This window comes from Pteronotus mesoamericanus, unplaced genomic scaffold (assembly GCF_021234165.1).
Source record: "Pteronotus mesoamericanus isolate MK-2021 breed Mesoamerican mustached bat unplaced genomic scaffold, CSHL_Meso_final contig_25, whole genome shotgun sequence".
Classification (NCBI taxonomy): Eukaryota; Metazoa; Chordata; class Mammalia; order Chiroptera; family Mormoopidae; genus Pteronotus; species Pteronotus mesoamericanus.
The window spans coordinates 22,095,161-22,165,609 of record NW_026555105.1 but is presented as its reverse complement, the minus strand read 5'-3'; the positions used below and the strand labels follow the sequence as shown (position 1 = coordinate 22,165,609).

Sequence of the window (70,449 nt, the reverse complement as noted above, 5' to 3'; positions counted from 1 at the left end):
ATGAGTGAGCGGCCTCTCTGCCTGGCGCCGTGCACCGACCTTCAGAGCGTAAAATGATGGGGGCTTATTAACTTGTGCCTTGGAAGGCTTGAGCTAAATGTTGCACGTGGCCAATGTCAACCCAGGACCACAGGAAACAGGAATTCTGGGACACACAACGCCAGTGTGGCTAGGTTGAGACAGTTCAAGGCCCTGTGGCTGGCACAAAACATGATTCCAGAGAGAGGGCACTCGTTTGCACCCCAGTTCTATCATTGACTAGCTCCGTGACCTTGGATGAGCTAACTTCTCGGTTACTCGATATCTTCTTTTGTAAAATTTTTACAGAACTCATACCTCCCTTAAGAGTTGCTGAGAAGATAAAATGAGACAATGAGCCCAATCTGACAGCTGCCACCTCATCAGCAGTTAATGAATAATAATGATGACTTGTTTCAAAGAGTTTGCTATCCATCTATTTAGCTATGGGAAAAAAAAGTCACTTGCCTTAAAAGATAAAATATTAAGAAACAGTATGTCGCAAAATCCTCTTCCAATTAAGCAACTCACCAGGTCAGCATGGGAAACATAACATAAACCTTCCTCAAAGCATTGCCAAACACCAAGATTAAAATCAGACACTGCATGCATACGAGTTATAAATCTCAGGAGACCTTCCCCTTCCCTCAAATACACAACACAAATAAGCCCTAAGTGATGAGAAAATAGTGAAATTATGCCTCGACACTGCTGCGTATGCTGTGTCTGCTGATTAAAAGGAAATGTTTTCTTTGAAAAGGCCACTCTTGACAAGGGAAGTGAGGCAGTGGAGTGGCGTGGAATGGAAGCTGGGCAGGCTGCCCGAGGGGTGGTGGCCACCAGGGGGCGCCGGCAAGGCCCGGTGTGGCCGGGGAGGGGTGGGAAGCACAGAGCTCACAGAATGGTGGCTCTCTCCTTTCCTGGTCCGTGATCATTTGCAAACTCAAGGCCTGTTTTCACTGCCATCTCAGTGCTGTGCCTTGTTTTCTCATAGCCAAACAGGGGGTAAAAAAAAAGCAGCAGCTTCACCGTGGTTGGAAGAATAGCGGTAAATTGGCCCTCTTCCGGGTGCTGGAAGCCTCTTTCTGACTCCCTCTGGAATAGGCACCCCCTGGGCAGTTTTTTAGCCCCTTAGCCTGATTCTGAGATTTCCTTTTTAACAACTCGTCATTCCAGATTGCAACAAGAAATACGAATGCATTCACGACTGGTGGGAGTGTGCCTGGGTGGCTGAGGTTGGGGGAAGTGTTCCCAGGAGCAAAGCAGGTGGAGAAACTGGCACTCCTGCCTGAACCGCGGGAGTGAGATGGAAGGCAATGTAGCAATCTGGACATGATAAAAAAAAAATGCTCACGTGTTGCATCCGCCCATCCCCCTTCTAGGAATTTCTGTGCAATGATGTTTATTGCAAAATTGTTTGCAAGGAGTGAAAAAATAGCCCAGACCTTCATCAATGGGGAGTGTATGCCCTCCCTCATCCTTCCATCAGTGCCCCTCCAATCCGTTCCTACCCAGCAGCCAGAGCGGTTTGTGAAACTTCACATTAGAGCACACGTCTCTCCTGCTCCAGTAGCTCCCCACTGCTCTCAGGATAAAAGCCGAGCTCTCCCCGCGGCCCTGCCTCGCTGGGCCCCAGCTGGCCTCTCCGCCCTCAGTTCACAAATGCTCATTCTCTACCTCCAGTCAAACCACACAGAGCTCAGTCTGGGCTCGTGGTCTCTGCCCTTGCTCTCCCCTCTGCCTGGAATATTCTAGCCCAGATTCTTCCCTTGTCTCCCCCCTTCTCCTTCTGCTGGTGGCAGTATGAATGCCGTCTCCTCAGGGAATTAGAACACTGCCTCGAAATTGCTTTCTCTCTCGCCACCTAGTCTCTCTCCATCACTTCGCGCCATCTTATTTTCTTCACAGCACTCAGCAGGTGAAATGATCTTGATTATTTATTTGTGTGCTTGTTAATTGTCTCTCCACTAGAACTGGGGGCAAGGACTTAATGGGATGTGTGTCCTTGCCTGGTGTATAGAAGCTGCCACTACACACATGCTTGGCAAATGAAAGGATGAATGAACAAATGAATATAAGAGCGCTATGAAGCTCATAAAAGAATGAGGTAGGCTCTGTGTTATTTGGAAAGGTGCCCCAAACACAAAGTAGTTAGATATGACCCCGTTTATGTAAAAATAAAGCTTATACAATAAGAAGAACTACTAGTTTTTGTGGGCTTGTGATTATCTGGGCCCTGTTGTAACCACTTTTACATTTATTGCCTCATTTCCTTTGATCTTCACAGCAAGGCTTTGGGTGAGGTACGGTTATGGGCATTATTCTACAAAGGACGAAACTGGCACAGCGAGGTTAAAAAGTTGCCCGAAGTCTACAGCTGGAAAGTAGAGGAGCCAGGAAATGAATCCGGGGAGTCTGATTTCCAAAATTATATTCACTAAGTGGGGATGAGCGATGACCTCAGTGGGGGCGGGGCTGCGGTGAGATTCGGGAGGCCCTGGCGGTCAGGGGCCAGGGCCAGGTGCCAGTGCTATTCTCACAGTGTGGTCTCGGGCAAGTCACCTCTCCTCTCTGCACTCACCTGAGAGCCAGGTGGTGGTCCAGAGCTTACCGGAAGGAATAAATTGAGTAATGTACCCCAAGGGCCCAACTGGGCAAAGGTTGTGTCCATTTGGGACAGATCTCACCGTCACTGCCCAAAAATGCTGTTCCATTTCCTGGAGCCAAGGCCACATGGAGTCTCCACAGGGCCTGAGCACTTGGCTCCGGACAAGTGTCTTTCCTTAGGGGCCCAGGCACTGCCAGCTGTCACCAGGCACGCAGCTCCCACTGAACTGGAATGTGACTCCCTGGGTGGCCCAGCCAGAGGAATGCACCGGGGACATTCTTTTGACATAGCTGAGCTCTAAGCTGAAGGTGCTAAGAGCAGCATAGGCATGATTTCAAAGGGCTTCTGCTTGTATCTCCTGAAAGACAAGATTTTAAAACTTGTCCTGCATCAGCAGAACCGGCAGTTTGGAAGGGAAATGGAACGAGGAGCAAGCGGCTCAGGAATGTGCTGCGTGCCCGGGCAGTGCTGTTTCCACCGGAGGGTGCGGTCTGGGGCAAGCTTCTAGCGTGGACTGTGCGTTCGGGTTCCCAGAAACCTCCCCGTCTGAGTACTCCCCACTGACTGCCAAGTTCACGTTCATTTTTTGTGATTATCTGACGATCCTTGCCTCGCTTGTTCCCCCACAGCGCACCTTGCCTCATGTTCCCCGCCCCACCTCCAAGGACCTGGAATTTCTGTTGCTCCCATGTGTCCACAGGATGACCTGCAGTAGGCACCGGGGAAATAGATCTTGAATGAATTTTCCCCTTCTGCCAGTTGTCACGTTGGAAAGGCCCTGGAATTTAATCCTGCCTCTAGGACTGACTAGCCTGGTAACTTCAACCTTTGCTTTCAAAGCTATCAGCCTCTCTGAATTTGAACCCAGGCTCTGCCTCCTACTTGTCACTTTGGGAAAGTTTCTTAATGTCCCTGTGCCTCAATTTCCTTGTCTGGAAAATGGGGCCCTAGCAGTGCCTACATTACAGATGGGCATGAAGGATAAACAAATGGCTTAACACATGGAAGGCACAGGAAGGACTGGGACAGAAGAAGGTCTAGATAACTATTAACTCACATGTATTTTAAAATAATGATTAAATCAACTTTGTTAAGGTATAACTTTCAAACAATAAAATACACTCTTTCTAAGAATACTGTTTGATAAGTTTTGATAGATCTACACCCCCGCATAAGCACCACGTCTATCAGGATAAAGGACATTTCCATCTCCCCCAAAGTCCCCTCTGCCCTTCCGTCAGTCCCCTCCTCCTTTGCCCGCACACCCACTTCTCTGCTTTCTGTCCTGGCAGATATGTCTTGCTGGCTCTGGACCTCTATACAAAGGGAACCACAGAGGGTGCACTCTTGACCATCTGGCTGCTTTTGTTTGGCATAATGTATTTCAGAGATTCATCCACGTTGCTGTGTGTATTGGTAGTTTGTTCCTTTTTATATCTGTAGCTCATGTTATTAGCAATCGTTTTCTCAGTTTCGGTTTCCTTATCTGTAAAATTAGGCTAATAATTTCCACCTGTTCAAGAGTAGCGACGAACAGGAGTGTGAGTAATGCCGCTACCCCAGGGACCCCCCCACAGAGGACCCGCAGCCCTCGCTCAAGCATGCCCCCTGCCCCCCGCCCTCCAGATGGTCCCCTTCCAACGTTCCAGGGACCGTGGGCCCCAAGGCGCCATGGTCTTGGGGAGTGGATGAGGGAGAGGCTTTCTGAAGAGATGCACAGCCTGAGATGATGGCTATGTTTATAAAGCAGACTATTTTTTAAAAAAAATCTTCGCCTTGTGTCCTTTTGCCTACTTCCCTCTCTTAAAGATAATTAAAATGCAAGCTGGCACTGCCTGCAAGGAGACAGCTGAAGATTTAATTGCTCCAAGAAATATTTTTCAGCAAAAGGTCCTGTGGTAATGGCAGCTCCCGGCCTGGAGACCCGAGCGCCTTTGCAACCCGCATATACTATTAGCGGTAATGTGTCCATCTGCATGTGCACAGGGTCTGTTTACTGGCACCAAGGGGCTGGGGCTGAGCAGAGCTGGAAGTCCCCATTGCCACAGTCTCCTCACCATTCAGCCCTCACCCGGCCTCATTCTGGAGACAGGTCTGTGGCCTACATCCGTGCAGCCGGCTGCTGCCCCAGCTGACCCTGCCCAGAGCAGCTTGTGGGGACACAAGGCCTGGGTAGCTGGGAACAGCACCTTCCACCCCAAGGGCTTGGCCTGTTGTCCTTGAAGCGAGGCCAGGAAGGACAAGCCCTTGGAGCATCCGAGCCCCGCCAGCTCTCAAAGTTGGGACATCCACCAGCAGCACCAGCGTTGTGCAATTTCAGAGTAGGGAAGGATCTTGGAAATCCCTCGTCCTGTTTGCTGAGTGTGGCCCTAGTTTCCCCAGATGAGGCATCAAAGGCTCCAGTGACAAAGGTCTCTGGCTCCTTGCCTGTTGGGGAGCATGAGTCAATTTTTCTAAAAGGGACTGCTCTGAACCGAAGATCATGATAAAGGCAGACTGAGTCGGTGGGACCAGTCAGAGGGTCTGCAGTTGGAAGCCTGCTCCAAACCTGCCTGCTGGGGCACTTTCACTTCTCCGAAGGTGCCACGTGGTCTCCAGCTTCTCCGATGTTTTACATTCTCTTCATGTTTTTCTTTCCCCACCTCTCCTTCCTTCCTCCTTCCTTTCTTCCCACCCATGTATGCGCTCTCCCACGCATCTATCCATCTAGCCACTCATCCCCTCGCCCTCCCTCTCGTCTACCCATCTGTCTTCCCTTCATTCATCCTCCATCCTCCCATGCTTTCATTCCTCCTCCTATCAAACCAATAAATATTTATGCCTTCATGGAGTGAGCACAGGAGTTACATTGGTGAGCAAAGGCAACACCTTCCTTGCCTCAAGGCAGCTCCCAGGGCAGTGGAGGTGAGGGATGTTAGTCAAGTAATCACAGGGTCAATGTATAATTGCAAATGTTGCAAACAGTGACAAAGGAAACAAAGGAGATGTTCCAGGCAGCCTTGTTATGATGGTGTTAAACACAGGAATTTGGCCCTGTCTTTGGATTGAGGACAAGCAGGAAAAACCCAGCAAGTGTTCCAGGCAGAGGGAGCAGCATATGCAAAGGCCATGTGGTTCATTCCAGGAACTGTCAGGACACTGTTGTTGCAGGGAGAGATGGGGAAAGCAGTACAATACAGGGCTGCAGAGTTTGCCGGGGCCCAGCCATGCAGGGAAGGCTTGCTCCTCCCTGGTGCCGCCTCCCTCATACCCTTTTTACTTGACTCATTCATACACATCCTTCGGGTCTCAGCTCAAGATTTCTTTTTTTAGGAAGCCTTTTCTGTCCTATGTAGGCTGAGTCAGTCCTGTGTGAAAAGGCCCACTAAAGCCCTGGCCAGTGTGGCTCAGTTGGTTGGAATGCTGTCCCATAACTAAAAGTTTGCAGGTTCGATTCCCAGTCAGGGCACATGTCCAGGTTGCGGGTTCAGACTCCAGTCTGGGCACAACAGGAGGCAACCAGCCGATGCTTCTCTCTGGCATCGAGGTTTCTCTCTCTCCCTTCCTCTTTCTCTAAAAGCAATGAAAAAGTGTCCTCTGGTGAGGATAAAAAAAAAAAAATTTAGAAGGCCCATTACAAGGTTAGTTAATTCCATGGGGAATACATCTGAGTTTGACTTTGCTATTTGATTAGAGCCCAGGTTTTATAAACTTATATGCTAATTTGTAGATTTTTGTTCAGGAGACAAGATAACTCCAAAGGTATGATTTTTATTGTCCTGTATTGACCAGTTTTATATGCAATCTAAAAATCTTATTCTATGTTCCTGTTTTGAAAGTCTGTAAATACCCATTTACTCTTGGAGTCAGCTGTCCCCTCCCACTGGCTCACTCATCAATGTGTTCATTCTGTGCTTGTATGTATCATGTTTTATAGTTTCCTGAAAACCACACGCTGACACCGCCTTGTCCTAGCAGCATGCACACACGTATTGGGATTCCAGATGCTCTGGCTCCCTTACAGCCCATGAGCTCACAAGGATGTGGCCCATCTTGTGTCAACATCGTGGCCTCAGAATTTTTACACAGGGTCAGGTTCGCAGTAGCAGCTTGAGAAATAACTATTGGCTGAATGAGTGATCTCGAGCTTATCTCTTTACTGTTCTGAGCCCCCATTTTCTTATCTGTGAAATGGACACTATGGCACCCATCATACATCCAAAGGATGTAAACATTCAGTGAAATAAAGAGTGCAGGTGCCCGGGATCCTGTCCGGCACCTGGCCTTCAGTTCCCCTTCCCCCGAGGCTGGGTCCTAGTGGTAGAAAGTGAAGTTGTGTTGCTGGGGAGGCACTAAGTCACCGTGGGATGACATGCGGTGCAGCCGGGACAGTCACGGGTGGATCCGCCCCGTATTTATGGGGCAGGAAGACTTGCCTGGCCAGAGAGTCCAGTCTGGGCTGGGGAAGAGCAGAAAGAGTCCATAAAAAGGTCAGGTGGGGTGAAGAAAGAGGATCCCAAAAACCAGGCTGGTGTTGGAGTGTCCAAAGTTGGTAAGAAGGAGCCCAGACCAATGAGGGAGGGAGGACTTGATGCGATTATTTCAGACAGGAGAGAAGGCCCGTCAGGGCTGAGCTCCTCTGAGAACCTGGCCTTGGTGTGTGTGCCTGTGTGTGAATGTGTGTGTGAGTGTGTGGGTGTGAATGGATATGAATGTGCGAGCGTGTGATATTGTGGGGGCATGAACGTGTGTGTACATGTGTGAGTGATTGTGTGTGTGTGTGTGTGTGAATGTACGCAAGTATGGGGTGTGAATGTGTGAGTGAGTGCGGTGGTGTGAATGCATCTATGTGTGAGTGAATGTAGCTGGTGTGTGTGAGTGTGAATGTGTGTGTGTAGATATGTGTGAGCAGACTACGGTCTGCGCCACTCTGCTGTAAAGGGTCTTAGATCTAGATTCTGTTTAACCTTCATTAGAAGTCCCTGAGGTATAGACATCTATTGTCCCATTTCTCAGGTAAGATTAAATCAAGGCTCAGAGGTGAAGCTGTTTGCCCAAGGCAGCAGGGTGAGGACTGTGTGTGCAGCTGCCTCTATAACCCCACAGGAAGGCGGGAGGGCATCGGGTGAGTGGGGAGAGTAATGAAGAGAGTCTCAGTAGATGAAGAGATGACAGATAAATGGTTTATTCTTGTAGCTAGCCTTGGTCTTCACGCCCAGTTTGGCACTTTTTCATTTGTGGTTTCATGTGCTATTTCGGTCACTGGGATGCTGTCTTTCAAATGAACTCAGCAGCACTCCTTGAGGCCCTCATGGGAGCCAGGCCCGGGGCGGGGCTGGGGACCGTAGATAAAGCATTGCCACCATCTTGAAGAAACTGTCAGGTGGGGGCAGGCATCATAGTTGGAGGGTGGAATCCCCAGGGGGACAGGGCACCAGTCCTCCTGAAACTTTGAGGTATAACATATACGCAGGGAACTGCAGACATGTTAAGGCTGCATTGATGGATTTTTACATTTGCAAACCCCCACGTGCCACCCCTCGGATGGAGACACAGAGCATCCTATTGACCAGAGGGCCCCTCTGGCTCCTCCCATCACCGACCCCTCCAAGCATAGCCTCCCTCTGACCTCTATCACCAAGGTTTTGCCTGTGTTTGGACAACTGGGGCACATGTGTTTTTTGAAAGCATTTACAGTTTCATAACCACGCATTTAGAAAATGAATCTGGACCCTGGTCAAGCACCTGGCCGTAGTTAAGGGATGGGTGCAGTGGGTTCTGCAGTGGTGGCAGATCAAGCCCTGGGGGAGCCCAAAGGTACATCTGCTGCTGGTGGTCAGGCAGGTAACCAGGTCAACCCTGATGCTTTTATCTTTGGGGGTGAGGCGTGGCGTTTTCTGCCTCCTCGTAGAGCTCAGTGCACCCCAACACCGTCTGAGGGCCCCCTGTCTCTCCAGCAACCCCAAGATCCCCATCTGCCCATCCAGTGCCCACCCACACCCTCAGCCGCACCTCTCCCTGGATGGTGGCGCTTGAACAAGATATATAATCTCCCTGTGCTCTAATTCCTCTATTAAACAGGGAGCAGTCACAGTGTCTACCTTGTAGGTTTGTGAGAGGATGGAGTGAATCGATATTCAATAAGTAATATTTGTACAGAACTTAAAGAAACTGTTGATACACAATAGGTGCTTATGTAAAAATTAAATAAAAAACAAACTTGATCCAAATTTAACTGGTGGGAATATCCTAGAAGACACAGGGGCTTTTACGGTTGGGTGTTAGAATCTTGAGGAAGGACAGAGATTTTCCTGTTTATCAGGCAAAGTGGGAAGGGTCCTCTGGGTCCTCCTGGAGTCGGGGGTCCCTATTGCTCTCCTTTGCACGAGGAGGAACCCGGAGGAAGTGTCTGATAAAGGCCCAATGCCTGACTGATTTCCTGGGGGCCAGGATGAGGGTCACTTGGCTCTTATCAACTTTTACTTCGCCTGCCAACCTGAAGCCCCGGAGATTTGAGCCATGGAGAAGCCAGGTCCAGGTGCTGCAGGAAATACATCCCCCAAATCTCCTTGCCTGGACACATAGTCCTTCATCCCCCGCCTTCCCAGAAAACAGAATGCATTTTCCCGCCCACTCAGCCTGGATGCACGCCTAGAACACGTCATCCCTGCAAGCAGCACACATTTCACAGAGAGCGTTCTCCATCACAGCCAAGGTCCTGGCCTGTGAGGCTGGTGACATTTGAGCCCTGTAGGAGGCTCTTTGCCTCAGGTGGTCCCTGCTTACAGGGACCAGGCCAAGGGCTCAGGGATGGTCCTGGTGCTCTTACAGATCTGAGTGCAACTATAGGTTCCTTGTGTGAGACTGGTCAGGTCACGTGCATGTTCCAAGCCTTAGTTTTCCTTCTTTGCAAAATGGGCATGAGCAACACTGACAGAGATGAGAATTAAACCAGGTGGTACAACGTGGTGGGGAAGAGCCAGACTCCTTGGGTTCCTTCCCTGGCTCTGCTGTGGGACATTGGGAAATGACTTCTCCGTGCCTGTTTATTCATCTGTAAAATATGGACAAAAGCTCCTACATCTCATGGTGGTTGGGGGGATTAAATGAGTTAATAACTATAAAGCACTTGGCATGTTACTTACCGTATTGCATAGTCAGTGACAATACATGATGTGTTGATATTAGCTCAGAGGGTAGAAGTTGGGCAAGTAAGTCAGAAAGCTGGAGTTGGAGTCCCAGCAACATCACTCATTAGCTGTGTGACCCTGTAAAAGTTACATTACCTCCATGTGTCTTGTTTATAAATGAGGTCAATAATATTACCTACCTCGAGCTGTGTGCTTTACAAGACTTAGTCAATAAAAACTGCCAACATACAATAAGCAGCAAATATCACATAATTGCCATTAATATTATTAATATACTAATGGATGGGAGGCAAGGAAGCTAACATTTATTGAGCACCCACTATATACTAACACATGGCATGAATCACCTGGCAAGGATATTCTAGGACCAGCATTGGGTTTCTGCAGTCAGTAGAGAAGGAAAGTGAGGTTCTGCTTATCCAAGATCCCATGGATGGGGAAGGCAGACCAGACCCTGATGTGCAATGTTTAGGGGTGGAGAAAAGACCCAATGCTTAGTAAAGGACCGAATGTCCCAAGCATAGGGTGTGGTGCCCGTGGCCCCTTTAACCCCCACAGTAACCCCGGCTGGGGGTATTACTGTCCGCACGGTGCTGATAACAGGCCTGAATCTCAGGGAGGTGAGTGGTTTGAATTCCTGCAGCTACGAAGTGGCAGAGCCGATTCAAACTCAGTTGTCAGTAGGAATTCTGCTTATGCAGGTGTCTTGGGCAAAACCTTACACTGACTCCCTTAGAGCCAGGGAAACAAGGTCTTTGTGTCTATTTAAAACCCAAGACTGAGGACCAAATGCCACAATCATTCCCAAGCCCTGGGGCCACATGCGGTCGTCTCTCCCAGGCTCCCAGGGACAGGGGGACACACTCAGAGGAACAAGGACACTCAACACTCAAAGCAGTTGTTGTTACCCAGAAATCTTTATTACAAAAATATTTTGCAAGCCAAAAAGTTTAAGTTGCAACTATATACAAAATGGGGCCTGTTTCCTTCCCAGCAGTCTTAAAATAAACTCTCGAAACCACGCTCCTTCCGCACTGTTGTTTCGACCTCTTCCTTTTCCTGGGGTTCGATACACAGGGTATGAGAATCTCCAGGCTGCCAGTCTGGAGCTAAAACTACACGGCTTCCTTGGCCTCATCCCGTTACTCCCCTTCCAAAATTCAAAGTAAAATAAAATTAAAATGGCACCAAGAAAACATTCTTTCAAGATTCTGCGTGAGTGTGTATGTGTGTGCGTTCTCTGGGCAGAAGAGAGGGAGACAAAGGTTTACAAGCCAACCTTTTGGAATTTGGAAATAACCCGAGCCAGGTGGCTGGGACACTGCTCCCAGATGCCACAGAGAAACTCTAGCTTGTCGGGCCAAAGCTGCCCACATGGCCTGTTGGCTCAGCTCATTCCTGGATGCCATCATGTGAAACATCAAATTGCTGTCCTCCAGAGAGCCGGGTCTGTGCTGAGTGCCCAGAGTTCCACCTGTGGGACATGCTGACTGCCAGGACAGTTCAGTTTCTCTCTTGCTCTGATGGCCTGAGCCAGCTATCCCTTGGGCACCAGATGTCTGAACCTGGGCGGGGGCAGGCAGCGAAGATTAGTGTCTCGGCCCTGAGAGCTGATCAGTTACATGTGAAGACTGAATACACAGCGTGCAACATTTGCTTGCCCTGGGCCCAGCCAGGCTCCTACACTGAAATGGAAGGATAGGGGTCAGAGGACAATGGATCACAGTCTCTGTCCAACCTGCTGAAACAGAGGGACAGAAAGGTGGGCCAGTCCTGGTTTCATGGCTGCCCAGACCGCCTGTCTGTCTTGGATTTAATCCAGTTTGATCCCAATAGGCTCTGAGAGCAGAGATGGAAGATCCCCTCTGCAGAGATCAGCTCAGAGAGTGGGAATGGGGGAAGGTCGCTAAAGGAGTGGGGAAAAAAGCCAGGCACAGCTTTCTACCCTGCATGGCCCTAAAGTGCTTATGAGGAGTGGTGAGGAGGGGAGGGAGGCATCTCTCCTCTCCCCTCTTTTCAGGCAAGCAGACTGAGGCATTAGGTCTCGACAAGACCACAGGGCGAAGGAGGCAGCCTGGAGCAGCACTGGCAGGTTCAGACTTACCCACTGCGGGCAGGGAGGCGGTAGTACCAGCCACGTGGCTTGGTTGAGAACGTGGTCAGTTTAGTCCTGGAGAGAAGGCTAAGCATCTCCATGGAGCAGCCAAACTGGAACCTTCTTCCCCATCCTCAGCGCCCTGGGCCACGGGGGAAAGACACTTCCTGCTGCAGGGCATCCCCTCCAGGAAACCAACCACTACACCGTAGACGGCACAAGACCCAACTGTGTACTTCAACACATGACAAAGAGCCAAGATAATGCTGCCGTTGTTTTAAGAAAAAAAAAAAAAAAAAAAAAAACAGAACAAAACACCACGGATCAAATTTTCTAACACCTCAGTTTCAAGATTGCACGTTTCACATTTATCAATAATTTACAGGCGTCCACAGCGAGATGTTGCTGAGTTAGTGCTAGCTGGAGGAAGCAAGCTCAGGTCTAGAAAGGAGAGGCAGGTCCACGTGGAGTGTCACCATCAGGATGCCGGGTCCTCGAGGAGCCTCAGAGGGCAGGAGGAGGAGGAGGGTCTTGTTACTCAGTCCTTGGCGGTGGTGGAGGGTTCCTTGGAGGGTCTTCTCCTCCCCAGGGCTTGTGACTTGTCAGTCTAGGGTTGCGGGAGGCCAGGACGGCTGGCAGCAACCTCACTGAGTCTCAGGATGTGGTCCCAGAGTTTTTTCCTAGCTTCTCCATGGATGGGATGGTTTAATCTAAACAGAACTCTTCCCGAAGCCCCAGCTGGACGGTGGCGGTGGTGGTGGGAGGAGCAGGTGGGCTTTTTCTCCTCCTCACCTTGGAAGATCAGGCTGCAGAGCATCAAGGAGGCTGTCAAGAGTCACTAAGACCATGACCAAGACCCACGGTAGATGGAGAGGAGCATGAGAGTTCTTGGACCCTTGGCTGCCCTGGCCGGTTCTAAGTGGGTTCCCCGGCTGGCCTGGCAGCATCAGCCTCTGTGTGTGGTAGTGTGAGGGGCTGTGGCCACCCTGGAAATGCTGGAGAGCCAAGCGGGTTGGGGAGACAAGAGCCAGCCTCATCCTTGGGTCCCAAGGCCTGTGCCACCACAGCCCTCTGGGAACTGGGCTGGCTGCCCGTCGTGGGACAGGAAGGCTCAAGGGCACTGAACTGAGACGATCTAGGCCCTATTCACTTCCTCTGGACCTGGACGCTGGCATACTCTGAGTGGGATGGCTCGGGCTTGGGGGCTGACTGCTTTGGGGCCCGGTTGAGGTGGACCATGTCCAGGTCAGCATAGGTAAGGCTGTCCTCAGGCGTGGGCTGCTGGACAGCCTGAATGCTGGCGTATTCCGTGTGGTTGTTGGACTCAGCAGCCCGGGGGGCAGACTTCTTTCTCTTGGGCAGGTTCAGGTCTGCGTATGTGATGTCGTTGTTGTCCTGGATCTAAATGAGACAGGGAGAAGGTCATCCTGGAGCCCCTAGCCTCTCACCCACTCATCAGTACCAAGTCTGGATGCTTCCGTTTCCTGGCCTCCACTTGACTCAGCCATAATTCACACGCGGCCCTTCCTGGCTGAGGTTACCTGCCTCCAGCCTTAGCCTTCCAATCCACCTCCCTCCTCTCACAGCCTAACGATCTTCTTGAAGGCCACTGTGGTCACCTCCCAGTCCTGACTCAACGTTACCCCCTCCCACGGTTCTGTCCTGTCTTGTCAATACTCCTACCTCTGCCTAGCATCCACCCCCTTCCTTCTCTTTGTAATGAATTCAACCCACCCTGGATGTTTAAGAACAAGCATTGCTTCATGCTGAGACCCTCCCATCAGCCGGGTCCAGGGATCCTTCTCTGTGTTCCCTCAGCCCATGTTTCTCCATTGCAGCACCCACCACATAGGACTGTGTCTATCTGGGGGTCTGAGTAAATGCTGATCCTCCAGTGGATGGGGACATTCATTCATTTAGTCGTTTATTCAACAACTATTGGCTAGACATTTGTTATGACACAGAAACCAAGGCTGACACAGAAGAAGCCAGGCCAGTGTTGAACGTACGAATGAATGAATGAATGGCAACAACTTCAGCCTCATGCGGGGTGAAGCTGGGGACAGGGGGACAGAGAATAAGGGTACAAGTTAATGAGACTAGTTATGTGGATGGAAAAGGTGCTGCAGTCAGAAGCCTGGAGTTTGAATCCTGGTTCTGTTCTCCCTAGCTGAGAGGTTTTGGGCAATTCACTTCACCTTTCCGGGCCTCAGTTTCCCCATCTGTAAAGTGGGAATAATCACCGAATCTGTCGCCAGGGTTGCTGTGAGGATCGGGTGAGATCATCGGAAAGAGCTCTCAGGATGGAGCCTGGCACATACTGAGTGAGCAGGTGTGTTCAATGAATGGCCGTAATCGTCAGCCACCCGAACCCTAACACTTATCTCCCCTGTGCTAATCTTACCACCCACAGCTACGCCTTAAAATTACCCATCAGGAATGATAAACTGCTTCTCCTGTGCCTGGCGCCTATGCTGCAGAAGCAGGGAGGAGCTGCCCACAGGGGTAACTCCTGGTTGGTGCGCGCTGACAACTGTGTCCCCGTTCCCGACGGTTGTAAGCACCATGCTGCCCCCTGGAGCACCTCATTCAGGCCCTGTCACAGCCCTGCTCAGGAAGAACAATGTACCCTGTTTTACAGGAGAAAAAACTGAGACCCAGGGAGGTTAAATAATTTGGTCAAAGTCACACAGCTGGGGAAGAACCAAGGTCTGTTGGATGCTAAGGCTGTGGTCTGACCACACAGCTCCTCTGCCCCACACCCTGCGCGTTCACACTTCACACTTCACACTTCTCTCTAGGAAACCCACATCAACCACATTAAATGCCCTCCATGGCAAGGGCTGGCACCTGGTGCCAGGAATCACAGAGAGAAGGCTGCAAGCGCCACAGCAGCTGGGTTGGGACTGCCCTGCTCACTGCCCAGGGCCTGGCACACAGTAGGAGCTCAGCAAGTCTTCGCTGACTGAATTTTGTACAGGGTTCAGTGATCAGCTCTTTTTTCTGTCATTCTTTTCCCAGAACGTTCCAGAAGGAAGCCTGGAGGTAAAATGACGGGGGGGGGGGGGGCCGGCGCGGGGAAGGTCCCCTTCTCCCATGCCTGGAAGTTGCCTATTGTTCTAGGTCCCTGAGCTCGCACCCAGGGCCACTGGGGGGCCGCGCTGGGTCAGGAGAGCAGGACACAACATTTTGGCCTACAAACATCATGTCTTTCACCAGCCCCGATTCTCTTCAATGGATTATCTCTAAAATGATGCCAACAGCCAGGGAAATGTCAAGGACAGCTGGTGTTCTCTTGTTGCAGGTTTAGGGCAGCGCCTGTCTTGTTACAAGACGCAGGGGAGCCCTCTGCCTCTGAGGTCTGACAGCGTCAGCCGGTATGGAGCAAGGCTAGGTTTCTCGGAAGTAGGCCAGCCACGCTGCCTGAGAAATCTCCTCAGCAATGGCAGAGAGATGTTGCCAGCTGGAGGAAGCGTGTCCTCACAGGAGGTAACTAAAGACACAAGGTCTTTCCATCAGAAGGAGACTGGCAGCGCTGTGTGCTACTCTGTGGGAGAGGCCCAAGGAGGAACTGGGAGTGAGCTGGGCAAGGTGCTCCCGGCGGAGGGACAGGCCTGGCCACGTGCATGCAGGCAGGATGGCACCATCCACAGGAAGGAAGGCTGCAGCCTGACTCCATTTACACAGAACACATTGTGAAGGGCGCCCCCTGGAGTTGTGCAATGAGTGGCAATGAGTCAAGAAGGTGGAGACGGACATCCTGGGCTGGAGCAGAGGGAGAGAATGTGCAGAGAACAAGGGGAAAGTGAGGAATGTAAGATCCTCCACCCTCCGCACCCTCCCACCCTGAGAAAGGAGTCTTAATTTAGAACAGAATCTGCAACCCCAGCTGGTGTAAGAAAATCACACCATCGAGTTTCCCAGGAAGGGCATCTCACCGAAGACTGTACCTGGGTTATTTCTCTGGCGTTCTTCTCGGGCTCATGCAGCCTAAAAAGGAAAGAGACACACAGATAAAAATATCCTCCCTATCTCAAGCGCTCATGTAAATTGATAAGAATAACACTGAGGTTCCACTTCCTAAATGGGGGGAGGGCATGGCCGAGCGTTTCACAACAGAAATACCACTGCATATCATGTGTTTGGACAAACGGGTCCATCTCACGAAAAAGGGATTTTAAGCAATGCACTACCGAACTTTTTAGCTACTTTTGCGGCAAGGATCTTCAACAATTATAATACTCGGTGAGGGGGAAGAGATGGTGAAACTGACATTTTCATATATTGCTGATGGGAGGGGCGCAGTGGTACAACCCTTTTGGGAAGCAGCTTGGCTAGCCCAAGCAAGAGCTTGGAAGGTGTCCTCATCTTTTGACTCACAATTGCATCTGGGGGAATTCAAAATATATAAAAATGCTTTATGCGCAGAGGCACTGGTGCAGGGCAGGGGAGGGGCGGAGGGAGGTCTACGTCTCACGGCTCTGCCAGTTGGGAGTGGTTACAGAAATCAGGATAGACTCGTAGATAAAGATTTAAAAGGCTTATGAAGAGGTTTCTTTTTTATTGCAAATGATTACATTAAAAGATAACTGAAAAAACAAAATTCTCAGTGGAGTGATCTCAATTATGAAAAATGTGTGGATAACACTGGAAGGAAACAGTAAAATGCTAACAGCAGTGATCTTTGGGTGGTATTTTTTCCTTCTTTTTAGTTTCCCATATTCTCCAACTGTTCCTTAGTATACACATCCAGGTGTTTTCATTAAAAAAAGAAGAGAGAACGACCAAGTGTCCTGGTTAATCAAAGGAGCCATTCATGCACTTGATTCTGTAATTGGAGGCCGTGGCTTGGCTCACCGCAGGGCCGTAATCAAGGTGGGGAGCGAAGCAGAGCCTCTGGTTCTGCAGGAGTTGTATAAATCCTCAAGCTGCACCTCTGGGGACATTAGCTGGATAATGTCAGGAATGGGCAGTGGGGCTTGGCAGTGGGGTTATTAATGGATGTGGCATGAGTACTTGGCTCTGAAGGCAGTTCTGGGGCATGATGGGCCCAACGTGGCCACAGAAATGACACTCCAGGAGCAGGGACACTGTCTGGCGGGGAAGGGCATGCAGATCTATCCCTATCCCACCTGCTTTCAATCCTTCTAGGGCTCCCAGTGCCTCTGGTTCAAGTCCAACTCATCATCCTGCTCGTAAATCCCATGTGGTCTGGCCCCTATTGACCTCCCCCCCGCCTCCGACTCATTCACTGCTCTGTCCTCATTTCCCCACTTATCCACTCATCAAATATTTCTTTTTCTTTATTTCTCTTTAAGTCCTCACCTGAGGACATGCTTAGAGGGGAAGGAAGGGAGAAAGAGAGGGAGAGAAACATCAGTGTGAGAGAGAAACATCGATCGTGCACGTGCCTCGACTGCAGACTGAACCCACAACCTAGGTATGTGCCCTGACTGGGAATCAAACCCACGACCTTTTAGTGTATGGGATGATGCTCCAACCAACTAAGCCGTATCATGCATGACTTCACCCACCAAATATTTCGCGAGGACTACTAGATGCGACACACTTTATGTATCAACAGCAGTCTTGAATGACCTTCTTGACCACTTTTTCTCTCAGTTAACTTGTGTTCAGTCGAGACTCAACTAGGCATCATGTCCTTGGGGAGGCTTCTCTGACAGCGATGGGCTCACTGGGCTGGGTCTTCATGACAATTCAAACCTCCTTATATATCTTCCAATCTGGTTTATGTGTCTGCCTGCCTGCCTGTCATTCTTCCTTCCTATATGGGCGCTCAAAAAATGCTCAAGAGTGACGTGGGATGAACGTCAGTCAGACTGCCCCAGCGCCTCTGCACACTGTCTTCCTTGCCTCTTCATCTAGTTCTCTCCCTCTCTTCCCTCAGATCCTGTTTCAAACAGTCTTTCCTCCAAGAAACCTTCACTAAACCCCCCGACTCCTTTTTCAGAACACTCAGTTCCTTTCTTTCAGAGCAATATTCCAGACTGGAAAAAATTATCCATTGTGTCATGCCTGTCTCTTTTCTGGTCTCTCCTATCTCTACGATGCATCCCTGTGCGCGGGCTAAAGAAGTGGAAGCCATCCCCGTGTCTCCTCTCCCCTTCCTTACAACCCATGTCTAATCCACCACAAGGTTTGTTGACGCTGCACAAAATACATATTAAACCCAACCACTCCATCACCTCCGCCATCCTTGCTCCCTAGATTCCTGAGGTACCTGCTGCCTATGTTCCTGCTTCTGTTCCTGCCCTTCTGGATACCATTCTCCACATGTAAAATGCATAAATGATGTCATATCATTTTTCCTCTCAAAACACTCAACCCCTTCTCCCCATACAGTGAAGTCCACCTCCGTATCCCGATGGGTGAGGCCCACGTGCCCTGCCCCGGTTCTCCATCTCTCTCCCCCGGCTCACTGCACTCCAGCTGCCCTGGCCTCCTCCAAGTTCAAGGACATCCCCAACTGCTCCTGCCTCGGGGTCCTGGCACTGGCCGTTCCTTCGCCTGGTCCTCCGGCTGCTGTTGCCCCACATATCCCCATGACTGGTGCCTTCTCATCCTTCCACATTCTTCTAAATGTCACCTCCTTAGAGAAGCCTTCCTGGACCACCCACCGTACCCCACTGCTCGCTCTGCCCCATACCCAGCTTTATTTGATTTAGTCAGCACCTGCATCACGCTGTGTATTAACCTCCCAGTTCGTTCGGTCACCTGCCTCCCAATGGACCGTGGTCTCCATGAGGGCAAGGACTAGGCCCATCTCCTTCACCACTGGAGCCCTGACACCCAATAATGGGCTGGTGCATTGTTAGCAAGCTATACATATAGATTGAGGAATGACTAACTGAATGAATGAATGACCATCTCTCCCATCGGATCAAAAGTGCCGTGAGACCGGGGCTAATGTCATTTTTGCTCCCTTTTGCAATCCCTCAGCTTAAGGCCTGGCACCGAGCTGGGCTCCATCAGATGAATAAATGAAAGTCTCAGGGAAGCCCTAAATATTCCAAGGATAAATGCAGTGAATGTCTGACAGGTGAACAAATGGCCAACTGAATGAACCCTAGTGCCCAATTAAGGGAGCAGACACATTTTGCTGTCATCTGAGCTGGGGAAGATTATAGACAATGTTCTGCATGTATGTCCCTGACCTAGGGAGTTGGACATAGCCAGTGCCTGCACTGGCTCTGCAGCCTGAAGGGCCCTGTGAGCTCAAAGCGGCAGCAATCCCTTTGGCACCCTCCCCGGTGCGCTGTGTTACCCATGCCAACGTCCTCCAGAAAGCGTCTGATCCCAGCCAGCGCAGCGGAAGCGGCGGCTACATGGGTAACCACCACTACCGCTTGCGAGCTATCTCTTTGGTTTAGAGAGATGAAAGGGAGCAAGCGATCTCCCGGCAGCCTGTGTAGGCTCACGCTGGAAAAATACAAAACAGGCAGAAAACGGCAAGCTTCTCTGGGGAAGGAGAAATAGGCAGCAAGAGGCATGGGCGCAGATAAAGAGCATCAGCTTCAGTGTCAGAGAAATCGGGAGGGAGTCGCAGTGCCAGCACTTCCTGGTTGTGGGACCTGGGGAATGTCAGATGACTCCTCTGAGCCTCAGTTTCCTCAACCACACATAGGGACAATAAAAACTTTCAAGAAAGGGGTTCTCAAAGTCTGGCTCGGGAACAGTGGCATCAGCACCACCTGAGAACTTGTTAGAAATACAAATTCTGCATCAGAAACTCTGGGGGTGGAGCCCAGAAATCTGTTTTAACGAGCCCTCCAGAGGATTCTGCTACACACTCAAGCCTGAGAACCACTGCTCAATTAAATCGGGATAATAGTAAATCATAGGGTTTTTGTGATAATTAAAATCACCTTCGGGCTCATAGAGGCAAAGGCATAGATCGGTTCCTGGGGCCCAGCGAGCGCTCAATAAATGTTAGCTGCTGATGCTGTTATCATTATTATTATTGACACCGCCCTTTTCTTCTAGAACTTATTGTCTAATTGGGGAGATAAGGCAAATGAAAAATAATGACAACAATAAAAACAAAACAAAAAAGAGAGATACTTTCATATCTGCGGCCGTGAAGCCACTGAGAGGGGGAGTCTGCGGGAATCAGAGGAGGAGACGGAGGTTGCTGCGGTGGTTTGGGATGGCTTCATTCATTCACTCATGCATTCACTCATTCATTTAACAAACCTGGATGGAGCACCTATTGCATTCCAGGCCCGGTGCCGTGTTCAGCAGCAACGAGCAGTGAACATGAGGGACATGATCCCACCCTCCAGATGGATGGGGTCTAATCTGGGCACAAGTGCAGAGAACACACCAGGATGTTAATGCAGGAGCACCAGGAGAGTTCACGTGAGGGGCTCCTGATCCTGGAGGAGACGATGCCCTTGCGGAGCCCAGAGGAAGAGCAGGAGGTAACCAGGTGAAAGGAGGGGTGCCCACTCTAGCTTCCATGTTGTACAACTCCAGGGGGCGCTGTTCATAGAGCCCACTGTGACTGCTGCCCCCTGGAGCTGCGGAGACGCTGGGTGGTGAGTGAGCAGCAGTGGGGAGCACGTCCTGGAGAGGGGCCAGCGCATGGGGCTAGGAGGAGAGCGAGGCTTGAGGGAGGAAGTGACAGGAGCGCAGCGTGGGCTGAGCCACAGGACGTGAACACTGGGGAGTGGCCAGGAGTAAAACTGTCCATGTCAGCAGGGGCCAGACCGCGAGGGGCTTGAGGGCCTCAGTAGGGCATCTGGATTCTCTTGAGGGTCACAAGAACCACCGGAGGTTTTTAGGCAAAGTGTAGAAGCCAAGTCTCGCCTTTGCAAAAGAGCATACTGGGTGGGCACACGCATAGCACTCCCACTGCCCCCAACCTTGGAATTGTCCTTGACTCTACATCCAATCCGTCAGCAAGTCCTCTTGGCTACGTATCCAAAATGCATCCAGAATCTGACCATTTCTTGCCCACCCCACCATCCTGGCCGAGGCCACCACCATCTGCTCGGACCTCTGCAGAAGCCATCTCCCTGGCCTCTCTGCCTCCACCCTTGCCTCCTATAGCCAGGCCCTCACAGGACACTCAGGATGACCCTTCCCAAACAGAAGGCAGATCATCTCCCTCCTAGGGCACCTCATCCCCCTGGGAGTAAAACCCGGGATCCCAGCGGCCGCACGCCCTGGACCATGGGCCTCCGCCCCAGATCCTCAGTTCCTGCTCTGTAACTCAGAGATCCACAAAGCTGTAAAAAATCGGAAGATCTGCAAAATCCATTGGGTGGCAAAACCTGACCTAATCCAACATGAAGCTATTTATGGTTTTTATTTATTGCTCTTAGTACAGACGTTCATATATTTCCAAGCAGGTATATCCATGTAGTAGATCATGGGGTGCTGCTTCTATTCTGCTGGGGTGAACATCGGGGGCCTCCCTAACGCTGAAAAGCCTGGATGAGTAGCACATCTGGCTGCACGGCTTCGGTTAAGAGCTCGTGGACCTGCATCTCCTGCCCTTCCTCTCGTCCCTTCTGCCCCAGCCACACAGGTCTCCTCTGCACCTCCTGGCCCATCTCACCTTGGGCCTTAGCCACACCCGCTCTCCTGCCTGCACACACCTCTGCTCCCTAGTTCCCCAGCTCCAAGCCCTGCACACACCTTCAGGGCTCTGCCCTAAACCTCCACCCCTCTGCTCTGCCTGATTTGTCACCACCTGACAGGACATCATATATCATTTGACCTCTACACTTACTGCTGCTTCTCTCACCGGTGTCCGAATGCCCTTTAGGTCTGGACTGATTTTTGTTCACTGCTGTATCCCCAGCACCCAGAACAGAGCTGGCACATAATAGAGACTCAGCAAAAATCACTGAAAACATGAGTCAACAAACTAAGGCACCATCTGTGACATAATGGCATCGCCTTAGCCTCTGACCAGGGCACGGGCTTCGGGAGGGCACAGATGCTTTCCATCCTCCTTGCCCGGCGTTCCCAGGGCCGCCCGTGCCAAGGTACTCAATAAATATTTAAGGAACGAAGGAAAGAGCAAAGTATACAACTCGGATCTGGGGGTGGTGTGTGCAGGAGGCTTCTGCCACAATCCAAACAGGATTTCATAAGAGTCTTGCAGTCTGTGGACAGCAGGCAAGAATTCAGTGCCTCTGGGCCCGGAAATCCCCTCAAATCCCTTTATTTGAGACAGTAATTAAAAATGGGCCTGGCATGAGGAGCTTACAAAGGAAAGACATAGAAACACTGACGCGCACAGGTGTGGGGTCGGTGAGTGGGGATTATGCTTTTCAGCTCTGGGGCTGTCAAGCGGCTCAATGACAATTGCAAGAGCACCCCAGCCCATGGAGGCACTTACCTTGTAGAAGAAGTGGAGCCCTTGGCTGAAAGAGAAAAGAAACAAAGGCCAGTTACTTAACCTGGACACATATTTTTCTCAGTAAATGTGGAGGGTGGGGTGGACAACGGTTTGTCTCTGGTGACATTGGGAGACATGGTTGAAATCCTATCCTCCCCACCATAGGACACCCCACGCCCACCCAGGGGGTGCTCCATTATCTCCCACTGAGGGAGACCAGGAGCTGTGCCGGCCTTCCTGCTTTCTGCCCTCTGGGAGTTGCCAACGGTCAGATCCCCCAGCAGCCTCAGCTTGGGAGGGGCCCCCTGCCCTGCCCCTGGTCTGGGTGACGCCACGGTCCTCGGCTGAGGCCCTGCATCAAGCCTGGTCCCAGCCCCGGCCTTTCACTGCTGGAGAACAGCCTCTAGCAGGGCTGTGAGCTGGGGGAGCAGGTGCGAACCCCACTCCGGCCACCCCCGGGCTCGCTGCCTGACCCTAGGTGGGCCATTTTTTCCCCTTTGAGCTTGAATTTCAGCTACGTCACAGGATTGGGCTGGACACTCATTTATTTTCATGTCACTGCTTTCTCAAAAAGGATCTTGGGAGGAAAGAAAGGGTCCATCTGGTACAGAGATTTTTAAACCTGTGCTATGGGGTATCCCGCAGAGAAGCCGCTGGGGTTCTGCCACCACTTGACTTGAATTTCACTGCAAAATTGTAATTAAAAAGCAACATGCACACTCAAATGTGCTCTACACCTCATGTTAACAGGCCGGAGGCTGCCGCAATGCAAAAATTCTCACTGCCAGGCTAATGCTTGGTGCCTGGGCAGGTACTAGGTTTCTAGGTGAGCAGGTACCACTTGGGAAGGTTGCAGCTCAGCATCTAACGTCTGAATGGAGGCCGATGGTTGCAAAGTGCTGGGACACAAGATGTCTCAGGGGGTTCAATGACTGATCACCCCCATTTGACATCAAAGAGACTGGGTGACTCCTTACGGTCACACAGCTGGTAACCGGTAGAATTGAAATGAAGGTATTTCAGTGGATTGAGGTAGAAGATGGGTGGGCCCTTCCAGGGACCAAGGATCTCCCTAGGGTGGAAGTGATGTGCAGACTTGAGCCCTGAGAACCAATGCCAGGGTTTGAATCCTGACCCCACCACTTACCAGGTATGAGGCCCTGAGCAAGTTTTGCAACTTTCCCCTGCCTCAGTTTACTCGTCTGTAAAATGGGGTTAATAATATTACAGAAGTCCATGCTGAGAACAGTGACTGACACATCAGAAGGGCCAAGTGAGTGCTGGTTGTCACTGTTGCTGGAGCCTATGTTTGAGAGCTGGACTCTGCACACACACAGACCCATCACTCAGGGGCTGGGTGACCCGCACCCATGTCTGCAGCTGTCCAAGGCCCCGCTCCCCCTCTGGAACGCCTGGACGCTGATGCCTAAGTCTCCAGTAACAAGCTCATGTGTGCTGGCAGGGACATGGTGCCCAGGGACGAGGCTCTGGACGAGCGGCTGGGATTTCACTAATAGTCGTCAACGCGCCATCCAGTGGGCTGGCTTGTGACCCTTGGCGGGCAAGGAGTCCTCTTGTGTGGGCTCTCCAGGAGCTTTAGGGAACCCACTGGGTAAATGATTGCAGAAGCCCTTCCAGATTCCAGAGATGCCAGGCCCTCCCGGATGGCGAGCTAGAGGCTCGGCCAGTGCTCATAGCTACGTCCTTCCAGCCAGCGCAGGAGGGAGGGGCACGCTGGGGGCAGAGGCGAGGGGTGCAGAAGAGACGTGGGGCTGATGCGCGACATGCCCCCTCGAGCCCAGCCCGGGGGTCGGGTGCACAGAGGCACCTAAGGACAGCACCTCGCACTTCGCGGGCTGTGGCACGTCGTAGTTCACAACCAGCGTTTTAAAGAGAACTTAGGATAGAAGATGGCAAAAAAGAAAATACCAGAGTTCTAATTTTAGCTCTAGGGGTGTGTATGTGTCAGGTTCAAACACGAAATATATTTCTATCACTTAGAGTCAAGTAAGTTTCAGACATACTGGCTTAAAATTGTTTCCTTCGAGATTTAGGAAAGAGAACTTGTATTTTCTGAGGACTGAGAATGTGTTAGCGATGTTATTTCACATGCGCTTCTTTGGTTTTATAATTATCCTTTAACTCAGGCACTGCTATACCCATTTTACAGGTGAGGAAACTGAGGTTTGTGGGGACCAAACTGATTGTTTAGAACCTGTAACAGCCCTGTTTTGTCTGACTCCAACGTCAGAGGCCTTGCCATAGCAGAAACTACACAACTACACACCACACACACATTTACACACGGCCACGATGTCCTGGATTTGAACATGTACCCACCGGCCACTGTGAGGGGAATTTTCCAGGGAGGTGGCTCATGTTTCTGGCCACACATACAATGTTGATGACAGGAGCTAACATTTATTGAGCACTTGCTGTGTGCCAGGTACTTCCCTAACCTTTTACATGTAGTCACCCACTTATTCCTCCCAACAGACATGCAGGTGGGGAGGGTGGTATCCCTACCCGCTTCCAGCCTCCTGCCTATGAGCTGGGCACGTAGCCTGGACAGGTAAGAAGAAAGCAAAAGTTTGCCAGGGGTTCCTGGGAATATTATTTCTCCCTGAGACCTTCTTGCCACCCTGGCAGTTCCGTTTCCCACCTCGACAGTGGTCCCATGAAGAGGGGAGGCCTGGGGCAGAGGTGGCCGTCTGGCACCCATGAAGGGAAGGCCCCGGAGGGACCCCCCCGGGTTCCAGCCTGGGTAAGCGGTCGCGCCAGCCATGGCACTGCTGCCTCTGGCCCTCTTGCTCATGACTGCGACAAGTTGGACATCCTCAGGGCCTGAGCTATGCGGAGCCCTTTCCCGTGGCCCCTCCCTCTGGAAAGGACAGCCCAGGGGCAAACTTTTGGGGAGGAAGCAGGGGATCCACTCACCTTTCTTCTGCCGGACTCGCAGGAGGTAGAGGGCAGCGATCAGCAGGGCCACCAGCAAGGCACACACCACGCCCACCGCAATGAAGACATTATTCAAGTGGTTACTCTTATCTAGAGACAAGACAGAATAGAGGCTTCATGTATGCAAATTTAAAAAAAAGAAAATCACAACTCATTGATTCTTTGGACCACTAGACGGGCGTCATTAACTGAGGACACCTGGCTGGGTCTTCTCGGACGTTTCGAGCCACACGGGCACATTCATGGTTCTGCACACAGGTCCCCCCGGGGGTGAACCCCGGTAGCACCAAGCCGCGCCGAGGGGCGGGGAAAACTGTCTGGTGCTGGAGCCAGAGTGGAGGCCGGGCTGCAGGACATGGCACGGACATCACCCCTGAGGGGCGGAAACACGTTCTTCCTCATCTGAGTGAACCAGGGTGGCCACCGTGGTGGCACAGGTCCATCCCAAACCCGAGGCACAATGGGGACAGTGGGGAGTGGCAGACATGCAGGTGACCAGAGGACGCTGGAGACCTCTCAGGGGCTGTCCGCTGATTAGTGCCCGGGACCTGGGCGTAGGGGCTCTGACCCCAGGACACTTGAAATGAAGACAAGGCTGTGGCAGACCCCCGGGCACCCGGAGGGAATCCCACGCTGGAGCAGAGTGGGTGGTCAGGGGCAGGGCTCCGAGCTGCAGAAACCTGGGCTCAGGTCAAAGGTGTGTGGCCTCGAGCAAGTCATTTAAACCTCCACACGCTGCCTTCCTCTTGTGTCACGGGGGCCAAGACTAATCTTTGCTACGCCGGACAGCTCTGAGGACAGCTCAGTCACTAACCAAACGACCAATTCACTCCCTCATTCTTTCTAAGTCTTATTTCCTGAATGCCTACTGTGTGCTAGGCTGTGTGCCAGGTCCTGAAGCTGCATTGCCAGGGTTCCTAGCAGCTGAGACTCAAAGCGAGGGCCACAGAGCTCATCTCTTTCAGCACTGCCACGTGTAAGCAGAGAGGCCCAGAGAGGGGCACTGACTTGTCCACGGTCACCCGGCAAGGCTGGCACCGAGCCAGAGGTTGGTCTGTACATCCTGTGTCCTAGTGCAGCACTCATCCTATGAAAGCCAGCCACCAGTGACATCAAAGGGACAACTTGACAGGGTCACAGGACTTCTTTAGAGCTCTCTGTTCCCTTGACGGTGCATGGAGGAAAAACATGGCCTCTATTCTACTCCATTCAAAGGGCCTGCTGTATAGAAGGCACAGCCATGCTAACGACAGATGATGGCACCTTCCACAGTGGCACCAAAATGCCAACTATGTGCTGCCATTTGAAGAAAGAGGGACCCATGACAACGCATTGGAAGGGGCCTGAGAATATGACACCCTGACACCTTGAACTCTCCCACGAGACGCAGCATTACCATCATCTTAAATGAGTACGGACTTTGGCCTAGAAATACACTTTGGAAAATCGTCCTACAGAGTAACAGAACATGTACAAGGACACTTACTGCAGCAGTGATTCTACTTGAGAAAAGCCACACACAGCCCAAAGCCCCCGCCCACTCCCGGGGGGGCAGGCTCGTAGTGGCAGCCAGGGCACTGGGCAGAGGTTAGAGAGAGCAAGAAGGAAGGAGGGGCTGACGTGGACGGTGAGCGCAGGGACTGCTGGGTGAAGCAAGCAAGAGGACGTGGGACAGGACAGCTTCCCTCCCTCTCTCTTTCTTTAACATACATTGATGTCAAAAGATCTATAAAGATATGTACCAGACTCTTGCCAGTGGTGACCATGGAGTGTGGGGTTTGGGGGAGGAAAGCTCACTTCAAAGGTCTACTTTCTATCTACAGACTGCTGGATTATTCTAGAGTAAGCATGAATGAATAATTACAACATTAAAAAGGATAAAAGTTCAATCTAGCGGGGTCAGTTGGGGTGGAGGCCTCACCAGAGGGTTCACCTGGGCCCAGGCCCTTCTGGTGAGCGGAGGCCTCCAGGGTGAGGTTCCTGCTGACCGCCGGCTGCCCATCGTGCTGCACCTGACAGGTGAGCACCACGTCCCTGTGGGCGGATGAATTAACCAGGATCCAGCTCCTCGAGCTGAAGGTCCCATCCTTGTTCTCCACGCGGGTCGAGGGTGTTTCTGTTCGGGACACGCTTCCGTTCTCCAACCAGGTCAGCTGTAGGCGCTGGGGGTAGAAGTTCTTCACCTGGCAGGTCACGTTCACCTGGTTCTCTGACATGAGGTGTTGGGTAACTTCCAAGGTGGGCGGAACTGAAACAGCACAGGGCAGAAGCTCTGACCTTGTGGAACAGACAGATCACAGCGGGGCTCCATTATTTAGCTCCCCCGCCACAGCAAGGGGGCAACTCAGGACAGGGCGAGGTATGCACAGGTGCTCCGAGTCAGGGTTCTCTTTGCATGTGAATGAAATCACTAAGCACAGTGCCCTGCCCATAGTAGGTACTCAAGAACTGGTAGCTGCTATTAGGGTAATATGAGTGAAATCAACCAGCACAGCCCAGCATGCAATTAGAACATAATAACTATAGCAAAATAAATGAAATCACCAAGCCCATAGCTGCTTGGCCTATAGTAGGTGCTCAGTTATTGGAGTTGCTCTTGGTAAAGTAGGTGAAACTACCGAGTACAGTGGTAGCTGTTCACCCGGCAGCTGCCATTGAACAGTGGTGAATGACAGGCACATCCGGGGACCTGGTGAAGGGAAGGACTGTCAGGAATTAGGTTCCATGAAAATCACACTCTGGAGCAAAGAGCAAGAGGAGCAACAGGCTTGGAGGGTGGGAGCCCCGTAAGTGCTGGGGGTGAGGGACATCTACCTCGGATGACCTCAGACAGGTTGGCAGTCTGACGAAGAGGAGGGCCCCCCTGCAGGGTGACGTGGTCCACCTGGCAGATGACCTGGGAGCGGACATTCCCCACAGCCAGCTGCACACTGGCCGTGCTGGAGACGCTGTAGGAAGGGCTGTCTCCCTCTGGGTCCACGGCGGTCCGGGAGGCTGGGAGCTCATTCCCGTCTCTGAACCATTTCAGGGTGATGTCCTTGGGGGAGAAGCCGTGGGACTCGCAGGTGAAGCTCACCGTCTGCCCAGGTGCGGCCCTCCCCGTGGGGGCTGATACCACGGGGGGCGAGGGTTTGGCTTTAAAAGGAGCATAACGAACAATAAGCATGGTTGTGATCATCAGCACTAACGATTAGCATGTGACACTGTCAAGAACCTTCTTATATATTATTTTTTCTCCTTCTAATAATGCTGGTGGGACGTGTCATTGTCCTCATCTTACAGCGCAGGACTCTCAGGCCCCCAGAGGGGACCTCTGCGTGAGGGGCAGGGCCCACAGCAGCTCCAGCCCTGAGTGCAAAGTGCACCTGCTTTCCTCCCCCGGTGATTTCCCAGCAGCCTGGGCTCAGGAACAACGTGACTGAGCGGACTCCCTCTTTGTGTTAACTCTCCTCACGGGCCTCCCCGGGGAACCTTCCCAGCTTCCCCGACAGTGGGGCAGAGTAAACGCAGGGGAAGCGGTGGGTACGGGACCCCCATGACAGTGGAACCAGCCTGGCAGCCGAGGAGAGGGGCGTCCGGGCACATCCCTGTCCCACCGGTGAAAGGGGACGGCAGCCATTTCCCCTTCCCCGGCTGCAGGGAGGGTGAGGTCGGGCAACGGGGGCTGTTTGGCTTCGCGGAAAACAGAAGATGCTTCACAAAAATAAGCAAGCACACATCTATTTTGAATTTGGACTGAATTTATATCCAGATCTCTCCCTCCAGGTCTTTATGACTTTATTCCATAGGTTTCGTTATTTCTATACATATTCCAGTGTGGTCTAATCTGTGCCAACCCATGAGTTTGAGAGAGATGGGTGATGGAATGTTTTTCTCAACTTGGGGTCTTCTCAAATTCAGATTTTGGGTTGAATCCAGTTTTGGGTTGAACATAAAGTTTACTGAGTGCCGAGAAAGCCAAATGTGATTTAGTTTATTTATTTATTTATTTGTTGAATTTATGGGGGTGACTCTGGTTAGTAAAATTATGTAAGTTTCAGGTGTACAATTCTGTAATGCAGTATCTGAATATCGTAATGTGGGTTCACCACCCCAACTCAAGTCTCCTTCCATCACCGTTACTCTCCCTTTTACCCTCTTTTACCTGCCCCACCCCCTTCCTGCTGGTAAATCACCCTTCTGCTGTCTGTGTCTATGAGCTTTTTTTTTTTCCTTAACCCCTTCACCCTTTTCACCTCGCCCCACAACCTGCTCCCTCTGACTCACTTTCTCAATCGTTATTACATGAGGAGAGACCCAGACACAGGCCGATGAGGCAGGCAGGGCTCCTCCTCCTGAAAGCACCCTCACACCATAGAATCCAAAGCGAGAGCAGTATCTTTTTATAGAAAGATTCTGTAGGGTCTCTCAAAGTTGTTAACACTACCTAACACCTTCTCTAACAGCGGGCAGACAGCAAATACTAACAAGGTTGTGCATCTGTAAGTGTCTACCTTGTTTCCTAAAACTCAGCAAACATTTTGAGGACACAGGTAAGGGGGTTTCACGTGACTACGTCATACAAACCCTAGCAGCCTGGATGTCACCACAGGGATGGGACGCTGGGATCAGTTACCATAGACCGAGAGCCCCTTGGGCTCCTGACGATGCACTGATGCCTCTGGGCCCTCAGCTGCTCATCCTCCCACCAGGCTGCAGGCAGGCGCCAGGCGGGCTCACTTATGGGATGAGGCTGAGAGAGGAACCCGGCTGGCCAAGGGCGCCCAGGGAGCACCGGGCAGGGCTCATCACCATGCACAGGGCTGATTAATTTTAGCACCTCTGTTCTTTATCTTTGAGCCCCAGTGACTGAAGTGGGTCAAAACACCACCCTGGTAAGAGAAATGAGGATGTAAGTAAAACACAGAGCCTGGCATAGAGAAGGTGCTTAATAAATAATCCCTATGACTATTACCATAATATCTGGTCTTTCTGGTCCTGAAACCACCTGTTCTTTAGGCAGTAAGAAGGAAAAGTAAAAAGCATAGTAGAAACACCAAGAAAAGTCTTAAATCCTGCCCCCCACAGCTGCATGGAAAACCCAGGTGAAGAAAGCAGAGAAACACCAAGTTATGGTTCTCTCTCTCTCTCTCTCTCTTTTTCTTTTTTTAAATGATCCCCTCAGGAAATAAGTTTGACGAATTGACTTTCAAAACACATGGGAGATCTGAAGCGTTTCCCTGCAGATTAATTCTTTACAGAAGCTGGAAGCATTTTGAAAAAGGAGAGCAGATCTCGGCAGTGACAAGCAGGTGTGCTGGGGCAGGAAGGGCTCTGGGGCTGGGCAGCGAGTGTTCGCGGGGAATCCCGGGCCTGCTTAGGCACGCAGGTGTTTAAGATGGGAAGGTGTCGCCAGCCATGGAGCTCGGATGTGACAAAGTGTCCGGGCTGCGCCTCCTCAGGCCTAAAGAAAGCAGGGGGCCACTCTCAGCCCTGGCCTGCTCTGAGGGAGGGTGTCCCTGCCCCTCCACATGGGCTCATTTCCTTGGGCCTCTGAGGAGCTGTCTTAGGCACATGCTATTCTGAAGCACCCGCACCTCCCAAAGGTCATGTTCTCACAGCCCCAGCAGCGGGGGGGGGGGGGGGCACCTTTCTCAGGGGAAAAAAAATACAAGGTTTCCTCAGTGACCTCAGAGAACATCTAGCTCAGGGCTCTCTGCCCTGGCTCTGCACTAGCAGCCTCTGGATAGTCAAAAAAATTCAGCTGCCAGGCCCACATCTGAGCAATTAAATTAGAATTCGTAGGAGAGAGCCAGGTGATTCCAGCGAGGAGCCAAGGTGGAAAGGCACGGAACCCCACCTCCAGCCCCATTATATTGGGACTTGGAAACGAAAGTGGCCCCTTCAAGTGCCTATGTCTTTGGCATGTCATAGCTCCCATTCGTCTAGCATTCACTACCTACCAGGCACTGCTGCCAGGCACTTCGCATGTGTCCCCTCATTCAGTCCTTGTAGCTGCTCTGTGAGGTCAGTGCTGTTACTGACTTGAGGACACCGAGGCACCGTGTGGGGAGTGATGCGTCCGACGCCACAGAGCCAGAAAGTGGCAGAACTGGGATGTGAGCCCAGGCAGGGGGCTCGGCCCATGCGCTCACCCACTGGGCCCTGACGTCCTGAACCGCCCATCTGGGGCTTCCCAGACACCCTCTCCTACCCTCACAGACCCCCGAACGGGAGCTGGGATCATCACCCCTTCACAGATGGGGACACTGAGGACTCCAGGGAAGCTGAGATTTGCAAAGACCACGCAGCTCGCTGTATGTTCAGACCATCCCGTGAAGGTTGGCGGGGCTCCCCTTCCTGCAGGTGATGCTCTGTGCTCAGGTCTTTCCACTCCCCGAAAGGAGTCCATGGTCATCATCATTTTACTGATGAGAAAACAGGTTTGGGACCCTCTTCCCGCCTGCCACTCTGTCCCAGGAAACTTCCTGTGAACCCCAAGCTTCATGTCCATCTATACAGCAGGTGCCACACCTGCAGGAGCCTGAGGCTGACCGCCTCAGGGATGCCTGACTTCGAGCAATTTGCAGGGAGGGGTCACCTCTGGGTGCCCAGGCCTGGGGACCCTCTAGCAATAGCTGGAGACGAGGGCTCCTGACAGCTGGGTCTAGGACATGAACTCTTGCTCACTAGGCGCTCAGTACCCTCTGGGAAATGTCCCTCCTCCTCATCCTCAGTCTGCAGATCCCAGATTACTGTGCATGGCGTTTCTGGGGGTGCGGCGGCCCCTCTCTGCTCTGTCCAGGCCACTGTCCACAGGCGCTCAGTGAGGGACAAACCCCACAACAATGGGGGGGATGCACCCCGAATGCTTCTATATGCTGAGCCACGTTGTTAGGAGCAGGGTCGGCACATCAGGGGACATTTGAGCATCTGTCTCATCTGGGTTGTAAAACTATTTCCACATCCCCACATAGGACTTTCTTTTTAACGGTATTGCGAAGGCCAGAACAATACAAGATTTTAAAGAAGAGGGTTGGAGCTGCCTGCGCACTTTGACAAGCACAGTGGGCGCTGCAGAGAGCAGGGGCTGTGAGTCAGGCTGTTTGGGGTTCAGATCTTGTCTCCTCATCCTGCTGAGGTCAGGACCCCTCTCTGAGCCTCAGTGTCCTCAACTGTAAAAGGAGCAACAGATGGCCCCTCCCTGACAGCTCTGGTTAAAGTCAATGCCACGATGAAGACATGGTCCCGGCCCCCTCCCGCCTCCCCGCTTTCTCATCCAGGGCGTCCTCTGGGCAGGCAGCTTGCGGAAGAGGAACGAGCGCTCTGCCAGCGGGCAGCAGACCCAAGATGGAGCCACTTACTTCCTGTGCTGGCCCAGGCTAGGGAGGCACCACTGGGGACCTTTTGTAATATTTGAAAATTCAGGATAAATCCATCCTCCCTGCCTATGTCCAGGGGTTGTGGGGGGATTCCATTGCTACCACATGTAGGAGGGAAATTTGGCAATTAAAATGCACACATACCCTCTGATGTGGCAATGCCAACTCCAGTGAGCATCACCCTCTTGAGCAAGGGGATGCAGGGTTACCCCCTCCATCACTGTTTTAATAGCCAGAGGTTGGGGACAACTCATATCCATCAGCAGACGGTCAGTGAACGATATTGTATCCATGTGCTAGAGATTGAAGCAGCGGTTGAACCTGGGGGAGCTCTAGCTGCTGATTTGGGGTGACGAGGCTGAAGGTTGGGAGAGGATTTCAATCAGCTTGGGCCTCAGGGTCTGAATGTGAGCGGCATGTGCACCTTTGAGAAACTGATGGAAAGGAGACATGCTGGCTCCAAGTTTCAAGGTTTGTTTTAGTGAGTTTTTATTGAGTGCTTCCACGCACCAGACTCTTTGATGGAAAGAGTGTCCAAAGTCAGGGCAAGAAGTAGCTGGCCTGGAATCAGATAGGGCTCTGGAACGATCCCCTCAGGCACTGGCCAAGAGACTGTGGGAAGGCCCCTGCCACCTGTTGGCCTGAAATGCCCATCTGTGCCTGGGGTGCTCAGGCAGGACGGTCTAAAGGTTGTTGTGGGCTGACATTCCAGGTTTCAGGATCCTGGGCTGAAAACCTTAAATAAGCATTTTTGCTGCTTCCATGGGATGATCCCAAAATCACCTACACAGGGAGCCTCTTCCCGGGGTGGAGGACAACCTAAGATGACCCAACTCTGCTCAGAGGCTTCAGTGACAGTGTGACTATGTCCCTGAAATAAAGGGAGTTTGTCAGACAGACCCACAGTGATCACCCAGCCCCTGAGCCCTCCTCCCAGCAGGGCTGTCGGAGTAAACGGGGGTCTGTGCCCCTTAGGGATTCCTTCTCACGTGATGCTTCTTAGGAGGAAATAAAGCAACATGTTTTCCCCTCCCTGCCCTGCATGCATTTCTCTCAACTGGAGGGAAGAAAGGAAGCTTCATAGGGGAAGGGCCTTTGCCTGCTTAGTTCACGGCAGCTCCCACAGCACCCAGAGCAGGGCCTGGCTCACAGCAGGTGCTCAGGGAGTGTCGGTAAGGGGTGGAGGGGCTCGGCCAGACTGAGGGGAGCACTCTCTGCGGGCCGGGGTGAGGTCTGACCTTGTGACGGGCAAGTCACTCAGACCTGCAGCTCCCTCATGCCTGGAACTAAGAGGCTGGACAGGATTGGAAAAGGCAGGGGCTGGGCAGTCACGCAAGAGGGTTCCAGACTTTTCCCACCCACTACCAGCCGTGGGGCCTGAGCAGACAGCTTGGCCTCTCCAGGCCTCACTCCCCTGACCTGCAGAAGGGGCGAAAGCAGACCAGGGATCAGATCCTGACTATGAGCACCCACTGCCACAGCGGATTCTTAGTTGTTGCTCGAAGAACTAATGTGTTACCGACTGTTGTTACACACCAGGGACAACGGATCCCGCATTCTACTCACCACTCACGGTGAGCTGAGTGCCTGCTCCAGACTTGAACTCTACGTTGTCAGTGTCCTTTTTGCGGAACTTCACACAGTAGTAGGTCCCGGCGTCTGCTGGGGAGATGTTACTGATGCGGATGGAAAAGTCCATGTTGTCTTTCTTCGTGGGGTCTCCAACCGTTGTTATTCGGGGGCCGAGGCCTCCTTTGAAATCGTAGATTAACACCCGGCCAGGCCCTGTCCCCCGGAACCACATGACAGGTCCCACGGTGTTAATGGAGGTCAGGGTGCATCTCAGAGTGGCCGTCTCTCCGGCTGCCACCGACACTGACATGTCAGGCTGAATCACCTGCAGCTCCTCACCTGTCCCTCCTGCAGGAAAGCACAGAGCAGTTGTTTATTCATCCATGCGTGATCATGTAGATTTTGTCAATATTTGTTAAAAACGGCTTACCTCGAGCTCAGCACATGGCATGTGTTGTACATGGGACCTTCACAATGAACCTATAATGTGAGGGCCTATTGCAAATGATGAAACCAACAGAGGTTAAGTGATGTGGCAGAGAGTGCATTTGAGGTCCTGAGCTCTCTCCGGGAGTGTCATGACTGAACTGGGCTCTGAATTCAAATCTGAATTCAGCAGGAAAAAAGGGGCACAGTGTTCCTAACAGAAGGAACAGCACGGGCAAAGGCTCAGAGGTGGGTGCAGTGTGCAGTGTGTGAGGGGCTCTCTAGGGGATTTAGGTTTTGTTTCAGGCCTGGCCTGGGAAGCCAGCTCCCAGGAGGGAAGCCAGACTCAGCAGCTGCGGCTCCTGTAGGCTGAGAAACGGTGAACTACGAGAACTTGAGTTTGGCTCAGTGCTTACTACAGCGTGACTTTGGCCATCACTTGGGCCGCCGAGAAGATCCAACAGGAACTCTTACGAGTGCGCTTGATGCTGCCAAGTACCACGTGAATGTGAGTGCTCCCATTAGGTGGGCAGGACCCTTTATTGTCCTCTCAGCCTTGGTGTTCTCATCTGTCACACAGTTATATGACCCCATTTTGATGTGTCTCTGGTAGGAACCAACCAACAAGTCTGGGCCAGGACAGTGTCAAACAGAAGGACCTGGTCTTTGAAGCCACCTGATCTAGTTGGAAACCTGGCTCACCTTTTATTTATATGTAACCTACTTTATCCATTGGTTTTGAGTCTCAGTTTTCTTATTTATGAGATGGGCAGATACCCCTAGTCTTCTGGTTTAAGTCACTTAGCACCAAGCTGGGCACAGGGGAGGCTACTGTCATTATACAATGAATAAATGAGGAAGGTTCTGTTTCTGACACTTCACTTCCACAAACCCTCGCTGATGCTGATGCTGCTGCAGGCCAGGCCGTCCTGGATGCTGGGGACACACAAGACATGGACAAGGTCGGGCCTCAAGGGCTCTGGACTGGGCAGCTGGAAGGAGTCCTGGAGGTCGGTGGTGGGGAGGGGTCTGAGCCCAAAACTGGAGAGGACTGGGGCACATGAGACAGATTCTGGGCAGAGGAGATGGCAGAGGGGAGGACACAGCCAGGAGGAGGAACAGGCAGGCGAAGATGCTGTGAGATGTGCTGCAGGTGCTCAGAGCAAGTCACAGCCAGAGCCCTGACTGTGAAGAAGGTTGGGGGTGGGGAGAAAGGACGGATCATAAAGACCTTGGGGTGGGGGGTGGGGGAAGAGAGAGAGATGCTCTCTCTTTCTCCAGAGATAGGCAGAGGGAGACAGAGTGAGAGAATGAGGGAGACAGTGAGGGGGAGGAAAGAATAAGAAAGATGGAAAGATGGAGACATGGAGGGGTGGCAGCCTGTTATAGGTGCCGTTAGACCATCTGGTCTCTGCCTGGGTGCTCCACTCACCCACAGTGTGACCTTGCCCTGTCCTGACCTGAGCCACCATTGCCTTGTACATTAGACAGGGTTGCAGCTGATGCCCCGAGTAGGCCCTCTGGCTCTGGCTGGGCAGGAGGTAGACCTTATGCATTTGCCCACCAGCCAGGCGCCTGGCACCACCCCACTGGCAGGGGCAGGGCGTCTGAGGGAAGGGAGGCCCGTGGACTCCATCTGTCCACACTGGGGCAAGCCCAGGGCCTCAGGACAGACCACTCATCCTCCTGCCTGTTGTCCCAGCCCTGACTCCCAGGCCAGGGATTGCCCCTTTCTCACGGTAGGTGAGCCATGGACTCTGACTGGTAGTCTAAGGGCAGCCAGGCCTCTAAGGTGCAGAGAAGAAACCAGAGTCAGCAGAGGTCAGGGGCTCAGGGTGCAGCAGGTGGCCAGGCGTGTGAGAGACACACGGAGGAGGCCAAGAGAAGCCAGCAGTGACCCAAAGACATCTGGGGCGCAGTGCCAGCAACTGCCAACAGCATCCAGCCAGGAATAGTCCCAGTGGGTCTGCATTCCAGCTGGAGACTGGGTGAACTGGAAATGCCAGCTGGAGGCAGCACAGGCTGGGCCCCCAAGGCCCCTTAGCCAGCTCAGCACCCGCCTTCCCTGGGCCTCCACTCCACCTTCCGTAAAGTGGCTGTCCGCCCTCCGCCCCCACAATAGTCATGAGGACCATGCCACAGTTGGGCATAGGTGCCTGCTGCATGGATGCTGGTTACATTTTAGTTTCTGTTCCCACTAGGATCACAGATATGTTATTTGTATACTTGATTTTCTCTGGATTGTCACGTGCCCCAGCAAAGATGGAGGATCCACAAGGGGCTCTTTCCAAACCCCTGTCTTTAACAGTGTCTGGCACACACCAGGCCCTCAGTAACCACGTGCTGAATGCACGCTCAGATGAATGAGGGAAGGAGGGCTTTCACTTGCTCGCCAGCACATCGCCTCTCTGAGCCTCTTTCCTTGTCTCTTAATGGAGCTGCGACGGACAAGCCTGGAGCCTGGGACTGCGCCTGGCCCGCAGCAGGTGCCTGTAACGCATGGCAGTTATTATTATCGTCACCAATAACACCACGCGGGGCTGTGAGTCAGCAGCTGCGAGGGGAGCGGTGTGAGCAGGGGAGGAGGCTGCAGAGCCCGTGCGGCGTGTCGGAGCAGGGCTATTCTGGTGGAGCCGCCGGAGGCCTGCAATCACACCCGGGCACGTGACAGTGAAATCTGGAGCCGTGGAGGGCTGTCCCCCACCCTCTCCCCGCCCCTTTAAGTTCTCTCCACCAACTGCAGCCAGATTTAGGTGGCTTAATTAATTAGCTCGTGTTTATAAAGTGTTTGAAGAATTTTAAAAGTGCGATCTAAGTGCCAAATATTATTTTAATCTGTGCATGTGTGTGTTTTTTGTGGCAGAGAGTGTTTTTCCCTGCTTGCTTGCTTTTCTTTTTCTCTGCAGGTTCTGTTTTGGAAACCGGGTTTGTTAAAACTCACTCCTGAGGTTCCAGGCCTGGGGTCATCATGCTGGCATCGCTGACAAAGCCATTTCCTGCTCTCTCCTGCCCTCCTGGCAGAGAGGCGACTGTCCAGGGGCCTGAACCGTCCGTCTCCGGGAGAGGAGGGCGGCTGGGCGGGCATTCCCACACGCTGCTGGCGGGAGTGGAAACTGGAACATCCTTTCGGGAAAGCAGTTTGGCAGGATGTACCAAAGGGGTGAAAGCTCTCTGGAGTGGGGTTCCTGTGTAACGACCTTGAAAAAGTTGGGGAAACAATCCAAATGGCCAAGGATAGGGAACGGTCAGGTGAATGGCCTATCCCCTAGATGGAACTACAGGTAGCCATAAAAGGTGATCATAATGAAAACTGTAGTAATCTGGAAATTTTTGCATGGCATAATTTTAAATGATGTTGTGATTATGCAAATAAAACCTGTTTGTTGCAAAACATTTAGAGAAAAAAAGTATAAAAACAAAATTATGATCTCACAGAATACCATCCAAGACAACTGAGATCAACATTTTAATGTAGTTAAAATATGAGTGAATGAAAACAATGTAAAATTATATTCAGATAACTAAGGCTATGTACAAACAGTTTGCTTCATTCATTCGGTTCTGATAAAAATAAAAAATTGGAAATATCCTAATGCCCAAGAAAAGGAGACCAGCTGATCTTGTGATGCTGAATGCACATGACAACCAAGTCTACAGCCACAGAAATGAGGTATGCAATTACAATTATCAACAGAGGTATAGTAGGAATTCACAATTATTTACTGAGTGACATGTTTCAGTGTGATCCCAGACTTCTAGCTTCGAAAAAAAAAAAAGATATATGATATTAAAGATTAGCAGTGATTAATTGTGAGTAGAAGATTTACAAGGGATTTTGTTTTTATGTTTTCTGTTTGTATTACTTGTGCAATAAAAAGAAGGCAAAACTATGCTTTCAGTATGCTCATGACTTCATAAAGTAAAATAAAACTATATATAAATAAACAGCTGCAAGGTATTATACAAAGCTATAAAACACAACTCTCTTTGGATCATGAATCTAAAGCTGATGGGTTTTTCTTCTTTTTCTTTCTATTTTTGGGAGTTTTCAGATTTTCTAAACTGAATGAATATTAAAGCACATTTACGGTGTCCCATTTTATAATGAGGAAAATCTATACACACAGTATGTATGTTACATACAAGGTAGGGCAAAAGTAAATTTACAGTTGTGAGCATGTGAAACTGAGTTTATTTCTTGCATTATTATTTATTATTTATGATATTATTTTCCATACGAACAACTGTGAACCAACTTTTGCCCACTCCATATGTGTTTATCGTTTGAGTGAACCTCGCTTCCAAGACGTTTGCTTTGTTCACTGCGGTTTCCCTGGCTCCTGATACAGAACTTGGCCCAGAGCAGATGCTCAGTTAACACTTGCAGACTGACCCACTGCTTGACTGTCCAGAGAAGGAGCCTGGAATGACGTCACCATAATGCTGAGATGCATTATGTCTGTGAAATAGAACGAGGCGGGGGGCACATTTTCTTTTTACTCTACAGTAAACAATGTACTGAAGCCTCTCTCTCTCACTTTTGCAGTGAACATTTACTGCTTTGGGGAAAAAAAATTAAAGTAATGAAATAAAGCCTGTGAGTAAGTTTTCTGATGAAAGAGGTCAGCACAGCGGGCGGTGCCGGCCCTGCGTGTTTGCTGTCAGAGGAGCTCAGCGTCCACAGGCCGCGGCTGCCCGCAGCACAGAGGCGGTCAGAAGTGAATTACTGGAATCTGTCGTGCGCCAGGCCCTGGGCTAAGTAAGGGCTGTGGGACGGCTCTGTCCTTGGCCTCGTGACGCTTGCTCATGAGCAGAGAAGACAGACTTTAAAGAAATAAATTGAGTGATTACATTTGGAACGGACCCCAACCCCTTACACAAGCGACTCCTGCTGGCATCCCTGACCCCATCCCAGTGACCTGTGGCTCCCTCCGCCCCAGTCTCCTCTGTCTTCCACAACCAGGCCAAGGGGGGTGCGAGGGATGAGGTAAGGTGGGGGCTGGAGATAGATATAGATATGTGTGTGTGTGTGTACATATATATGTATGTATGTTTTATGTGTTTATATGGGGCTTTCGAGATTAAGAAAAAATGAAAACAATTTTCATTAGAAGTGAAAAAACAAGCATGGATTCTTTTGAGACGGGACAAACAAATGGACTTAGAACCTGAACTTGCTGGAAAGAACACGGGGCCGCCGTGATCCCTGGGCGTGATTCCTGCAGGGGCCCGCCTCACCAGGGCACAGAGGGCAAAGCTGAAACGACCATTTCCCAACAGCCAGTGTTGCCGAGATCAGCGCTCACTGCCACTTGCGTGGGAGCCTGCTCACCCCCCAGAAGCAGGGGCCTCAGGGACTGGATGGAGGCCACCCACCAAGTTTCCACAAACAAGGAGCCTGGGGCCTAGGCACAGGGTGTGGCTAGAGCTCTGGCTGTCCCTAGGGCTCAGCATCCCAAGATACCCACAGCAGGGGCAGCGTGACACCCCTTCCCCTGACTACAATCATGACCACTACTGGCCATCCACGGGGCGGGGGCTGCGGGTTTGTTAGCCCACGAGCACAGCAGCACGTCCTCAGGTGACGCCTTGGGCGTGGTTCTGGGTTCTGATCTGATGGCTGTGTGTGAGTGTGTAGTGCAGGAGTGTGGATGAGAAGATGCACACAGGAATGAAAGGGAGTAGCCGAGGGAGTGTGTACACATGCGCCTGAGGGTGCCAAGTGCGAGCACTCACACGTGGGAGGACCCGGGGGCGTGCACACAGGGGGCGGGCGTGTGCACGAGATGATGCATGTGTGCAGGAATGTGTGACAGCAGCTCACAGGGTGTCTGAGTGGGGGCCAGGGAACAGGGGCACGAGCAGTGTGAACCGTGCGCATGAGTATCTGAATCCTGGGTGGCCTGCATGTGTGGGAGCATGTCCGTGGCATGAGAGGGCGTGTCTGGGAAGGTGTGAGCAGATGTCTGGGAAGGGTGTGAGCGTGGTGTGCATGGGAATGCGCCCGCAGGGAGGGGAGCACAGGGGAGACAAGCGCGTGAAGGGGATATGTACACGAGTGTGTGTGTGGAGGGTGTGTGTGCAGGGAGAGCATGTGTGTGACAGGAGCGGTGCGCACGTGAGTGTGAGCATGAGGAGTGCGCTGTCACAGTGCTGGGGAACAGGGATGGCAGCACGTGTGGGGCCTACTGGGCGTGTACACCCTGTGTGTCCACGTGCCCAGCTGTGAACATGCCTGGCATGTGAGTTGCCACGCATGAGGGTGTAGAGAGGAGGGTAGGAGAGGTGCTTCCTTCAAATCTGTCTGGTGGGCAAGGCCGTGCGCCCACCTGGCACAGGCTCCTGCCTTGAGAGGAGGTTCAAACTTTTACTGACGCCTGCTTACTATGTGCGGCCACAGGCCGCAGAGGTGGGAGGCCAGCCTGGAACCGCCCTGTTGGAACTCAGGACTCTGGGCGGGGGACAGGTGTCCCCAGGCTGATTCGTGGAGGGGCTGCCTGGGTGGATGGCTGTGTGGACTCCGCAGTTCCCGAGGGAGCTCAGGGCTCTGGAGCAGGCGTGTCAAGACTCCGACAGCCGTGACTAGGCATTGATTTTTCTCTGGACTCAGAGTGATTCATTCATGCCCTCTCAAAGCTTACTCGGCTGCCAGTCCCTGTCCTAGATGCCACACAAGACAGCTAGGTAAGAGCTAGGCGGGGCAGAGTCCTAGATGTGGGCAGTAACCACATGCAGGGTGATCAGTGAGCCAGAAGAGGCTTGGGGAGGGAGTCTTGGAAGATGGGTGTTATCTGGGATGGCTTCCTGGGAGGTGGTCTTCAAGGCTGACAGAGGCCAGGGAGAAAGTAAAGCATTCCAGGAGGGAGAAACCACAGGAGCAAAGGTACAGAGGGAAGAAAAAGGCTCTGGACAATCCAGGGACCAGGGCAGAGTCCTTGGGACAGGCCTGTTGGCTGTGAGCAAGCTGGGATAGGGCCAGCCTGGGACTGGGCTGACCCTACACCCTAAAGGATGGCTTCCGTTGCCATCTGAACAACAGGCCCTCACTGGCAGCAGCCTACTGCTAAAACTGTATAAAATCATCTGGAGACACCCCAGGTATTGTAGAAGATACCACCTACCTGCACTGGAACTCGCGAAAAGGGGGACACACGTGGCCTTGTAAATAAGGTGGGGGCAGGCCCAGCAGGCTCAGGGTACTCTCTCCTCCACCCCCACACCAGGTGACTTGGGGATCTGGGCACTGTGCCCCATCCTCGCAGGGAAAAGGGAGACCCTGGTGGGCCCTCCATGTTGGAGGCAAACTCTTAAGGGGCCAACACAACCTAAAGCTCAGCCTCTGGGGCCAGAGACTAGTATGTCTCATTTCTGGTGGGGTGACTTGGAAATGTCACTTTTCTCTAAGCCTCACCTGTGAACAAGGGAACACCACCGTCTCTCTCCACTGGCTAGGTAGCCAGTGGTCAGAAGAGCAGGACTGAGAACTGTTCATTTCTCAGGGCCCCTCTCTCCCGCATGTGCCATCTATCAGCAGACCCTGCCCGCTCAACTTCCAAAAGTTGGCCAGACTTTTCTCTCTCTCTCTCTTTTCTTTTATCATTACATGAGGACAGTTTTATTTGCTTTTTAATATATTTTTTAATTTTATTTACTTAGTTTTAGACAGAGGGGAAGGGAGGGAGAAAGAGAGAGAGAGAAACATCAATGCGTGGTTGCTTCTTGCATGCCCCTTACTGGGGACGTGGTCTGCAGCCCAGGGATATGCCCTGACTAGAAATTGAACCAGTGACCCTTTGGTTTGCAGGCCTGCGCTCAATCCACTGAGCCACACCAGCCAGGGCTATTTGCTTTTTAGAAAGAGAGAGGAAGGGGGAGAAAGAAGCATCGATAGGTTGCCTCTGAATGCACACAGACCGGGGATCTGCAATGGGACTGGGGATCGTAGGTGCCAGAAGCAGGGGGTCACATGTGCCCTCGCCTGGACTGGGGATGACTCTGCAATCTAGGTATGTACCCGACTGAGAATCGAACCAGCAACCTTTCGGTTATACACCGCTCCAACCACTGAGCCACATTGGCCGGGGCTCTGATCTCTTCTTACCCTCTCTTCTGCACCACCATCCCTCACTGGGATCCTTGTTTCAGTTTCTAACTGGCCTCCCCTCCTCTACCCCACCTCTCTCCAACACAAACCCCCCAGCAGCCAGAGCAGCCTCTGAGACCTAGGCCAGGCGACATCTTCTCCTTGCCCAAAACCCTCCTGCAGGACCCACTGCACTCAGGGTGAGACCCAGAATCCTTCCGGTGGCACCCAGGACCCTGCAGCCTTGCTCGCAGGCTTGCCAGGTTCCCCTGTCGTCTCAGGGCCTTTGCACCTGCCATTGCCTCTGCCCAGCACTCCGATCCACCTGCACGTTGGCTCCCTCACCTCCTCTTGTCTGAGAGGCTTCCCCATAAAACACTACCCTCTCAGTGCCCCTTGCTCTGCTTAATTTTTCTCCCATCACCCCCCCCATATTATGTATTTGTTAATCTCTTTAGTGTCCATCTCCCCACCCTAAACTTACTTATAAGCCCTTTGAGAGTAAGGATTTAGCGTGCTCCCTGCAGTACCTTCCTGGTTTATGCTAGTGCCTGGCATTTGTTGAATATACATGTTGGTTTGGATTCCAGCTCTACCATTTAAAAGACCTTAGGGCATGTCTTAAGCCCGCTGGGCTGCTGGTTTCTCATCTGTAGAATGGGAATGATGATAAGGATACTGATAATAATAGTAGTAACAACAGGGTTGTTTTAAGATGAAATGAAGTTAAAGACCTCAATGCTGCACCTGGCACAGAGAGGCACTCAATGCAGGGCAGCTGTTCCCATGCCCTGACTAATTCGGACTGAAGAGGATGACGCACGGTCACAGCCTTAAGCATGAGAATCCAAGGATTCACTCTGAGGCAAAACCAGTTCTGCCCCAATGTATGCACGAGACCGCTCAGAACAGGACCTGAGAGCAGGCTGTTGGCAAGGAGGTGGGGAGCTGGGGAGGGCCACAGGCCCTGGTGAGTGTTTGCTGGGTTTAGACAAGACCTGGATGTGATAAAGAATGGCTTGCAGTGTGGCCCTGTTTGCAAAGCAGGAGGGAACAACTACGAGTATGTGCGTGCTGTAAATGCCCTTCATATTTAGCAGGCCGAGGGGGACCAGAGGAGGTCTGGACAGCAGGCAGGAACCCTAACACCCGCCGTTCACTGCACTTGGTGCCTGGACAACCTAAGCAACTCCTTCCCACCTCCCCATTTTGCAGAGAGAGAAACTGAGGCCTGGAGAAGCTGAGAACCCAGGCAGTGCCTTTCCAACCTCCAGGCCCTGGGTGCTGCCCGGCCATGACCTTGTGGGTACAGCGTGTGGATGGGGCCAGATAATGGGAAGCCCTCCTTTAACTGTCACAACAGCCTGGTGAGGCGAATGCTGTTGTCACCATCCCCTTCCCACAGGAGAGGAAGCTAAGATCCTGAGAGGCAGGGAAGAGGCAGGGGCAGGGCTCAAACACAGACCTCGTCTGCCATCAGAGCTCACGTACAATCGCTTCTCCTGACGACGGGGTCCCCGCCAGCTCAGGCTTTTGGATTCTCAGGCTGCCAAGGACATGCACACATTTCCCAGCCGAGATAAAGGCCCCCTTAAAAGCGACACACATTTATTAAACGACATTTGCCAAGGTTTCCGCACACTCTGCTGCCTAGGGCAGGCAGTCTCTGGACGCGATCCTTCCCCAGGCTGACACTATTCACTGATGCCTTTTATAGCGCTTTTGGCAGCTCGCGAAAGCGCTTTCCATGGCTCTTAATTCCCTTAACCCTGAACAGTCCCTGTATGAGAGGAAACAGCAGTAGTGTTTCCTTTCACAAATGGGGAAACTGAGGCTCGGAGTGGGCAAGACACTTGCTCCAGAGCACACAGCCAGTGAGCAACACATACTGGATTCGTATTCAGGTGCCCGCTTCACCCGTGCCTTGTTGGAGAACGGCTCTGGGGTGTCATCAAAACAAATGACAGGCAGGCGTCTGGGCTGGAGCATCAGGGCTGGAAGGGGACTGCAGGGGAGCAGCCATGCTGAGCCTCTGCTTCATAGAAGGGGAGACGGAGGCCCAGAGGGGCAGCATAGCACTTTCAGGTCTCCTGGCTGGTAAGTGATAGACCGAGGGCTCCACTTGCTCTTTCAAGCCCCAAACCATGAAATGGTGATCACACAACAGTAACAATAATAGTAATTATGGCTAACAAGCATCAAACACCGACATTACCAGGAGCATGACGGGCCTCAGCAAACCTCCACAGGGACCCAGCATGACAGGGCGGTCACTACCCCCATCTCAAAGGGGACAAGACTGAGGCTCAGTTGGTACAGCCATTTGGCCAAGGTCACAGTCAGTCTGACTTCACCTGCGTCTTCACCCACAGCACCAGATGGCTTCGTGCAATGAAGGACCTTCTGGGGGAACATGACCCCGAGGGGCCCCACCAAGCCAAACCCTGGGTGAGTGTGGCACTGACTGCGTCACGTCTCATGGGCTCCCTGCTCATTTCATCACAGTATCTACCCGGGGGCAAGCAGCTTTGTGTAGCCAGAATTTTAAGTACAAATGCTGGGTTTCCTTGGCCCACTCGCCCCACCCCAGCTAACACCGATATTTTTGTACTTCCTGATGTTTTAGGGACCCTTATGTCAGCACAATGGGCAGGGTTTTGTGGCGTGACTACGTAGTAGTTGGTGTAAAACTCTCCGTTTGGACCAGGGTAACTGCCTCTGTGACCTTGTGGCTCTGAGATTCCTCCTTAAAACGGGGATCTTGCCCTGGCTGTGTGGCTCAGTTGGTTGGAGGATCCCAAAGACCAAAAGTTTGCAGGTTCAATCCCTGGTCAGGGCACATACCTGGATCGTAGGTTCGATCCCCACGCGTGTGTAAGGGAGGCAACAAATGGATGTTTCTCACATCAATGCTACTTTCCTCCCCCTCCCTTCCTCTCTCTCTAAAATCAATAAACACATCCTTGGATGAGGATTTAAAAAAAAAAACCCCAGGGATCTTAGTACCCACCTATTCCCTTCATTCATCCAATATGTATTAACCCACCCACTGCTGCTAGGCCCTGTGCTACGGCCCAGGAGGCCTAGCAATGAATAAGACAGACAAGTCCGTACTCTCATACAGCTTATATCCTATTGGGGAGACAGCCCCGAAGTAGTGAAATGAATATAGAAATGGCTAGGAGTGCTAGGAAACAACCTTGGCGCCGTGATAGTGAATAAGGGGGAACCTCTTTTAGATCGGGGTGGTTGGGAAGGGCATCTCTGAGGTGGTGAGACTGAAGGAAGCAAAGGCCAGGGAAGGTGTTCCAGTAGGAGAGAACAGGAAGTGCAAAAGCCCAGAGGTAGGAGAGAAGTCGGTGCATAAGAAGACCAGAAAGAAGGCCGCTGCAGCTGCAGCCCCGAGGGAGGGCAGTCTGGTACAAGGTGAGGCTGGAGAGGGACATGGGATCCAGAAAATGCCATGCCTCATGAGTAAGGAGTTGATTTTATTCTAAGGGCAGTGAGAGCCACTGAAAAATTTGGAGCAGGAACAAGGAGGATTTGATTCACTTGGCTCCTATGGGTGAAGAGACTGACGGGGCCAGAGTGGACGTAGGAAAGGAACGATAAAGATGCTGTGGTGTTTAGGGGCCTGAGCTCACATCCTAGCTCTGCATTTACAAGCTGTGTGACCTTGGGCAAGTCACTTCACCTCTCTGTTTCTTCATCTGTCCAATGGATATATTAATAGTTCCCATTTTACAGACTTGTGGTGAGGGTTAAGTGAGATAATTACAGAGTAATTATCCTATCACATGGTCTGACTTGTTCAATGCCAGGTACTCAATCAATCAGATTCTACTTGATCTGGCCCTGACCTCTCCTAACTCCCCCACCCCCTTTCCCTTCACTCCAGCCTCAGTGGCCTCCTTTCTCTTCCTGGAATATAGCAAGCTCACTCCAGCCTCAGGACCTTTGTACTTGCTATTCTGTCAGTGTGGAATGCTCTTCTCCTGACATTCCCATGGTTGCTCCCGCTGTTTAATTCAGGCCTCTGCCCCCGTCCCCACTCAGCCTTCCAATCTCTCACCCTGCCCTGGTTGTCTTCCTGGTACTTGTCTTCACCTGATGTAATGTTTACTTGGGTCTATTTTTATTTCCTCATGAGAATGTCAGCTGCGTAAGAGCAGGCGTTTTTGTCTGTCTGGTTCACAGCGTATCCCCAGCACCTACAGCCAACCCTGGAACATAGTAGATGCTCAGAAAAATGTGCTGAATGAGTATTTAGAATCAAAATAACCATACTGAGGACACCCAAGTGGTTAAGAGTAAACCTGGAGTCAGCTTTAACTCTCACTGGCCATGTGGCCGTGGGAGGAGCCCATCTTGGCTTTGGGGAGCCTCAGGGTCCTTATCTGTAAAATGGAGATGAGGACTTCATGCATTTTTGGCTCATTGTGAGGACTACACAACACACTTCAAAGGGTTAATGGATGAAATGATCCCCAATCTCTAGCATCTGCTTGACAATACTCTCCCCAACCTCCACCCCAGCAAGGTGAGGGCAGGTGAAACAACAACAGCAGATCAGTGTTGAAGCTGGGGTTCCCTACACTATTCCTCCTCATTTTGTGTATATCTGAAATTGTCCAAAATAAAAAGAGGAGGAAGAGAAAACACGGACTCAAGGCTCATCTCATGCTACCATGAGCTTCCATTTCTGGAGGGCACATGCCTTGAAGAACAGGGCGCCCTGGCATCGGAGCCCCCCATCTCCAGCTGGAAGCTCATGCTCACTCCCCGCTTCCAACCTCCCTCCTGATCCTGCTCAGCTACCTGATTGCTTTCAGCTCCCGCCGCTACTCTGCAGCCATCTAACACTCTGCGCCCCCAAATGGATGTGCCAGGAAATCTTACAGACACAGAGATCCAATTCTGTATCCTTTCTGACTTCCACCTTGGTTGTTTTGCATTGCTCCAGACTGAAGGCCTGGCAGGACACCTGGCAAGGAAAATCCATCTTGTGCAGGGCTCTGACAGAAGATCTGCCCAGGAACGCCCAAGTTAACAGGAAGGCAGTTTCAGCTGTGAAAATAGATGTTTCCCTCTCCAGTATGGGACGGAAACACATCTTAGGAACATCTGCCACCTCCCGGGAGGATACATGATCGACAGAAATATGAAAGGAGTGCCAAGAAAGCAAGATGATGGCACCTTTGGGCCGCAGTTCCTTCACCTGTCAAGCCGGGTTAAGTGATGTCCAGTTAACCACGTGGGCTGATCTGGGTCATTATCCTGGCTCTGCAACTTACTGAGTGGCCTTGGGCAAGTCATACCACCTCTCTGAGCCTCATTTCCACACTGGTCAATTAGATCTGATGGTCACTGTGCGCACACTACCCAGGGCAGCTGTGAGTACCATTGGGACATACACACCAAGTGCTGAGCCCAGTAAGTGGACCGAAAAGATGGCTCCCATTATTGTAACTTTAGTGTTTTCCCATGGAATCTGGGATCCTGTCAGATCTCTAGCTTTAACGATGGAAACTTTTAGCACACTCCAGTTTTAAAAGCCCTTGGCCTGAACGACAGGGGGCTTGGCTTGGCGTCCCACCTGCACGTTGCCACGGATCTGCTGTGCGGGCCGCCAACCCTTCCCTCCCCGCTGCAGTGTTCTCACAGCACAGGGAGGTGCTGGAGGGGAGGACTGACAGCTCTCTCAGGCCCCCTACAGCTTCCCAGGTCTGGGAACCTACAATTCCAGGCCTGTGGATGGAGACAGAGACACCTAGAGGCAAGCGGCGCCCACTGCGCTCAGTCCTACTAACAGACAATTAAATCACACAGCTTGGGTTTCTGCTGAACGTGTCCATCCCCCGCTGGCATAAAAGCTACAGGGAAAAACCTCAGGCTGAAGACATTCACTCCTTAATCAGCTTTGTTGTTTTATGCGTACCCACTCTGTGCAAGGAGCTGTGCTAGGTGCTTTACAAGAGTGCACCCTGCTTTTATGGATGAAAAAATCTAAGTAAAACAAAACTGATGATTACAACACGGGCTTGTATGAGCTGAGCACTAACAACGTGCCAGGCATGGCCTCTGGCATTACCTATACAGTGACTGACTTCATCCTTGAAACAGAGTTGTTGATGTCATTTTTGTTTTACAGATGAACAAACCAAGATGCAGAGTCCAGTAAGCTGTCCGAGCAGATAGTTCTGCTGGATTCACCCCCAGGGATCTGGTTCCCAGCCTGTGACTCAGCACCAGGCTAGCTGCGTCTCTACATGGAGGGGCTAAATTAAATGGTCGCCACGGTTGCAGGACCACCATGCTAAGCAGGTGCTAGAGTTAAACACGCAGGCACAGGATGAGAAAACAAGGAGGAAGCAATGCGTAGCCTCAGACGGGCAGATGAAATCCTGGGGCAATGCTCAGAGAGGGAAGAGATCCCGTGGAGATGAGGCAGCACAAACTGAACTGTGAAAGAGGAGCAAGATTTGGACGTGAGAGGATAAGGAGGTGCAGGGAAGGGCATCCCTCATGGCAGGAGCCATGTAAGCCAAGGCACATATTTGAGTTTAGCTAAAGGTATGGATTTGTAGGAAAGCATTCCCCAAACTGGGTGAGGCCAGGCTGATGGGTGTTATACAAACCAAACGCCTCTTATTCACATGTTTGCATGGGAGTAAATAGGGTCTGAATGGGGATTCTACAACTGCAGGATTTCTCAAGGTCTTGTGGGTGCTAAGGTGCTCGAGCAGCCCGGAAAGCTTTGGCCCACAGAAAGGAAGCCTGGTTACCTTGCAGCATCTCAAATAGGTCAGCCCTTTGGACAGCATGTGGCTGAGAAATAAGGCCCGTCACCTGGGGACAGATTTTTTTTAAGAAGAAAGTTGGACGCACTCAACAGTGTTGAGTAATCTGAGTTGCATTGGCAGGCCAGAGATCCGAGCACATTTAACAAGAAGGGGCTGGGGGGAAACCTTCCCTCAGTCCAAGATCACAAATAAAAAAATAACCTGTCACACGGCGCCATTGGAAGCAGCAAGTGAGTGAGGGATCTTTACAACACTTTTAGACTGCCTTCCTCTCACACACCCCCTCTCCATCTGTTGCAAAGGGCACGAGGCAGGGAGATGCACGGAGGAATGTTCCAGCTCTGGGGGCTCCAGAGCTCGGCAGCCCAGATGGGGGGCTCTGACGGGAGTCACTTCGCTCCCATGAGTTGTCATTTGTGAGGGCCAAGGGGCTGTCAGTGTTTCCATCGTCAGTGTATTTTCAGAGAAACGACTGTGACTCAGTTAAAAACTTCTGCTCCAGAAGGAACCTTTCCACAAACTCCCATGTAAGCCTGGAGAGGGCTCCTCTCGCTCCCTCCAGCTTGGACTAAGTAACACTGATTAGATCCATGAACGTGCTCCTTCAGAGGGAATGGCCAGGAAGCCGGGATTCAAAATCCAGTCTCCCTCTCTTGGACGAGTTACTTCTCCAGTTTTGGGCTCTGTTTTCCTGATCTGCTAAGTGGGGATAACAGCCAACTTCGCCTTTGTTGGCTGACTGATGAGATTACGCAGATAAGGCAGTCAGCACACAGCTTGGAGCAGAGTTAACATTCAAAGAACTTTGGGTCTCCTCGCTTCTCTAAACATGGTTCACATCAGGACTTCATTCGTGCTGAGCGACTGCCAGTCGTGGGATGGATCACACCCTGAGTCTCCACAGGGTTGGCAAAGGAATAATTAATGGGCAGAAGTACCCAAAGAACACGTGCTTTTAAGGACCTTCCAGTAGCCTGAGCCCAAGAGGGCTAAAGCACCCCCCCTTCTCTTCTTGTGAAAGAGGAAGTGAGATTAGCTTCCCCTCTTAGGAAAGTACGGAGGAAGCTTCGGCATGTCACTCTCTATCAAAAGGTCAGAGCTTCACCAGAGGGCCCAGCCTCACACTGTCCCCCAAAGTGTGACCCCAACTTTGCCTTGCCTTCTCCTGGCCGGAGCAAGGAGTGAATGGAAGCTCATCTGAGGTCAGCCCAGTAAGTGACATCCCAAGCCGTAGGCAAGACCAAGACAGGAGCTAGCAGGTTCCGTTTCCCATGCTGCTGCTGCTATAGAATCAGTCTGCCCAAGTGCACCCAAGTCCCCATCCCCTGCCCTCCTCCCAGTCTCAGAATCTCCCTCAGTGAAGTTGTTTTAAGATACAAGCTTCACAATGGTTCTAAGAATCCAGGTTGGTGACTTCACTGGCATCTTTTTAGAATTTCCCTTTGGCAGCATTTGTGCTGAAAGCAATCTTTAGAAACTTATTCCTCTGCCTTCCCCAAACAACCTAATACCCATGAGCAGCCCCCTCCAAACAGTGATCATGTGAAGTCACAGCAATCATGTGACACCTCCCAGGCTGACGGTTTTGCCTGAGACACTAGTAGCCATTCAATCCAGAGCCGCCTTCCTAAGCCTGACATTTGAGTTTCTTACTCAGACAAATCCATTTTCTTGGAAAATTGCTGCACAACCTCCTCCTTCTACCTTTCTGCCCTCTGTCCTGCCTCTCCGTTCGGTTTTGTCATATTTCATGCTTAGATCAACTGAGGGAGGGGCCCGAAGCCTCATCCTTCAGACAAACCAGGTGAATTCCAGGCCAGGGCCCAGAGTGTGATCAGGACCCGGCAGATCTTGGAGTGAAGGATGCTGGGAGGCTTCACCTAGGACAGCGACATCCCATCCGTTCTCCACCACCCTCAGCCAGGAAATTTATTCTCACCTCCTAAGATTTATTTATTTCAAAGTTAATCTTGGCCCCTCTGCTGCTCCCACTTTTTCAGGCTATTGATGCTGAATGGATTGGAACGGAAGTTTTATGGCCTAATCTTTTCCATTTTATAGATTGTTTTTATAGACAAAAGGGAGAGATTCTCCCACAAGAAGGGCGGTGGTGTTCCCAGCCAACCCTGGGAAAGCCAGGCTGTCCATCTGAACACTTGTTAACCAGTGTTACTGCTCATTTGCCAGAAACTGAACCACAGGGTCCTAGCTGGAGAAGGGTCTGGAACAGACATTTAGAGATTAACTTGGGCCCAGTTCTCTGCTTTAGGAAAACTGAACACATGTGAGAGACTCTCATGCATTTCCAGGCCAGGAAGGATGGCAGGGCAGGGACTGGGACTTTGCAGGGTGTGCATGGCCGGCTCAGGCAGGAAGGAGCAGATCAGACGCCACTCACCAGAGATATGAAATATACCAATGCTTCCTTCCGCCCAGCAAGAACCCAACCGTAAGGAAAGACCCTGGAGTGGAGGTGGGGATACCTACGTGGATCCCAGGGTTCAGGGGAGACTGCAGGGCAGAGAGGAGCAGCTGTTTACCCCCACTTCTACCTCCACCCACTCTTTGCTAGTTCTCCCTTTCTCACTGCTTTCAGATGGTTACCAGTCTCTAGGCAAATGCAAAAGGGGGGAGATGGATACTGAGCTCATCTTTGCTTCTTTTCTCAAGGCAGGGAGGTGCAGAGACCCCCTCTGCCAATAACGCAGCTTCAAGAAGCCAAAAATCAAGACCATTTCTTCCCCCCTACCCCGACACTCTAATGCCATTTCTCTGTCCCCCTCACTCTCCCAGGAGACTGGTGCTTTTGCAAAACCTCTTTAAGCAGCAGAACTCCTGAATGGTGACCTCACCCCTTGGTGAACACATGCCAGCCTTCAGAGCCTGCTTGCGGGAGACAGCCAGGTGTTTGATGTAGGCCAACAACAAGACCTGCTCAGAGCCACAGGTAATAGCCCCACAAAACCCTTGAACTGCAGGGAGCTGCCTGGCAGCCTGGGGAAGGCAGGAAGATGGGGGGGGGGGGGGGGGCGGGGGGGCGGGGGACAACAAGGAGAAGGGCCATCCAGTGAGAGGCTTTGGCAACCACAGGGACAATCCACCGTGTTGTCATATCAGGATCTGTTGATCACAGCAGCTCACCCCAGGGTTACAACGGCCTTCTTTCTCCAGATACACACACACTAACGCTGTTTTACTCTGCGCACCAGAGGGAAATGCTCACTCTTCCCTGATTGCAACAGCCTGTTTCTGTGCCATCCCAGGTAGTACCTGGAAGACCTCTGCTCCACCCCCTTCCCTCAGACCCTGACATCAAACCTGTGGAAAGCACCAGTCCAGCCAGAGAGCTTCTAAAGAAGCCAGGGGTGCCCAGCTCTGAAAGCTGCTGACGCCCCCGCCCAGTTGGGCAGGGGCCAGGTGAAGCAACTCATCTGGGTATGTCCCAGTGCCCAGCACAGTGGTGCACAGAGTAGGGAGAGACAAGGTTCCAGCCCTGGCTGTGTGACCTTGGGCAAGTCGCTGGCCCTCTCTTGGCCTCAGTTTTCTAATCTGTAACCCTGGTTACAGGCATCTTTACCCCTATTAGAGCTAACAGCCGAGTGGCTCCCAGTGACCGTCTGAGAGGCCTGAGCCCGCAGTTTGGGGACAGCAGCGGTGCGGGTTGTAGGGGTGCTTACCTGTACAGGTGCAGGACGCAGCGATCAGCAGCAGGCAGAGCAGCGGCCCGAGGCGGCCGGGGGCCGGGCCGGCGGGCTCCATGGGCCGCGGCTGCGGAGCGAGGAGGGAGAGCGGCCGTGAGTGCGCGCTCAGGCGGGCGCGGGCTGGAGCGGGGAAATGACTAAGCCCCCACCCCCCGTCCTCCCCCTCCCCGCCCTCCCCTCCTCTCCGGGCCGGGCTTCCCCCTCCCTCCCCGGAATGGGCGCCTGGAGCTGCTCAGGGGCCGCCGTCACCGCCGCGATTTTCGGAGCCCCCCCCCCCCGCCCCCAAGGGAGAGATCGACAGACTGCCAGACCCCGAGCGCGCGAGAAAGCAAGCCCGGGGCGGCCAGAGACAGGCGGCAGGAGAGGGAAACAGACCCGGGGTAGCCAGGCAGAGAGCCAGGGACCCAGGGAGGCGAGAGAGGGGGAGAATGAGAGAGAAGAGTGGCGGGTTGGGGGGGATGAGGGGAGGGGAGAGGAGGCGAGGGGGGGGAGGGAGTGGGGGTAGGGGGGGAGAGAGAGAAAGAGAAAGAGAGAGAGAGAGAGAGAGGGAAGAGGGAAGAGGGAAGAGAGAAGAGAGAGTGCGCGAGGCGGCGCGCAGATCGAGACAGGCAGCGCGGGAGAGAGGAGGCTCTCGAGCCAGGGTCCAGGGCAGCTCGACCAGCCGCCCCCGCCGCTACCCACCTGCCCCGCCCGGACTCCTGGCGGCGCCCGCGGCTCGCCCGACTCCGGGCCGCAGTCCCGTCCGCGGCCCCCGCCCGCCCGGCCGCGGCACCCTCCCTCCTCTCGGCCCCCCTCCTTTCTTCTGCCCGCGCGGGGGCTGCGGGGCTCCGGCCGCGCCGGCACCTTCTCGGCGAACACCCACCAGCAGCGCGCCCGAGGGAGGGAGTGAGGGCTGCTGTTCTTCGCCGGGCCGGGAGGCCGGCGTCGCCCCTCGCCCGCGCCGCGGCCGCGGCACCCACCCCCGCCCGGGCCCGCGGCAGCAGCCCCGGGAGGCGGCTCGCCAGCCCGCGCGCGGCGCACCCGGCTCGGGCTCGGGACTAGACCAGCCTCCGCCTCCAACAATGTGCCAGTTCAGAAGCCCGCGCGGCTGTCACCAGCCCCGAACCGCCCCCTCTCCTGTTCCCCTCCCACTGCCAGCCGGGCTCGGACCTGCGTCGCCAGCGAGGGCTGAAAGGCTTCGTGGAAGCACCGCCCGGGCTGCCCAGGGCCGGGCCCCCGCTCCACTTTGCGCAAACTTGTTTTTCTAAGGTCGGCGCCGCGAGCGGGCTACACCGTCCTCTTAAGGTGGACTGGGGAAGTTGCGGCCGACGGCCCCTGCCTCCCGACTCCCGCCGTGGCCAGTCTCCGCTTCCCTCTGGCGAGAGGCTGGAGGCGGCGAAGGAGTGGGGTGTGGAGGGCGGACGGGGGTGTCTGCTTTGCCCCTTCCCAAGTGGCCCTGCCCCGGTGCCCCAGAGAAGAAGGCCCCTGGAGGGGGTAGGCTTGGGCCAGAGGGACCCTGATTCTTTCAGAGCTGGGCCTAGGTGAAGGAAAAGCAGGAAGTAAGTGGATGTAGGGGGAAGGGGGGAGGAAGGAGAGAGTGATGGTACAAAAATAGCGTGTGTGTAGGAAGGACTTCAGTGCCGCCTGGAAAAGAGGCGCAGGGTGGAGAAAGCGCGAAGGGGGGCTGTGGCCAGAAAGCTAGAGGGGAAGGGTCCCCACTTTCTTGGGGAGGTGGGTTCTCGCTGCCACGTGCCTCCCTGTCAGGGGTGGCAGATTCAGGGGCCAGAGGAGAGAGGGGACTTGAGGTCTAGGTCTCCAGGAAATGTCTGGCAAAGAATAGGAGAGCAAAAGGGGCCCGGAGGCAAGAGGCTTGGAGACAGAGGACAGAGCCCCAGTACCTCTATGTCTCTCTGTCTTTCTGTCCCCTCCCCTGACCCCCCTCTCCCTCTCCCTCTCCCTCGTTCTCTCTCCCTTTCCTTGAAGCTAAGCTGTGTTCCCTGTAGCAGCCAGGTCAGTGATAGGAAGAGGGAGTGCTGGGTCACCTGGCAAAGGTGGCTCCGGACTGTGAGAGGGGAAGGAGTCCAAGATTCTCTGCTAATTGGAGGGTTTGGGGCTTGGAAATAAGCGATAACCAATTTTGCTTGGCAAGACTGTTGGTTAAAGGGTAGGAATGAAGCAGCAAAAGAGAGTCCTGACCCAGAAACCAAGTGGACTTGTCTAAGGCCACACAGCAAGGCCAGGGGTAGAAACAAGGTTTGAGTTCCTGATTCCCGGGGTAAATAAGGACCTTTGCAAAGTGACAATCCCCATTCCCATCTCAGCCTCCTGTCAGATGCCTGGTCCTGGTCTTGTGCCAAGAGAGAGACAGGCCGAGTACAGCTTTTGAGGGCATGAGCCAGACTCCCTGGGTTCAAATCCTGCCAGCTACCTCTTATGAGCTGTGAAGATTTGGGAAAATACTTTATCCTATCTGTGCTTCAGCTTTCTCATCTGAAATGAGGCCAACTTGGGTGTCAATCTAAAAAGGCTGGTGTGAGTATTGGATGAATTAATATTTGTACAACACTTTAAATAGTGCCTAGCATGTCCCAAGTGCTACATAGCATTTTATAAATAAGTAAAGTGCTTGACAGCAGGCCTTGAGAGCCCACAGGGTTCTGGGCAGTATTTGAAGTGCAAGGGTATTTTTTTTCCTGTGAGTATGAGGGATACAACCAGGCCACACACAATGTCCCTGTCCATGAGGCATTTACATTCTACTGGAGAGGCAGCTACGTAGACAAGTAGAAATAATTCATGAACAACAGAAGATGGAGCTCAGAGAGTGAGAAGGATGCACTCATTTAGATAAGGGTAAGGCCTTCCTGAGAAGCTGGGAGCTGAATCACAAGAAGGGGCAGCAAGCTGAGGATTTGGGGATTTGTTGCTCTAGAGAGAATAGCACAGATAAAGGCCCTGGGGCCAGTTTGGTTGGAGGGCAATGAGTGAAGGATGGAGAAGAGTGGTCTAGCTGGGTGGCCTTGCAGGCCTTCATAACAAATGCATTTACTCCGCAGATAGGAAATCACTGGAGGGGTTAAGTAGGAGAGCGCTGTGGTCTGAGTCATGTGTTTAAAAGGCCAATCTGGCTGCAGGTGGAGAGTGGGCTGCAGGGAGTGGAACATGGAATTAGGGTGCCAGTGAGGAGGTTGTGCTGGGGTCCTCCTAGTAGCTGCAGTGGGAGATAGGGAGTCTCTAACTCTTCAGGACACATCTGGCAGAGACCACGAAGGTGACCAGCTAAGACTCCTGGGAAAATCCATCACTGGAATTCATCTGGGGTGGGTGGGGGCAGGGGCCACTGATGAAGGTCAGCGATGAGGCAGACTCTTGGCCTGAGCTTCCAGAGGTTCTGCCATTCACCATTCCCCAGGACGCACGTGCACACACGCATACACACATACAAGCCTGCCCTGGATTAGGAAACTTCGGATTAGGGAGGATAATAATTGAACCACCTGCTATTTATATATAGTACCTCCAGCAAAGGCACCCAGCAGGGCTTCCCAACACTAGGCAGTTTCATCTGCCCCAGGAGGGGGCCTAGACATTGACCTGATCCAGCATCCATAGAAAAGTCACTCTCAGCCAACCATGAGGGTTGGGGGGGGGGGTCATTGAGACCAATGGGCAGCCAGGTATCCTGAGGTTGGGAGACAATTTATTTGAGGTCACACAGTGAGGTTATGGCAGATAATTGAGGTGACTCAGCCACCCCCAGAGGAGGCCTTCTGGGCTGCCCTGGATTAAAACTGAATTGCCTTCATACCTATCCAATTCATTCGTGCACTCAGCCATATTGATTACACATCTACCATGTGCCAGGCCCTGTGCTAGGCAATGGGGAGGCCACGGATTGGTGAAAAAACAGACAAAAACTCCTGCCCCAGGGAATTGACATTGTAGTCAATTCAAATAACAATTAAATACATAAAATATTTGGTCTGTCAGGTGGGGATAAAGCTCTAAGGGGAAATAAAGCAGTGGAGGGCCCAGGAGGGCCAATGGGAAGGAAGGGGGTCAGTGAAGGCCTCAGAGGAGGTGATATTCGAGTGACTATCTGAACGATCCCCATAGGGAAGCCGGAAGCGGCTCCATCCCTGCATCCCTGGACTGGTCTCTGTCACTCCCATCTGCCAGCAGCACATCTCACTGGCTGGGCCTTCCCTTCGCATCCAGAACCAAAGCAATTCTTAGCACCTCCGTGGGTGCCACGACCCTGGTCTAAGCCTCCACCATCTCCCACCTGGGCACCCGCTTTCTGTCTTTGCTCCCCGCCCCCTTTTAATCCATCTATTCTTCACTCAGCAGCCAGAGGGCTCTTTTTATAGGAGTCAGATTATGTCCCTTCCCTTCTGGAAAGAACACAGGAATGAAGAGGAGGGGGGCACCAGAGGCAGTGAAAACCAAGACTCTGCTGATTTGACCTATGTGACTTGGGGAAAACTTTCTCATGAGCCTCAGTCTCTTCATCTGTGAAATGGGAATAACCCAGTCTCCCTGATCCCAGGGGCAGGACTGGCACGGGTGTGAACGCAACCATAGTGGAGCATATCTGGGGTTTGCCTCCACAGGTGGGGTGATGGCGCTGCTGTGTGCGCTGGGCCCTTCTATATGCGTCGTCTCACTGAAGCCTCAGCAATGCCAGTGTGTTCCCAGAGCTGGGGAAGCAAGGCCAGAAGGAGAAAGCGACTGGACCAGGGCCGCTGTGCCAGGGCACGCAGGAACCTGCAGGGACCCAGCTCGGCCTGGCACCAGCCCCGCTCGGGCGCTGCTCCTGACTTCCCGTAACCCTGGGCTGGCGTCAGCAGTCAGCCCTCCAGGCCGCCTTTGTGTGGGCCTGTCAGGAGGCTGGAGCTGCCAATGACCTATTTTTCTGGGCAAGAGGAACCATTTGGAGTGAGAGGCCTCAGCTTTGGAGCCAGAACAATAAAAATAAAAACAGCAAGGACGCCTGGGCGTCCTGGACCAGGGAAGCAACAGTCCCGGAGAGGAACTGCTGACAGCTCGGAGAGAAAGCAGGGTGGGCGCAGGAGGTGGGAGGGTCCTTACTGTGCCCCAGCTCTGTTCTTTGACCTTTCTGTGGGTTATCACCAGAACTTCCACCAGCCATGTCATAGCTGCAGAAACCAAATTTCAGAGTGATAGAGTCACTTGCTGGGGACACACAGCTAGGGAGGGGCCAAGCCAGTTGGAACTCAGTTCTAAATAGGAATTAACAACAGTTCTTATTTGTTCAGTATCTACTATGTTTCATAGACATGTTCATGGGACATATTCACACCTCACCTGGGAGGGGGTGCTAATAATTCATTTTACAGGTAAGAAAGCTGCCTTAGAGTGAGGTCTCAGTTGATAGGTCACCTGCTCAGAGAGGCCCTGCCAGAAAGTCACCCTTATACCACCTAAACACTAGGCAGTTTCGTCTGCCCCAGGAAGGGGCCTAGACTTTGTTCTCTTGATCCAGCATCTGTAGAAAAGTTATCCTAGAGTCCCGCTGCAATGCACTCTACCCACTTCCTTATGTTATTTTGTCTTCAAAGCATGTTCATGACCTGCCAGTATTGTGCGTCTTTATTGCATTTTGTTCTCCCCTTACCCTGCCACAGCTCAGTGCAGCCCCGTGGCCCAGTGCCTGGCTCCAAAAGCACTTCAATGGCTAAACCCCAGCACAGCCTCGGACTTAGTGGTGGGACAGGTAGCTTCGCCCACCTGTGCCTCACTTGCCCAGGTGTGGGTAGTGGGAGAACCGTTCCTAAAGATTTCTTGTAGGGGTTAAATGAGTGACTATAGGAAAAGATGTTGGCTATTGCCATTGTTTGCTCCCAGCAGTGCAGCCCCAGGGCCTTCAACAGTAAAGAGTAGGTTTCCATAAATATGCATTAATTTTAAAAGTGACCTTCCCAAGAGCACATGGTAAGGCATCAGCAGAGCCTGGATTTGAAGGTGGCTGCATCTGTCTGAGCCTGTGCTTCAGTGCACCTCACTTTATAATAACCTCTTTGCAGCATGTCCCCCGCCTCCTCTCTGGCCACCATAGCTGCACAGGACCCAGACCTGTGGTTCCCCGAGAGAGCAGGCATCAGTGTCACCTGGACAAGTTTGTTAAACACACGCCCTAGGGTCCCACCCCCAGAACTGCTGATTCAGCAGGTCTCAGGTAAGGTCTGAAAACCTGCTTTTCTAACAGGTTCCCAGGTGAGGCTGATGCTGCTGGTCTGAGGCTCACGCTTTGAGAAGTACCGAATAGACCTGTGGGAATGGTTCATGAACCCAGCCCCAGTGTTCCCGTTGGTTGGTCCGTCGTCCGTCTCTCCTTCTGATTTCTGTCCTCCCCCTGCCAGGTGAAGTGAGGGGTGACAGCACTGGCTCAGAGACAGCAGACAGTGTCCCAAAGCTGAGGGGCTGTGACAGATCACAGAGCCAGGGCCCAGGGGAGCCATGCCGTAATTAATGCTTTCCTGGGGAAATCAGCAAGTAAGCAACTCGGCAGGCAAGGAAGAAGCTCTCAGAGCTCGTCAGAGGTGGGACCACGCTGTCAGGCCCTAAACACTGTTCTCAGGCTCTAGGGATCGGGGTGTGCCAGGAGCCGAGCCCAGCTGTGCGGAGCTGAGCCTCCCCCCACACCCTGGGTGCTGGTGCCCTGCAGGATGGTGGTGCAAGGGCTGTCGTCAGGACAGAGAGCTGATTGCCTCAGCGTACACTGGGGCCTGAGTTCAAGTGCTGACTCTGCCCAATAATAATACTAATCATAGCAAAAACGTAGGCGTGCTTATTAAGCCCCAAGCCTGAAGGATTTTAGTGGATTTTCTCATGCTTTTCACTGCCCTTCTTATATGGACATAATTTTTATCCCCATTTAACAGAGGAGAAAACTGAGGGACAGAGAGGTTAAGGGACTTGTGCAAGAGCACACATCTTGCAAGCTGCAGAGTTAGGCATTGAATCCAGGGGTTCTCATTCCTCAGCCCTTGCTCCCAACCTCTGTACTTTCTGACTTCCACTTCATAGCAATGAGCCTGGGTGGTCCCATAGTGGCCTCTCTGGGTCCCCCTCACCACCTAGCAGCTAGCTTGATGATTTCTGGGCCCCTCTGGCTTGATGATTCCCCCCGGGTGTGCTGAGGTATGGAAGAATCTGGTGAATGAATGAATGAATGAACAGATGAGTCTACCTCTTTCCAGTTGTGATGGGACACCAGAGCTCAGTGGCTGAGAGCTGTGTGAGTAACTCCAGGCTGTGCCTGTCACTTGCCGTGCGATCATGGGTGGGCCTCAGCCTCCAGTCCTCATTTGAAAACAGGCCGAAGGTGGAATTAATGGATAAAAGAGGTGGGGGGCGGGGAGACAGACAGACAGACAGAACCAGCAGACAGCAGCTGAGCACCAGGGTGGTGCCCGCCTCTGTCCCATCTTCTCCATCTCAGTTCTACTCGTGCAGTTGCTCAGGCAAAATTCCTTGGTGTCTCCCTTGAGCCCTCTTCCTTCCTCTCGAATCAACATTACTACCAGCCAATCATCCTGGCTTTGCCTTCAAAATAAACTCAGAATCTGACCACTCCTTACCACCTGTATGACCCTCTGGTCCCACCCACCTTCCTGTCTCACCTGGATTAGCACTGTTACCTCCTCACTAGCTTCCTGCTTCCTCACTGGACTCCCCATCTTGTCCTTCCTCCAGCCTCCACCTCCCAGGAACCTTGCCTCTCATCTCTTGGAATAAAAGCCCAAGCTCTCAATGTGGCCCACGAAGCCCCCTGTGCGCCCACGCCCTCTCTGACCTTGCCTCCCCGCTTTCCCTGGCTCACTCCATTCCTTGCACGTGCCCAGCAGGCACCCTCCTCAGGGCCTTTGCACTTGCTGCTCCCTATGCACAGAATCCTCTCTTCCAGCTGGCTGTCTGGCTTGTTCCGTCCCTTCCTTTGGACCTTTGCTCAGATGGCCCTTCCTTGGAGAAGCCTGCCTTGACCACTGTCTAAAAGTGCCCCGTCATTTCTCACCCCCTTACCCCAGTTTAGTTTTCTTGATAGCATGTAAGTGTGATATACTTTTTGGTGGCTCACGCAAATGTGAGCTCCGTGCAGGGTCCTAGTTCTCTAGTACTTGGAGCGGTGCCCACGAAGAACAGGGAGTCAAGTAAACAAGTGCAAGGAGGAGCCCAGAGTAAGCAGCTCTGTCCATGAGGTACTGGCAGCTCAACTGAACACGCAGACTCCTCTGCCCTGATGGCCCTGCTTGGCCTGGGTTTCCTGGAGGAATACATGTCCTTGTTGAACTCAGGTTTCCTTCCCAGGCATGGAGGCCAGGGCTCCAGTTGGCCTCATTCCTGTTCCCGAGGGGAAGTAACTCTCCCTGGGCAGCGGCTGGCCGTGCTCTTAGGGAAAGCCAACGCAACACGCACCGCTTTCTCTGCTCCCAGCTTCCGAGGAGCTGGCACTGTGGTCTTGGGGGAGCGGGTGGCCATGCCAGCCTGGGCAGTGCCATTGCCCCCGGAGAAAGGAGGAAGGTGGGATGGGAGGCCCCTCCAGAGCACGCGTCTAGAGCTCTTTGGCCTGTTACCTCTTCGGAGCCTCTCAGCCTGCTGCGTGGCCTCACCTGGCTGGAGTGTGCCCTTCACATCCACGCAAAGAGAGGTTCCATGACAGGCGGACACTGACTGCCGGGGCAAGCAAGGGGGATGACCCCAGATCTTTGGATACCAAACCCCTTATTCTCCTCCTTATCCTCCATCTCTGCATTGCCCCCTTGTCCCCCAGTGCCGGGGACGTGAGATGTTTCATAGTTGCGATCCCAGCTTTGGAGTCTGTGCTCTCGCGGAGTCTTGTTACCTGTCCAGCCAAGAAAGAAGTCACTGACCCCTAGAATGGATAAGAAGACGGAGGGAAATGGGGTGGCCCCCAGCCTCGCTGCCCAAAAGTGTGACGGGCCAAATCAGAACATGCTAGCCTGTGTTTGCTCTGCTAGTGCATCTTCTCCCCAGCTTCAAACAAATAACTGGGCTTCGTGAATGGGTGCTGTGGGGATATTGGCCCATAGTAAGGCTCCCTTGGTTTTTCGTAAAGTCTAAAACAAAAAGAATTGCCAGGCAGACTTGGGAGAGGCTGGGCGAGAGGCAGAACATGTTGGAAAAGCTGGGGGGTCGCAGACTGGTGAAGGTGCTGCCCCTCCCTCAGTGGGACTCGCGGCGGGGGGGTCATGACCCCAGGGCAGGGCTCATGGTGTCCCAGGAACGCAGACCCAGGTTCCAAGGCCTCTGCCTCATCACAGGCCCCACAGCCCTTTAGCACCTCTGCACCAGTGAGGCCCCTTGGGTGGGACAATGGGCACAGCATTGATTCCGTTGACAGATATTTATTGAGCACCTACTATGGGCTGGGGCTGTTCTGGGAGCCGGAGGCATTCGCATTCTAGTGAGAGAAATAAAAAAATAGGCACATGAGTCATGACACACTTGCATACTCTGTAGATAATGACAGCTGCTGAGAAGAAGGAAGTAGGGTGAGGGCTAGAGATCAATGGGGGTGGGGCAGTGTGAGGGGGCTGCTATTCTTTGCAGGTAGCAGTGAAAGTCACGCTCAGGAAATGGTATTTCCTGTAGGCAGTGTGAAGGAGAGCCACAGGAATGTTGGTGACAGGAACAACTAGAGCAAAGATCCTGGGGTGGCAAGTTCAAGGACAGTGGAGCATCTGGGAGACTTAGAGTAGAGAGAGGGGAGACGAGCTTGGAGAGGAAGCACAGCACAGTCCTCACGGCCTCGAAGCCAAAGTAAGGCTTTTGGCTTTTGCTTGGAGCAAGATGGGCCCAGGAGCTGCAGGGAGAACGGTGTAGACAGGTTCCTGGAAGCCACTCCTGATTTTCCTGGACCCTCTAAGACTCTGGAACTGAGCAAACTCTGGGGAAAGGGGGCCCCAGAATGACCACTGTTGGGCTTGCTTCCTATCATCGCAGTGGGACAGGATCATAGATCAGATGAATTTAACATAATAAAACTTTAACATTATTAAATGTAAATTCTGACTTAGTATATAATAGGTCTGGGTGGGCCTGAGATTCTGACTGTAACAAATGCCCAGGTAAAGCTGAAGCTGCTGGTCCACACATGGACCACACTTGCAGTAGCAAGCAAGGTGCGTGCCCTGCCCAACTGTGCCTGTGGCCCGAGAATCCGATCTGCTGCTCAGTTTCAAGCCCAAATCCTTTGGGATGTCATTTGAGGCTCTTGACAAATTTTGCAGTCCCTCCCACTCAACTGAGGGCTGGAACCTTATCCACACAACTGTTGCTTACCACAGCAGAATGGGTCTTCCCCGCCCCCTGGCAAGCCCCACCCTTTCCCTGCAGGACCCAAGCCTCAGGGCGGAGTCCTGGGATCTAGAGAAGCCTGGATGAATCCAAATTCCAGCCCTGCCCACTGCAGGCTGAGTAACTTCCATGTGCTTCAGTCTTTCGTATGTAAAAAGGAAAAAACAAAGCAAACAAACAACCCCCCCCCCCCCAAAACAGGACAGCTCTTTTCAGGGCTATTTTGAAGACTGAAGAAATATTAGCCATCAGAAGTCTGGCACACAGCAGGTACTCAATAAATGCTACATCACCCACCCTCCAATTCTCCCTGTCCTTTAAGGGAGCCATCTATGTATTTTTATCTCATTATTTCAAGTTCCTCTATTTTTGTTTCTGGCTAGAAAGTACATATTAGTCCAAAAAGTATGATGCATTTATAAATAAACAAACATACATACAGTGCGGGTGCATGTTTAAAATGTTTTTACTGGTAGGGAATATGATTTTAAAAATTCTGAAGACCACAGCTTTAAAGCCCAGTGGAACTGATAGAAAGAGAATATTAGAGCTGGGTAGGATTTTAGAAGCCCTCAGTCCCCCCAGCACTCCCTCTCCCATCTGATCTGTGAACCTCTCTCTTACACTGAATTGCCTCAAACAATGGGGAGCTCACTACCTTTCAGGACAATTCATTTTGTGCAACTCTGGGAATGGTTTTCCGACTGCCTACTGGAACATACTGCCTACGTGTGTTCCAGCTGCTTCTGTGCTGCCATGGCCTAACTGAACTGCTCCTTCCCGCTCCACTATGTCACGGCTCTGGGATGCCCCGAGGGCCCAAAGCCAGGCTGAGTGCATGGCAGGCCTTCAATAATGTCCCATAAATGAGTGCGGGTGGCAGAGGGATGAGAGGGAAATGGAAAGGGTAACTTTCCCCACAGTTCTTATTTGGAGGGTGCACCCTGGGAGTGCGTTGATCTCTGTAACATGCATCTGTTTATTTGGGTTTGTTTACATGTGTTTGTACGTGCATCTCTGTGTATGCCATTCTGTGTTTCTCTGCGTCGCTTTGTCTCTAGAGGTGTGTGTGTGTTGTATGACAAATACCCATGTGGGCTGTGCATGTGTGTGGTGCATGCCTTTCTCTGGTCTTTGTGTATCTGTGTGTTTGGGGTTGTGCCACTGTGGGGTCATGGGTCTGCCTATATATGTGTGGTTTGTTGGCATGTATGTGAGTGTGCTGTTGCAGATGTCCATGTGTGGTGTGCATGTCTCTCTCTGTGTCTTTGTGTGCCTGTGTGCCTGGATTCTTGGGTGTTTCACGGTGTGTGTGTCTGCAGGAGACTGCATCTCCCCCTCCCTGCACAGCCCTTTAAGGGAGCTAGGGGCGACTGCTTGCAGCCTGGTTGACTTAAGGCTGTCTTACTGGCAGGCAGCACGGGCTCCACACCCCTCCTCGCCTGCTCAGCTGTGCTAATCACTGGGTTATATGCAGATGGCAAATGTGTGGCTGCCAGGCTTGGAGGAGGGGTTGTGGAGGGGGGTGGATGAGCAGACACGGAGAAGCGAGAAGACAATTTAGAGGCACGAAGGGGAAAAGAAGCCTGCTTGGCTTTGGAGTTAAGGTGTGGGGTTCTCTCCAGAGGCACAGATTTTATTAAGAGAATGTGATGGCTATGATGTTTTCATTCCCCCGTCAGGCTAGTCTTAGAATCACAGAATTCTAGCATCCTAGAATTTTAGATCTAGAGAATTCTAGAATCTCAACTTCATGCAACTTGAGGCTTCTAGAACCATATCCAAGGACTCAAAAATCCTGCAATCTTAGCGTCTTCAAACATTGTTCTCTTCCTTCCTTTTCACTTGCCTTTCTTTGTATAGAATCATGGCCAGGGAATGGCTTTAGAAGTTCATTCTGTCTGCCCCGCCGTCTTGGGCTGGGCAGTGGAGAGGGTGGCCCAGTCAGCTGGGACATTCTTGGGGATGTTGACTTGGAATCTTCCCTTGGCAAGGACTTGTATCGTGAGTGGCCTAGGCTCTCAAATAACCCCAGTTACCTCCTGCAGAGACTGAGACAAAGGTGCCTGTGTTCCCAGGATATGTTTTCAGCCATTCAGGAGCTGGCATAACAGGCTGCAGGTGTAAGGAGAGCCAAGGGGCGGGGCTCCTATGAGGCCCTCATGTAACCCAGCCTGGGGTGGGGTGGGTGGTTAACCAGGCAGCCACCTCTCTTAGGAAGTCCATTGGGGTGTCTGTCTCCTTCCTCTCATAGATTCTCAGGATGATGGATTAAAAGTCCAGACTAGTTCTATCCCAGGGGTCTTGGGAGCTATGGACTGTCCTTGAGGGAGTTCACTCCGCTGCACTTTGGCCTCCACCAGGACTCACCCAAATTCTTAATCCTGGCAGCTTTTCAGGCCGTGACTTCTAGCCATCCCACCCTTCGCTCCCACACTTGGCCAGCCACGCTGAACTCCCCACTCACCTTTGATGTATCTTTTCATGCCTCCAGACCCATGCTTGAGCTTCTCCTCTCTGCCTTTCTTTTTTATGGTGCAAACCCTTGTCCATCAGTGGAATGCAAGCTCCCACTTGATTAAATACCATGAGAGTCTCTGACTTAGTTAATTTTATTTCCCAGAATCTACAATAATGTTTGGCACACAGTAGGTATTCAATAAATGTTTGTTGAAATTTCCCCTCTTAAGCCTTCACTACCCACTCCCTTACAGTGTTTCCCTGAGGCCCACACCACCCCTAGGATTACCTGCAGCACAGAACTTATCACCCTAGGCCACGGGTCTTTTCTTGATTTGTCTGTCTTCTTTACCAGACCGGGAATACCCACTGAAGCTGAAAACATGTCTGGTCCATCTTTGTACCTCCAGCATCCAGTTCAGAGTCTGGCACCCAGCAGGTGCCCCATAAATGTAGGGCTGTTGCCAGCAGTCTGGTTTGGGGACTTGAAATCCCCTGTTGGTCCCAACTGTGAATGCTGGTCCAAGCTGTTGGCAACATCTGCTTCAAAGTCTCATTTGCAATTATACGTTCCCAGGCTCTTGCCTCTTAATATTTAATAACCAGGCAGCTAGCCTTTTCTGGCAGCCACTTAAGCCCCTGATTGCCTCTTGTCTGAACTTGGCCATGAGTGAGGCAGAGACCACACTGGGGTTAAGTATAAAGCCTGTATTCTGATTCTGGGGCCAGGAGAAGGCTGGAGCCCCAGGGAAGGAGGAAGGAATGCCCACTGGCTCGAGGCTCCTGGACGGCCTTACCAACAAGGCAGCTGAGCATTGGCTCCAGCTGGCTCCACCCCCTACTCCCCACCCCCACCATGTGCAGCTATGGTAGCTCTTGCCTCTGTGGGCTGGGGAGGAACACAGAGGAAAAGTCAATGGGACCTTCCCTGACTCACTTCCAAGCTGGGCAAGGGGGAAGAAAGGGAGATTCCGACTGGGCTGTGTCCCAGCAGGAAAGGTGGACCTATCCTGCGTGACTCGGCCGCCAGGAGCTAAGGCCAGTTCACGTGGGCACTGGTGCCTCAGAGGGGATGCTGGCAGCCATTGGGCTGGGAGTCCTTCCAAGGCAACCGTGGAAGGAGATGAGGCAATAGTAATGACCTGACCCTCGGGATTGCCCGAGCTGCTGTTCGGGGCTGGGAAATCCTGCCGGCCCGGGGAGGCCTGGGTGAGCTCTGCAGGCCGACCTCTGCAGGGCTGCTGGTGTGGGAGAGTGAAGAGCAGCCTTGGGAAGGGTCAGGAAGAGAGAATACCAAGTGCAAAGGCTATGAGGTTGGACTGTCAGCACCGCTGAGGGAAACAGCCCTCGGAGCCGGTTTCTCAGCGGATGCTGGAGGAAGGTGCTAATGGAACTTCCACCTGGGAAGTCAGACTTTTCAGATCCCAAAGGAGATTTTCCAGCATCAGGAGACTTGGTTTCCAGGTCTTGCTCTGCTCCCAACAAGCCCAGCGACACTGGGCAGGTCTCTGCCCTGTGCTCATGCTGTCACTGCACACATTGAACAGTGGTCATCTGGTCCAGTCCCAGAAACTGAGACCAGAAACACCACCCTGCATGACCTGCAGGGCTGATCCTGATAGAAGCTGGCCTTGGTGCAGAACGCTTTGCTCTTGTGGGCAGCGTTTTTTGAGCATGTGCAAGATGCCATGCTAAATAAACCATTTACCCACATATGCAATCTCATGTAATCCCAGTAATCAGCGTCCTCTTCTTTTTCCTCACCCCCTTATCCATCTCAAGTCCTGCCAACTGCACCTTTAAGACCCAGTTCTAGCCCATTTGCCTCTTTCCACCCCCCCCCCCCCCGCCCCGCACGGCCCTCACTGACCACCCTCTGCACCGGGCCCTGCTCCAGCCTCCTCTCAGCTCTCCTGTCCTACCTGGTCCCTGCCGTCCACCCCCAACCAGCAGCCAGGAGGCCTTTGAACAATCCAAATCATGTCCCTCCCCTGCTTTTGAACTTCCAGGGGCTACCACGGTGCTTAAAAAACAAATTCAAACCTTACAGCTGACCCTGCCCTCTCTGGCAGGTCCTTCTGATGCTCTCTGTCCTGAGGTCGCAGCATCCTCACCACCCACCCTGCTGCACCACACCGGCCTCTCTCCTGCCGTCGATGTGCTGGTCAAGTCCAACCTGGGCCTCTGTGCTTCCTCTTCCTGAGAACTTCCTGTGGCTGCTGGTGTGGTGCCAGCCAGGGATGTGCTTCTTGATTCTGTTCCCAGCTGTGTCGCCTGCCTTGAGGCTGGTGGCTGAGGATCTAGGGTGAAGTCCAGCTTCACCTACACCCCTCCACCTAAAGGCCATCCTCTGTCCAGGCTGCTGAGTCCCCTGGAAGCCCCCAGTCTGGTTGCTGTTCAGCGATCTCAGCTCCCGCCTCCCCGTGGGCTTCCAAATCTCCCTTCTCTCTGCGGCAGTCCATTGCTACACGAGTTAATGAAATAACAAGACACTTTACCCATTATCTGATGCAAATACCTTTTGTTGCCAGCGCCAGCCTACAGCTCAGATCTCTCTGAGACCCAGCTGCCTCCTGCTCCGGGGTCCAGTCAGGCCGAGGCCAGGGCCCCCTCCCCAGCCACCAATCCTCCCAACCGCCTGCGCCAGCGATCAGTCCTGTAGTGCTTGGGCCGAGAAAGGCACCCATCCTTGTTCCGGCCATGTCACAGCAAGGCCCACTGTGTTCAGGCCTCTGCATATTTAATTTTGACATGATTACATTCAATTTTGACCCCTGTCCTGCAGACTTGGAGATGGAAGTCTGTGTTGCCCTCAGGTGGGGGTCCAGTGGGGTCTGGATATGCACGCCAGGGCTTGACCCATCCTCCATCCATTCTTTAGGGCTTCATCCATGTGATCCCTTTAGGCCCTATTGCTCTAGTAGCTACATAGTAACATCTCTATTTACAGATGAAGATGAGAAAGAAGAACAGTGATTTGCTCACAGCCACACTGGTGTAAGTGGGACTCTGGGCCCTTGCCAGGGAACTGAGGAAGGTGGGTATGTGAGTGTGGGGGTGTGGTGGAGAGCCCCCAAAGCTCGCGTCCTTGAAAGCCTTCATCTCGTGACCCCACACTGCCACACACGCCTGGTCTAGTTCACGTGGGTTTTTTTTTTTCTCAAGGATGTACAGGTCCCCCCGGAAGGTTCTGAGGTCCCTCAGAGATAAGACAGACTTACCCTAAGTGATTGTGTGAGACTCAGACAACAAGACAAGAAGCACTGCCCCCCTCCCTCCCTCCCAGTTGAGGATGTGGGAGAGAGCATGGGTATGACAGGAAGCAGGAGGCGTGGTTAAGGCAGGGCACCTGGTGTGGGCAAAGGCTAGGAGGCTACAGCTTGAGGAGCCTTCCCATGTCACTACACCCCTCAGCAGGTGACCTCCCCCATCCTCAGACCTGATGCGCCGCCCTACTCTGGTGACTCCCACCCAAGTCTCTTAGACTTCTTCCTGGACACCCCTCCTGGATGCTCGACGGCCCCCTGATCCAAAGTGCCCATGAAGAAACTCACTCTCACCCCCACCTGCTCTCTTCCTCCTGGGTGCCTTTGTCCTCATAGTTTTCAGATTTTTCACACCCTCTTTGCCGGCCTCCCCCTCCCTTCACCTGCACAGCCACCGGCCTCAGTCCCGCCTGGGCCCTCCCCAGGGTTTCTCCCGTCAGTCCTGTCTGCCCCCTTTCTCACTGCGGCTACCCTAGCTCAGCGCCACCTGCCCCCTGAGCCATGGACCTTCCTGCCTCCGGTCTCTCTGCCTCCGCCCCAGGCTTCCCAGGCCACAGGCTGGGCTTTCCCAAGGCAAAGACGGTGTCCTCCTTCCTTTAGTGGCCCCTGTGCCGTCCTGCAGTCTGACTCCTCAGCCAGGAGGTCAGAGGCCTTTCTAAGGCCAAAAGTGTTCTCCCAGCCCCCTATGGCTATCATGTAACAATCCTCTGACTGTGCCTCCACGTGTTTGCCTGGCAAACTCCTTTTCATCTGTCAGGGCCCAACTTCCAAGGGCCTCCTGTAAGGAGGCTTTCCCAACAAACCCCTCCTTCTGGGTTCGGGGTCCCTTTCCTGCACCTCCCCAGCCCAGGCACGCCCCTCCTTTAGTGACCGTCCCTATGGAGTTCATGACCTGTGTGTTTTTCTTCCTTTCCTGTTAGACTGTGGGTTCCAGGGTGAGGGTGCGGTGGGAGGGTTGGGTACGTAGAGATGAGTTCAATTTTAGCTTAGCAATAAGGTGAGCAGGTTGTGAAATCCTTGCCTGTGTGAGCCACGGTTCAAGTCCTGGCTCTGCTCCTTTCTATCTGTGCAACCTTGTACAAGGAAACTTAAAATCTGTGTGCCTCAGCTTTCTTATCTGGGAAATGAGCAACTAATCCTATTACTTCTTCTATGGCATTGTTTTGAGGATGCAGTAAATACAAAGCCTTAGAAGAGGACCTAGCACCCAGTAAGTGCTCAATGAACAGTAGTTCTTATTATTACCTCCGGATCCCACACAGGTAGCTCTTCTGAA

At 52.5% G+C, this 70,449-nt stretch overlaps 1 protein-coding gene across 2 annotated transcripts; it reads right to left on the bottom strand.

Annotated features, from left to right (window-relative positions):
• Nucleotides 1-10,671: 10,671 nt before the first annotated feature.
• LOC129070804 (tyrosine-protein phosphatase non-receptor type substrate 1-like) lies at nucleotides 10,672-54,349 on the bottom strand. 2 transcript variants are annotated; one of them, XM_054573944.1, is made up of 9 exons: nucleotides 54,277-54,349; nucleotides 53,104-53,194; nucleotides 34,109-34,462; nucleotides 27,996-28,316; nucleotides 27,103-27,429; nucleotides 25,161-25,271; nucleotides 22,224-22,248; nucleotides 15,802-15,841; nucleotides 10,672-13,252 (listed from the first exon to the last, which is right to left on the bottom strand). In XM_054573944.1, exons 2-9 carry the CDS (start codon nucleotides 53,183-53,185, stop codon nucleotides 12,998-13,000), a joined length of 1,515 nt encoding a protein of 504 aa, XP_054429919.1. In that variant the 5' UTR covers nucleotides 53,186-53,194; nucleotides 54,277-54,349; the 3' UTR covers nucleotides 10,672-12,997. The 2 variants fall into 2 exon arrangements, with proteins under 2 accessions (XP_054429919.1, XP_054429918.1); XM_054573943.1 differs by lacking the exon at nucleotides 54,277-54,349 and adding an exon at nucleotides 53,809-53,867 and having other exon boundaries at nucleotides 15,790-15,841.
• Nucleotides 54,350-70,449: the final 16,100 nt, after the last annotated feature.

Excerpts from the sequence above, each read along its gene's own strand:
- LOC129070804 (XM_054573943.1), bottom strand. The coding sequence starts at position 53,185 with ATGGAGCCCGCCGGCCCGGCCCCCGGCCGCCTCGGGCCGCTGCTCTGC. Across the intron at positions 28,317-34,108 it reads CACTCAGCTCACCGTGAGTG|CCAAACCCTCGCCCCCCGTG; the intron begins GTGAGTAGAATG and ends CTCCTTTTAAAG. Across the intron at positions 22,249-25,160 it reads GCGAGTCCGGCAGAAGAAAG|CCAAGGGCTCCACTTCTTCT; the intron begins GTGAGTGGATCC and ends TTTCTCTTTCAG.